This window comes from Cyanistes caeruleus, chromosome 5, assembly GCF_971803275.1.
Source record: "Cyanistes caeruleus chromosome 5, bCyaCae1.hap1.1, whole genome shotgun sequence".
Classification (NCBI taxonomy): domain Eukaryota; kingdom Metazoa; phylum Chordata; class Aves; order Passeriformes; family Paridae; genus Cyanistes; species Cyanistes caeruleus.
Genome location: NC_141705.1, coordinates 17,735,963 through 17,808,051, shown reverse-complemented (window position 1 = coordinate 17,808,051; position 72,089 = coordinate 17,735,963). Strand labels below are relative to the sequence as shown.

At 38.1% G+C, this 72,089-nt stretch overlaps 1 long non-coding RNA gene across 1 annotated transcript; it reads left to right on the top strand.

Moving 5' to 3' along the window:
- Positions 1-35,376: 35,376 nt before the first annotated feature.
- On the top strand, positions 35,377-49,243 carry LOC147652954 (uncharacterized). Its single transcript, XR_015287615.1, has 2 exons — positions 35,377-35,547; positions 42,498-49,243. It is a non-coding gene; the product is annotated as an uncharacterized LOC147652954 (long non-coding RNA).
- The last annotated feature ends 22,846 nt before the right edge of the window (positions 49,244-72,089 follow it).

The following is a 72,089-nucleotide window of genomic DNA, read 5'->3' as shown; positions in this document are numbered from 1 at the left end:
GAGCCCCAAATCCTTTGAGAGGACTCAGCAAGAGATTGCCTGAAACAGAAGAAATTCTGGAAGAAGCAATTCAATAAAGAGGTAGAATAAACACTAAGAAATCACTGGGACTCTGTGATACTCACCCAAGAGTCTTAAGAGAATTAAAGGATGAAACAGTTGAATTATTGATGGTGGTGTGTAAACTTTACCTTAAGATAGCACTCATTTTTGAGAAGACCAGAGTGGTAAATGTGGCACAAAATTTTAAAGAGGTTTCTAGGGAAGATCTCCAACCCTGTGAGCCTGATGCCTGCACTTGGTAAATTAACAGAAGACATGATAAAAGATAGAATTAGCACAAATCAGGACAAATGACTTACTGGAAAGACAAAACATAGTTTCTATAAAGGCTAGTCTTGCCCTTTAAACACAATGCAAGGCTCTTGAGATGACAATGAGCAAATCATTAAGAATGACCCTGAATTTTCAAGAGATTTCTGATGAAGTCCCTCAATATAGGATTTTAAAGAACAAAATTGCCATGGCATAAGAGACAAGGTCCTATCTTGGATGGACACTAACAACAGAAACATAAGGAAGGCAGGACTAAATCTTTGGTTTTTGAGAATGAAAAGAGGGCTCTTCTAAGAACTGTGCTATACAACATATCTGTAAGTGACCTGGAAAGCACAGCAAACAGCGAGGTGACAAAAATAGCTGAGCTGGGGGAGTCAGCCTCCAGGCTGACTCTAAAAAATTGCAGAGTGGCCTTATGAGACTGGAAAGCAAGATGGAAGTAAAAATTATATATAGATAAAGTGGTGCAGATGGGAAATAATAATCCTAAATTTGCATACTAAAAAATGGCTTCTGACATGCCTATTAGTACTAAAGAGTGAGACCTTGGGTCTTGTCACAGACAACTCCAGAAAAATGTCAGCTCACTGCTCAGCAACTCTCAGAGAAAAATAATGGATTTTAAGGTGAAATTAGAAAAGGAATGAAAAGCAAACAGGAAAACAACACTACAGTTCTGCAGCTATGGTCAGACTGCGCCCTGAGTACTCTGTACTGTTATTGTTCCAGAAGTGTATGGTAAGACAGAGAAAAATCTGAAGAGAATTATGAGTGACAAGTATTTTGTGGCAGTGTCTGTACCAGGAAAGGTAAAACAAAGTGAACTTCTTACTGGAAAAGAGAGGACCTACATGTGGGAAAAGAAGCATCTTTGAAATTTGTGAATGGTGTAGGAAAGGTACAATTGGGAATTGAGTGCTCATTCTCTCTTCCTGTACGGGAATCAAGGTGTCATGACATGTTTTCACTTCTAGGTAACAGACCTGTAAAGCTCCTCACTGAACTGTATGCCCCCGAAGCCTCAGGAGAAGATTGGGGAAGCCCTTGGAAGAGATTTGTGCTGTGGGTAAGAGAAAAGCTAAATCATGTGTAGTATTGACCCTTGCTGAGGATTCCAGTAGCGAGTGCTGTGGGAGAGGCAGGCTTTGCTCACCCTGCATGGCATCCTGCCTGGGGTTCCTCCCCACCAGCACCCACCCTCAGCTGGAAGGAGGGAACCAGGCTGGCAGGACCCTGCTCCACAGCTGCACCACTGCTCTGGTGCCTTATCTTGCTGTGAAGAAGGCAACAGGTATGTGGTAAGGTATTATAATGCATAATGCAAAGAAGCTGAATTAGGTCATATCCTCTCTTCTGATTATAGGATAGAAAAACCTCTGATTACAGCATCTTGGGACTGTTACAAAACAGTCTTGCAAAATCAATGCCTCGTTATATTTTGGAAATGAACTGAAGCTGAGAAATGAAACCCAGACATTCAGAGATGACAAGGCTGTTGTTGAACTTTTCCATTTGAATGAAGTACCGTGAAAGTTTGTTTAGGGGTACTACTGCATATGAGAAATTCCCACATCCACACTGCATGCAAGGCAAAGTGGGAACAGACACAGAGGAATCCAGACTTGAGTTTTAAGTCAAGAGAGAAACCAGGCATCAATCATTAGCAGTAAGTAAATTGGACCTGGCACCTTAAGTGCCTTAAATGTTAGAAGTTACCCCTGAAATAGTATCTTGATTCTTAAAGGAAGATAGTAAATTACTTCCTGAGCAAATGGGTGACATTATCAAAATGATGAACGTTGCCAAATCCTGAAGAAAGTGTAGAGCCTGGGAATAAAGAGTTACGAGACAGGGCAGGAGTGAATTGCTGGTTTACAAGCAAACATCATACAAAACACAAGCAATGTAAGAGGCACAGCTGTAAAGAACAATCTTTATTTTGGGACAGTCTTAGTTGAGCAAAATAAGTGAAATCACAGTTCTCAGTCAATTTACCTTATATGAATGTTGCTGTTATCACTTCTGTATGCATGGAAAAACATGAACCCAAATTAATAATATAGAAAAACCCTCCCTCTTAAAATGGAGATGAAATTAAACGAGATCTATTTTTCTTTAAAAGAATCTCTCGCTATTATCTTCAGAGTGTTTTTCTGATAGCGAAATGAGTGATAAGATGGTTCTAGAAGAAAAGAAGAGCCTTTTAATTTACTAAGGAAAAACCCCGGAAGGCTGCTGTGACTGACAATATTAAAACTTACTCTTCTGTAATTGACTTGTGTCTAATCTAAGTTATTTTCTCAGCATTAATGTTGGTCATGAAAGTGAAACAATATTATTGATTCCAAGAAATATCAAAGATCTGATTTTTTTTTTTTTTAACCAAAATAAACTGGATGGCTGGGAGGCAAAAAAAAAATAAATTCTTGTACCATGAGTAAGCCAGTATGGATATTTTAAAGTCATTTTTGAGACTGACCTCAGGTTGCCCCACAGGAGTGCAATTGACCTCAATTTGAAGATTGACCCCAGGCTGCTGTCCTGTTCTATTTAACTGTGCATGACTGCACCAAAACAATTAATTTGCAATGCAGAGGTCTAACAAGAACTGGTCTGCAGATAACTCATCTCTTCTGGGTTTATTCCTCTTTCTTGCTGGTGATTTAAGTTTTAGCTTTCATATTTTCCAGGTTCAGTGTTGCCTAGGTGTGTAGTTCTTAATTTCATATTAAGTGTTAGGAAACTTTCTTCACAGAGAAGGTAGACAAAACAATTCCTTTTCCAGCTTGATATGAAGGACAATTGTTTCAAGTTTCAGGCCAAAAGCAGGAACAATGGTGGGCTGAAGAGGGAAGACAAGAAGGTTGGGACTTCATAATCTGAAGCAGTGATTTGACAATTAACCCTGATGTGCAGATGGACCAAAGCTTATAAAAATGTGAGACCTCATGACCAGTTGTCCATTTTGTGATCATTTCTAGGTCCATCTTGGGTGTAGCCCTGGCCAGGCTCTTGTATTGCCCAAGGTGTGTCCTTTTAAGCCTATACAAATACCTACTTTATTCTTAACTCTGTCTAGCCTCTGTTCTAGGTTAGCCCCTCAAGGCATCATTGCACTAAAAAGGAGGGGAAGAAAAGAGCAAAATGGCCTGGTGTTGGAAGCAGGGAATTTTGGTACAGGGGTTGGCAGCTATATGCCAAACACTTGAAGTATTTCAGGTACAGTAAGTTGACGAAAACCTGACTTTGCACCTTAGTCCCTTGTTGGTCACTGTGAGCTGGAGAAGTTGTAGACAACTGGCTTTTACAGATTTTTAACAAGTCCTAAGTCTGAGAGTCATTAGACATAATGATAACTTGTAGAGGAGATCATGTTTTGTCAGATATATTGACTATGAAGGTTGTTTTTTCTCACACCCATCGTTGTGATAATCATATTGATTTATTTTGCATTCATCAAAGGAGACTAAATTTTTTAGATTACTGAAATTGGATATATATGCTAATTTCACACACAAGCACATGAGTTACATTTTTTGTGAAGCTGAAATTTTGATAGCAGTGCATTTCAAGCTTCCTACTGGTAGTATCACTAGCTCAGATTAATACTCTTTTTCCGCTCAGCAAGGAGTGTGTACACCCGGGATTGTGGTTAACATTGCTTTACAATGTAGATAAACAAAAACAGAAGAGTAAGCACAGCCTCAATTTTCATTGCAGTGACTTTTGATTCAGGGCTGTGTGAAAGTTCTGCAGCACTTCTGTTTTTAATATTTTTGGCATTTATGAAGTGAATAACCACTTGCAACAACCTTCAGATAGTTTTTATTATTTCTTCTTGCCACTGTTATTCTATGGAACATCAAAATTATGATAAGCAGTCCCTTTGCTGAATGTTGTAAAATTAAGTATAAAACACATTGTATATTTATGCAAAGTGAAAGCTAATTTGTTCTAATTGCAAAGCATTATCCTCAATCCTTTTAGTTCTCTAGTTCTTCTGTTTCTAAGAAAGATTTCAGATTTTGGGGGGTTTTTGATACCTATTTTTAGATACCTATTTTTCTTATTTGACAGAATTTTTTTTTTTTTTTCTGACCTAAAATAATATATCCCTGGGAAGATAAGTTTTTACATATTAATGAGGATTACTGTTTCAGAGCTTGCACGGAAGCCTTCAAACACCATTAAGGTGTTGCAGGATGAATGTGGCTTTTTAAAATCAATGAGTGCTCTTATTCACCTTTTACATGATGCTTTTGCAAAATATAAGAGTTCTTTTAGAGGACAGACCTTAAAAATAATGTCTTAATAGCCTGATCAAAACTTACACTTTCTGCTGCATAGAAACAACAACTTGGACAGTACTTATGTTCCACTTTATAATGAAAATTTGAGTTTCACAAAACTTTTCATGTTATTCATCTCTACCTTGTTAGACTATCTTGACATTCTTAATTTCAGTTTGTAAATGTCCTAATTCTTCTTTCATGTGCTAATTGAGAGAGAGAAAGAAAGTAAGGGAATAGTGAGGTTGCCTCTATGCACTAGTAGTGGAATTGTGAAATGGTTGCTCTGACTGAGCAGAGAGGAATTAGATATTTCATCCAAAGCAAGGGGCTATATCGGGGGATTGAAGTGGAGATTACAACTCCCATCATCCTAGAATCATACACCAAAGTACTCAGGCAGCTAGACCTTAACTTTTACTTTTTCCTTGACATAAACTATGGCTTGGACAGCTTGATGGAACTGAGCAGCCTGGTGTAACATTTATTCCTTTATGTTTTACAGGGAACTTAGAAGCAGCAGCTGAAAACTAAAGGTTACAAAACCTGTTATAGAAAAAGCCCTACATAATTTGGAAGTTTGTTGCACCTTCTGAAGTGACCTGGGCAGCATGAATCAGATCTTTAAAGGGATTTAAATGTTGAAAATGTTAAGAGATTTTCATACCAAGGCATTTTAAAAATTCTTCCAATTACTCCTCTCTATCTTCAGCAAAGGAAACACTATCATGGAGACCCTTAAAGACATAATTAGCTTGCACAGCAGATAGGTGATGTGTGTTCAAGAGATTCATTCACTTCTGAAGGTGGACACAAGTTTTCTAATTCACATAGTTTTGAAACATCATTTATTTTCTTTCCTTCAACTGTCCCTTGTACTTATCATGGTCTATGTATAAACTTTAAAATGAAAGAATTTATAGCACAGTTATAACACAAATCCAGCCTGTTTGATTTCTTGCCTGTGTGTAAAAGCTGAATAACATCTCTAATGTTTGGAGGTTGGGATATAGGCATCACATTTTAGTTATCTACCTGTGCCTTTTGAAAACCAGCTACTCCCTTTTATTGAACTACATAATCTTAGTATGCCAGACATCAGTGCTATGGAATGTCATCTGTCCCCATTTCTTTGTATTTTAAACCCTTGTACACTACAAAACCAGGTAGATTAAAGAACAGAAGCGGTAAAAGACAATAAGGGATGTGTAAATTTGTATCTACATGTGTGAGTCTAATTCTCATTTGTACCCTGTTTTGCTTACAGTGGCAGAAAAACATGGCTCTCAACTATATGCAAGAGCATTTTTCAGTAAGTTCTGCGTCACTGGAAACTTGTACGAGCCTGGCTCCATGCTGCTGCCAGCTGTGGGATGATGGTGATTATGGTCTTAGGCTCTGTATCAGTGCAACTATTTGTACCAGTATAAAAATTAACACCAGTTGTTCACACAAATATAAAACAGATTTTAGATCTGTAAGCCCCTATAAAATATACAAAGGGACCATATACCTTCTTATATCAGAGGTTTGTCTACATGGTACTTTGTAGGGAGGTAAGAACTCTTTCATACTTGTTCACTTTATTTTTCCTCAATTTTATGTGTGAGCAGAACAAATTCAAGTTGCACAGTATGAAGAATCAGCTTCCCACCTCTAGTCAGAAGCAGGTTGTATAAAGCTGGCTTTGGTGTTTTCCTAACAATAGCTACTGGACAGGCTGGCTGACACCTCTGGCAAGATACTGCATGCACACACTAGGAATAAAAAGTCATGTCTTATCTGCATAGAAGCCTCTGCTATTCATTTTTATAGCTCTTTCTTTGATATAAATTGCTTAGGTTAATTGCATTACATGGGTATGAGCTTTGCAAGAATGGGTAAACTGGCCCCTAAATATTTGAAGTAGCATACTTAGTTAACCATTTCATTAATTGAACACAAAAGAAATATATTTATGATGGGAGGAGGAGTTTTTCATATTATAACTTCATCTGGACCTGTACCTGTTTAATTGTGAGTCCCCTACAAGCTCTTTTAAGGCAAATCAATCTCATATTGACATCCCCTCTTTGCATATGTTTTTTAGACACTGCAATATGAATTATACTTATTATGGAAATGACAGCCAAATCTATTTTGCTCTGACAAGTAATATGCCAAGACAGCCTCTGTTCTGTCAGCAAGCATTGCCAAAGTACAAATGCATATGGCAGCAAACCTTTTTCAAGTTAAAACAGAAATGCTAAAAACTGACTTTGCTAATTTATCAAAACTGCTTCCTGGCTCTCACAGGATTTCTCCTGGCGGCTATAAGACATCCTTTTCCAATGCAACTGGAAACATTTTGGAGTTAAGTCAATATTTTCATTCACAATTCGTGTTAACACTGGACCCAAACATTGCAAGGTGCTGAATCTGTTAATGGGGAGGCAACCAACAAAGAAATCATGATCCTACTCCAGAGGTTTGCTGCCATTGTATAGGACTTTGTAAAATTACTTCTAGTTCTAAAAAATGGTTTGAAGTACTGCTAAATGAATTGAGGCACTTTGTCCTCATTCTTTCCTCTCATTGCATATAAATGGACCTGTGAAGTCAGGACAGAGAAACATAAGTCCCAAGCCCTTTTCTTTCAACTGAATTTTTAAAAAATGAGCTTTCCTCTTTGTCCCTCCTGCAGAAGCTCAGGTGCTCAGTCCTCTGGTAGTGTCAATAGCCTTAGGGCATGGCTCACCACACAGGAGAGCTGCTTTGTTCCTTTTCTACACACACATGCATTCTTATTTTGCTTGTAAGGATAGCAGATCTCCATGCCATTGTCCTTTAACCAGTGGAGAAATATCACTCAGCTGTTCCCTGTTTTATGAGCCTGACTTGGAGAAGGAATTGTACATTTTACATCTTCAGGAGTTATGTACTATGCATTTGCTAACTGATTTCACTGATAAAGCTCTTCAGTGCCTTAGGTATTTATGAATGCTCCTGTCATGTGTCTTCTAGCTCAGTATACAAAGACTGCTTTATATAGTTGTAGTATTGGTTTCTCCTGTATAGTGACTCAATTAGTAGAAGACACCATCATTTAGTGTAGTGTAAGCATCCTGCTGGATAAGGCTTGTTTGTGAAGGTGAATGAATCCTGAATTTCTTCGGTGGAGTAGCAGTGACACCTCTGATAGATGAAGACACTTTAATCTCATGTAAGAGATATGGCAATGGAGGTTTCAGTTTCTCTCTCCCTATTCTAAGGTTTCTTGCATAAGAATGTAAAAGCCTCTTCAGTCACTCAAAATATTGAATCTTTTTTTGGCATTTTTAGGTACTACTGATCATAACCCTAATCTTTCGCTAAATCATTATAGACTTCTTTGGCTTCAACAATTATACTGGTTTGCACTAGTTAAGTATGCAGACAAGGCCTTTAGGGGAGAGACATCAGGAAACAGCAAATTTCTATGGGTTTTATTAATTTGGATCATGAACTGGCAGTTTTTCTAAGTCACCCTGAAAAATACATCTCTGAGATCTCGACACTAGAAAAATTTGTCATGTTGGATTCTGGTACAGGAATTTCTTCAGAGAGGGCCCAGTCCCTCCTATTTTTCATCCTCTTAGGAATTTGTGGTTACATACCTAATAACTGTGTTTTGAGAATAGAATTTTCTTTGCTATTTCTCAGAAAATTCAACCTTGAATTTTTTCCCCACTCATATTTTAAGCTTCAAGCATGTTCCCTTTGAAATCAGTGATAAAACTCTCCTTGGCATCAAGGAAGAGCAGGGCTGAGTCAGCTGAACGCTCTGTTTTGAGCTGCTCCTGCAGGAACGCAGAGGATGAACACACACAGAGTTGTAGCCCTAGAATGGAGAGTCCCTAAATTGGATAGGTCTGCCCCTGCATCTGGCCATCACTTGGCAGACATAACAGTGCTAAGTTTAGCTTTGTATTGATTGTAATTTGCCATGGCATGCTGGGCAGGGATGGAGATCTGGAAACGGAAGATTATAATGTATCATTGCATTTACAGTATTGATATTATTGCAAATCGTTCCCTAATTTCTACAGAAATATTTTGGGCACAGCCATATGAATATACTAAATATAACAGTCTTGTTTCATCATTTGGAGACTCAGAATGCTGTTAGATTTCATAATGTGTAATAGAGTTAATCCATTTCATAAATTGGGAATTGTTTAAGATCTGTCTGAAGATTTTTTTAACTGCATTTTGCATTAACCAGTGTCTAAAATTTGTAATAACAGATTTGGAAACTGACTGTTGATAAGAAAAGAAGATTTACAAAACATTGAATAAAAATCTGAAAATGCCAAAGTAATTAACTTTCACTAAATAAAGAAAAAAATTCCAAAGGCTAATGGAAAACAGCCATGTGTTTTGAGGCTTTCCAGCAGCTCTCCAGCTGTACATCTTCCCGGAGCATTTAATCATAGGACCAGGACTGTAGGGGTGTAGGTGCACATGTACATCAATAGGGTGTGAATGAGGAACTGTGGATACCTGCTAAGGTGTATGAACCAGCTGGAGACTCCCAGGCTGAAAAGACCTACAAAGAAAGACTTTGCAGGGGAAGGAACAGCCAGCTCAGCCTTTCCCTTTTATTTTGCTTAAAATTCCTTTTTTTTTTTTCTTTGATACCACCACCAGGTAGCAAAGCTGGGGTTAGCCCCTTCAACTTTATTGCAGAACAATTAATCCCAGTGTGGATATGAACCCTATTGCACACATTTGAAAATGTATGGGGGGTCACAACCAGAAACCATATTGAGTATAGAGGGATATGTGAACTATTTAGACATTGCTGTTTTGCTTGGACATACCACATTAAAACATCAGAATAAATTTGCCAAAGATGCAGAACCAATTTACATCTCCTATTGAAACAAACCATAAGAGGCTAAGCCAAGCACAACCAGACCCATTTTGAAAAATTTTTAAACTGTGTTTTATAGGCTCTGCCATACAGGTAGCCATAGACACAGATGAGAGTGACTGTCCTTCACAGTTCTGGTTGACTACAAGTCAAGGAAGCCCAAGGCACTCGCTGTTTTACAGACATTGTACCTTGGAGCACTGTCCATTTACCTGAAATGGTGTCAACTGCTTCAACCCTCGGTGCACAGCAGTATGACCACATCTGCACTACACTGTTCACAGGACATTTAGTCCTTCTGGTGTTGGGCAGGCATGAGCTGCCCCTGCATGAGCATATGTCAGGCTGATGAAACGTGGAACTGCTGAGTGATATTTCTCCACTGGTTAAAGGATAATGGCATGGAGATCTGCTACTCTTACAGGCAAATTAAGAATTCATGTGTAGAAAAGGAACAAATCCTAGCTAGCTGTTCCCACTCACTTTGTGGTCCTCCATGTGTTTGGATATAGCTTCCAGGAGATTTTGTTTCTTTTGTTTTCTCTGCTTTCCTAAAACCCAAGGTTAGGATGACTATTCTCTTCTTCCTCAGAGTCTCCTCCTTGCCCTTGTGAAATAGCCATGCAGTGTTGGCCTTATTCCAGACATCAGGAACTAACTCTGAGTTCCATAACCTCCTGAAGATGGTAGAGTGACCTTGCAGTGACATTGGCCAGTTCCCACAGCACCACTGACACCCGCTGTATCCCGATTTGTTAAAGTGGTTACTACCTTTCTCTATTTCATGTCATACCTCACTGCTGAGGTCTTTCACAAGGCTTAAGAAGCTGTGTATGTGCACATTTTATTAGTGAAAGCTGAGGCAGAGAAAGCACTGAGTATCTCATCTTTTTTTTTTTGCTGTCACTAGGGCCTCAGCCCCACAGCATGCTCCTGTTTTCCTTTGCTTTACTTTTTCTGATAATGTGCTGTAGAAGCTTGCTTTCTTGTCTTTCAGATCACTTACTAGTTTCAACTTCAGCTGAGCTTTGGCCTTTCTAATTGCTTCCCTGCAGGCTTGGACAATGCCTTGATACTCCACCTGGCTTGCTCACTCCTTCCATGTGACATAGATCCTAGGACTTGGAAAGCTAATAAAACTTAATGCTGTGCACTGCACTTCTTTTCCTCCTAGTACCATGTGCTAGGATCAACTCCAGTCATCTCTGGCCACTCCATACATCAGTTTAATGGCTGTCATCTTGTGATCACTGCCACCCTGTGACCAGCCCCCACAGAATACACAATTTTAACCTCTTATGCTAGCCTAGGATCTAAGAGATAGAGCAAATAGTTGTTTTCCTTATGATAAACAGAAAATGCCTAGCTGGAAACAGCTGATTATAGTACAACTGCACTGAATGACTGTTGTGAATCTTTTACGTGACCAGCTCTTCACAGAGATTTGGGTCAAATGATGCCTAGCTCTTCAGTTGTAACAAGGATAATCTGATGTTTCCAGAAACAAAATACAAAGGTGTACCTATAGTACATTTACAACTAGGATTATACCAAATGAGACTGGCAAAACACGCAACATTCACATTCCAGATGTTAGTCATAGTAATGCATCAGACAGAGTAAGGCTTTCTTTCCTCCTAATGGTGTTCAAGCATAAACAAAGAGTCTAAAGTGTTTACAAGCTACAATAATGGAAAGCCACTGTGTTATTTCAGAAGGGATAAATAGACCAAGATGCCCATATATGAAGGTGAGAAAAAAGAAATCTTCACAGACATAAATTAACAGAGCTTTGTGGAACATGGTTTTGAAAGAAAATGTTTCTACCCTCCCCCGTTTTTTACAGGGTTTTTCCACTCAGATAATGTAGATGCTTAAGGTACAATTATAACATCTTCAGAAGGTTGTTAGATTATATGAAAGAAGAAATAGTAATATACGTACAGAGAGATACTGAGAAAGAGGGTATGTGGTTTGAGTCAGAAATCTTCTGATCTCAAAAGAAGCAGATGATGCAGATAAAATACAGGCTTCACTGGCAGAGCTAGCAGGGAACTTTTATGTGTACATAAAGCAATTATAAAAGGTGTTTGATTTTGCATTAAAGCAGCCAATTAGTTTCTTTTTTGACTAAAAATATATATTTCTATTTTTTGTGTATCAGCAGACGACAAATCAAACTGAATCTTTGTGTAAGTCATTGATTATAAAAATCTTTTAATGTATTTTAGTGCAGGAATTCTGACGGGAAAAATCAAAACCCCACATCAAGACCGCTTTCCTGCTGTCTGACAAGCTACACACGGAGATTTTCCAGCAAAACTGGCAAAGATGGTGGCTTCATAAAGGTAGTTTTCTTCTGGGATCAGGTTGGATGTCCAAGGCAGAGGCAAGGCACTGTTGGCTGGGTAGCCCACAGGACTGACGTGCTGGCTAGCTGTGGTGAACCCTGCCCGCAGGGCTGTGCCACATGGGGCTGTTTGTTGGTTCAGCAACTGTATTTCTCTTGAAAACAGGAAGGGGTCAAGCCATGCCAACAGCAAGTAGGTGCCCACGTCACAGAACAGAGCACAGGGGCTGCAGCGTGCGGGAGAGTGCCCGAGTCTCTGTTTGCTTTTCGTGTAATTGCTGTTGTGTTACACAACGTATTTAGCTTTTTCCTCTTGTGTGGGAGCAGCTTTCAGGAAGGTTTCTGCAGCATAATAGCTTCCCATGAGGAATGATTTCAAAGGGCAACTCTGAGATATAGGTTGGAGAAGAGCTGTTGATTTTAACATGCTTTCATAGCATGTTTGAGTAGCCATGTTTTAGAGTGTTAACACCCATTTATAAAAGGATATTTGCTTAGAGGTAAACACTACAACCTGTCTAATATTCCCTCATTTCTTGCAGTTCCTAAATAATTACTGTTATGTAAATATTTTAAATAAAAATATTAATATTAATAATAACAATGATAAAACCATGATAGTTGAGATGAGATTAAATTGATTCATAGGGATGCAGACAGAAGTCTTGGAGGTTATTTTTTAAGTCCTGAAGATCAAGGTTGCTATCCTGGCACAGAATGAAAGGGATATACCCTGTCACAGATATGTTTGGCAGCATTTTAAGGATTTGAGAATGCTTCATTCATATTCACAGAAGCACTGAAGTAGGTCAATCACCACTATGTGTGGTGCTTATGGAATACTCCAGTAACACTGATTTTTCAGCCTCTCAGCTATTGTGAATCTGTTCACATTCACTGACTAAGGGAGATGCCCCAAAGCTCACTCCAATTTCCAGTATGGAGCAATGACAACTCCATCACAAGACTTTGAAAGGATAGGACTAGCACTGAGATTTTAAGCATCATGATAACATCTTCAATGGTTTTAATAAGACTTTCCTGACTCTTGTGCAATACATTTGGAAACAATATATGTGGTTATTTTCTTGGGTAAGTTCCAGAAATCAAAGGACGATAGGACATATTTTTCTGACTAGCCTTGATTATTACCAAGGGAAAATCTAATTTATTCTTAACATAACATATGCCTTCCTTATACTTTCATGAGGCATTCTTCTCGAGGTAGCAGATGAGGGAAGAGGACACAAGCAACACTCTGGTTCATAACAGAGACCTTACCTTTTCCATGCTGAACATAAGCTACTAAATTGAATATATCTCTTACAAGTATCCAATCAAGAATTTTTATGTCTGTTGTTAACATGAACAACCTCGATAGCTTGTTACTCAGCTGTTTTTAAGAATTTTGGTTAGACACAGCTCTGTAAAAAGAAATTTGGGGTGATAAATTCAGAAGGCTTTCACTGAAGGTTGTGCTGTAAAAAGATATTTCAAAAATAACTTTCTCCTAGAACCCTTAAGTAAAATATACCTTTATTATTGGCAGAGAGTGCTGCAGTTAGATGTTTACTAGCATTTGGCATCTCTCTTTTCTGATTCTTTCCTTTCCTTTCATTTTCTTTCATTTTCTTTTTTTTTTTTTTTTGCCAAGGTTGACGCTTTAATTTAAAAAAAATTATCTGGTAGAAGCAGAAAAGATCAACTTTTCAGATAGACAACAAGGAAAACCTCTACAAAGAAACACTGTCTTTTGAAAAAACACATTGAGAAACTGAACACTTCAAATAAGCAGGAAACTCTCCAAACTCATGACAAAGGTTTAAGGTGTGTGCTTTTGTATGGGAACAAAAAGGTCTGTTCTGAGACATCCAGCTCCTCTATTACCTCAAACTTATGGACTTTTCTTCCTATTAAAATGGAAGAAAGACATATAATGTGGAGGCTATCAGATGCTTGAGTTAAGGAGGGTTTTTTCATGCAAATCATGCAAATATTTGTGATACAGAACAAATAACACTGTCATGAAACATCTTTTTACCCCCAGTCTACTATTTATAACCAGGGGGAGCCTTATCTGCTGCTGGGAAATGATGGATTCCAGTTGCTGCTATTCCGATGGATGGGCTGCGCTGAGGGGGGTGTGGAGCAGGATGCTGATGTTGGCTGGCATCGCTGCTCAAGTGCCTTACACAGCGCCTAATCACCGGCTTCTGAGAAGGAGGAGGTACGGGGAGAGTTTGTTTTTCCTATAAATTGATCTCTGATCCTTTCATCCCCCGGTATAGCTGTACTTGTTTAGTCTACTGAGGCCTCTTAGGGCTAACACGTAATGAAGTAGACTCACATAAGGGTGTTCATAGCCACAGCAGTGCTGTTAGCTGGGCTCTTTAATGGATTTGGGTAAAACCTTGCTCAGCAAATAGCATGCTGAAAACAAATATTCTCTTTGTTGTCTTAGGATATGCTGTCCCCATTACTGTACTGCATTTGTTCTCAAAACCGACCCACACACGGTCTCATTTTGATCTTTGGACTTTGACCTGACTGGCTGTCAGATAGCAATGCCTCATTGTGAACCTTAGCACAGAAACAGATCACTGGATTTGAAATAGCAGCAGAATGTGTGCTGTCCTGGTGGGAAAGCCATGTGGTAGCTTTCTAATTTATTCATAATTTTACTTAAATCAGAGGTTGTATGAAAAAGTAAATTAAGTAAATACCCAGCTGAATGCAGTCTGTTTGAGCTGCTCCACACTGTGCAGCCAGCTGTGAGGGGGAAAATACAGCCTTAGGATAGCAAAGGCTGTGAGTCCAAAAGCTCAAGGGGTGACCAAAACACCCAGCACATTCTTGGACAGTTTATAAACATGGCAAAAATCATTAAATCCATTCCACTAGACGTCACTGCAGAAATGAATTAATTGCACACAGTAAACCAAATAGTGTTCCCCTTTCTGGCTCTGGGCTATGCTTTGACTAGACTGTGAAAGAAGACAGGGCAGGTCTTCATCTCCTGTGATGCCATCTTTGAGCACTAGGACTTTGACACCAGTGAAAGCACCATTTTGGTATTATAACCAAAAAAGTATTAAATTTTTCACTGAAATCAGTAAAAAATATGGAATTTCATGTTACTCTACCATGCATTTAGGAACAGCTCCGCTTCACCTTTCTTTCCTGTCTGGAGGCAAGGAAAAGACAGGACTTTGGTTTTGTCCCTCTGTTTTCTGGCTGAAGGCATGTGGTCAGTACTGAGCTCTAGAAACTGTTCTCTTCTAAAACCTGTGTGTCATACTGGGTGCCAGGTGGCACAGCCCAAGCCAGGCAGTGCTGTTAGCTCAGGGCTGAGCCCAAAGCCACAGCCTCACCACTAGCCAGCTCCTGGAAATTCTGGCCTGGTGTGTTTGCTCCCCTGGTTGGCAAACAGATTTGGGAAGGGGTAGCAGGAGGGCATGTTAATTCAACAGGTGTGCCTTTAGTGTACCTGGCTGCAGATTGAAAAGGCATGATGGTGTAAATAGGAGGTTTGATATTTCATCAAAATGTTAAAGCTTAAAATGTCTGCTGGAGCAACAGAAATGCCTATGTGAGGCTGAAGTGAAAGCACAGACCACTGTAAAATTCTTATAGCATTAATATCGATGTGATCATTAAAGTAGTTATTCACTGTAGATATGGTAAGTGGTATGCAGGCAGCAGGGTTTTAGTTTGGTGGCATTTTGCTGACTTTACAGTAAAATGGTCTTCCTTTCTTAGAATTTAATGTGCTATGTCAGGACTAAATTATATAATGGATGCCTGGGACTTCCTATCTTGTGGTCTGATTCTATAACAAATTTCACCCTTCCTTTCATCAGAGAGGGTAATTAATGGACTGTACTATGATTTCCATATGATAAAATCTGCAGAGAACTTTTTTAGTTGTGTATATATAGCCTTGTGAATCACTTGGCTTCAAAAGAGACTGCATTGTGCAAAGCTTAAGCAGTACTGATCCTTTTTTCTGCAGAAGAACTCTTTAATGCATTCAGATTTCCATTTCTTTCTGAGGTAAAGATTTCTAATTTTTAGCATTTAGCTAGCTACATAGAGCTGTGCACAGACGTTTGTAGCCAAAAATCGTTCAATATTCATGTAGGTTCAATGAACTAAGAACCTCTCCCATAGGCAGGAGTTATAGCCTAAGATTATGAACTCTTTAGTTAATTTACTAGTGAGTGGTCTGCACTTCAACTTCAGAGTGCAGATCAGTGGAGGAAAGGCAGGTGTCTGTAAAGCAATTTTGTTACACCAAAGAAAATCTCATCATGCTGATTTTAGCCAACTGAGTTGACTCACACTAGTCCTGAAGTTTTTTTTTTCTCCCTGACCTGAAGGACAGCATGGAGAATAGATTTAAGGAAGAGGGAAACACAAAAAAAAAGGGAATGAGAATGTTCTGCAGCTTTTTATCTTCATTCATCTGCAGTAGTAAAAGATTCCTATATGAGTATGTGGTAAAATAATCATTTGTCAAAGAGGTAAACTTACTGTACACCAATGGTCTGCACTTAAAATATCCCTAGTGTACTATGAACTATATAGTGTTCATAAAGTCATACTCAAGAGTCAAATATTCTTCCTTCTTCAATTACTGCAGTTTTCCACTGTCTCTAAGGATGGGTTATTAAACACTCAGTGCCATGGCACACTACACTGTATTTGGATGATGTATGATTCATTAGGTCACTTTTTCTTTTTATCAAAAATTCTTTCTGATTATATGTATGTATATGCATGCACTCAAAACCCCTCCAAAACCCCCAGAAAACACAACAAAACAAAAAACCCAAACACACACAAAAACAAACTAAAATGAAACAAAAAACCCAAACACACACAAAAACAAAAACAAACAAAAAACCCAAACCAAACAAAACCAAAAACAAAACCCAAAACAAAACAAACAAAACCCACAAATGAACAAAACACCAAACTAAACCAACAAAAAAGGAAAGAAGTCCCTGAAAACCCAGGCAGTCAATAGGCACAGTGATTCTGAGAACATTGTGCTGTAGTCCATAAAAGCCTGAGGTCATTTCTGCTTGGACATTGCATAAAGTGTGCCTGCCAGTTTCAATATATAAAATCCAGTGCCAAGTGACTGAAATTAGGGTTTTACTGTTTGATCTTTCAGGCAAGTAAGCAAATTGTCACTTTCGTTTCTCAGTAATTGCTGGGATAACAGATCTGGCCGTTATTTTTTCCAATCTACACTATTAGCCAAGGTATGGAGGAAGAGGTCTGGTCAAAAGTAATTAACGGTTCTGAACAAGTTTTCATTGGGGTATTTCTTTTACACATGTCAGGGGGAGTGTATCTGAAAAAAAGGACAAGGCTGGTTAAATGAAAATGAAAGTTCCAGAGGAAGTTATGTTCTTTTAGAGGTAATATGCTAAAAGGCTGAGATTACAGAACTATTGCTGAAGGAGCAGCATGCTCTCACACATTGCTAAGTGCCCCCAGGCTGACATCATCATTAGTTATTTATAGCATACTAATATCTGAAGGTCCTAGTCAAAAGTTAGGCCTTCGGATATCATCCTGTGTCCAAACTGGAAGAATGTCCTCAGTCCTGAAAAGCTCACAATGTCATTTAATCTCCTTGGGGTTGAAGGCAATCAGAACATCTTGTGGGGGCTTCAAACAAACAAAAGGTTTTTGCAGGAACAGCATCTCAGAGAAACCTTTCTTGATTGGTAGATTAATAGTTCCTTAATGGAACATTTTAATTAATTTGGCTGACACAGGCAAATACTAAGAATGCAATGAAATGTTAGTCAAAATGATCATATGCCACCCTTTTTCAAACAAGCATAAATTTATACATGGTAAGCATGACATTTCTTAAAGAAGTTCTTAAAATAGTATCTTTCATGATCTAACAGTATACACAGGCACACAGTCAAGCAAAGGAGTAAGAAAGCTACAGGAACATACATATTTGAGTGTTGCAGCTTCTGTCAAGTGACTGACGGTGGAGTGTGTAATTTGAGAATTCAGAGTAGTGGCAAAATTGGAGGTTGTGATAAAACATTTTTGAAGGTTGACTATTTTACACAACATTTCAGTCAATACAGCTGCTCTCCTTGCCTTACAAGAAAACCATCATTTCTTACCAGAGAGCGAAGGAGTTCTATTTCTCTATTTTTCAGAAAGCACTTTTTCAAATCTTACTAATCTGTATTCTGCAAACCCACCACTAATGGCAGGTTTGCTGGAGTGTAAACCACTCTCTACTTTGCCTTGGGCTGTCTGGTTTGTTCAAGTTACCCTGGAACAGAAATAGCTGTACTTTGGCAGTATCGGTCCTGCTTTACTATAGGGAATACATGACTATTATCAATGAGCATTTCCAAATGCAAATGACCCTCCAAATTAGGGATGTCCTGCCTCTTAGAACCACTACTAAATGACCACCTGCATGTGTTCATATTCAAAGCTGGTCTACTCACCCCATATGCATCTCCTCCAGTGTTTTATTCGACAATCTGTTTTAGCTTCGCAAGGGAGCTAGCAAATTATGTATTGCTCATTTTGTCAAAGTCATCATTGATGACAATTCCGGCATCAAGAGGCTCATTTTGTTCTGCAGATGTTTTTTTCAAATAGAAGATAAATCATGGCTTTCAGTATTTCTTTTTCTTTTTCTTTTTCTTTTTCTTTTTCTTTTTCTTTTTCTTTTTCTTTTTCTTTTTCTTTTTCTTTTTCTTTTTCTTTTTCTTTTTCTTTTTCTTTTTCTTTTTCTGTCTTATAGTGAAGATACATGCTGTGCTGCTAGGAATAGGAGTGGAAACACATAAAAAATAAATTAATAGAAAAAATATTGAGTCACAAGAGGAAATCCACTGCAAGCCTACAGAGCCCATTAGTATGTTATATTTAGCTCCAGCATAATGGACAGGAAAAAAATAGAAAGTTGTTTATATAAAAGGAATGGTCTCATTCATATTGGATAACACCCCAAATTCCAAAACATGATTTATAGTCTCTGGCCAGCCCACAGCTATTTTGTGACACAGGATTTCCCAAGCTTATAGGGTGGCATTTTCATATGAAAAGAACAAGTGACCTCAGAAGCAAGGTGCTGTGTGAGGCTCATTTTACATTCTGTAGAAATGCAGCTTGTCCAAGGGCTATACTTTACATTGTGAAAGGAACACACTTTGCTGCCAGTCCCTTGAAGTTTGGCAGTTAGTGTTCTTAATTTCAGGGCACTGCATTCACAATAAATTCAATTTTTCAAATTTTTCAAAATCCCTCATTTTTCATTGATGAGTGAGGTGAAGAAAACAAACTTCTCCATGCACTCATGATTTTTAGCAGGAACTGTGAAATTCCCCGAACCCTATTGGAAGGCACATTGTGCTCCACAGAATGTCTTAACTTCTCTGGTGGTCAGTTCCCTCAAATATGTTTCAGATACTTTTTTCATCCTTTGAAAAGAAATCATGGTATTCCTCCTCTATAATTGGAAGTGACATATCATTTGAGTCTCAAGGGGTGAGCGTATCAAGAAATCCAGACTTAAAAAGGCTGGTTAAGTCTCACAAAGAAGGGCGGATATGCAGCCCATGTGCTGCAGCTGCCTTGAGGGAGTTGACTGGAGAGGCTCTGTGTACAGCTACGGGGTTAGAAAAACAAAAGCACACTCAAAGCTGAATCTGGCAAGGGGTACAAAGAGTAACAAGAAGGGGTTCTACAGATCTCCCAGCTGCAAAAGGAACATCGCGGGATACGCAGGCTCATGGCTGAGTAGGGCAGGGTACCAGGGGACAAGGCACCAGGCACTCAGTGTCTCCTTCCTTCTCTCATTACTGGAAGACTGACCTTCAGCAATCCCAGGTCCTTGACACCTCAGAGAGCGTCTGGAACAAGGGAGGCTTACCCTTACTGCAGGGGGCTCAGTTTAGGGAACATTCAAACAAACTGTACATATACACATCCATGGGCCCTGCCTGATGGGTCCACAGAAATATAAGAAAAATCTTTTTATTACAAGAATAGTCAAAAATCACATGAAGTTGCACAGAGAGGCTTTGGAGTCTACATTCCTGGAGATACTACAAACTCAACTGGGCACTGCCCTGCTAAGCCTCTCTATTTGACCTTAGTTTGAGCAGGGAGTTGGACTAAATGATCTCTAGAGGTGCATTTCCAACTCAACCATTCTGTAATTCTCTGTGATTCCTCTGTGTATGAGGGTGTGAGACAGAAATTGCTGTGATTTAAAAAATACTTAATTTCCTTCATTAATACAGGTATTGTATTAATATCTATTATTATTATTAGTATTAGTATTAACATTAGCATTAGCATTAGTATTACATATTTAGGAATATAACACTTCAAATACCAGTGACACTACTACAGAAAAATATGTTTATCCAAAAGGACAGTTTACCAATAAAACTCCTGTATCAGTCAACTGTAATTTTTTAAAATCGTGTTCAATATTGAGTACTTCTGGAAAATGTAGCAATGTAATTTAAAAACTTCATTTCCACTTTTCTTTTTTTAATAATCTCTCTTAAAGAAACGTGAAAAAGCAATATCATCTGGTAATTTAAGTGCACACAGGATAGTTTGAAAATCAAAGCATTCTGGTAAAAATTGTCATCATCTAAATTTGTGACAGTCACACCAAATATCAGACCCATGCAAATGTATTGGATAGGAAGAGGAATTACTTCCAATTGCTCTTAAATGGGGAAAATTTTAATCTGTTTTTCAAAGCTAGAAAACCCAATATGGAAAATGCCCACTGAACAGCATTCTACACAATTCTGTTAACAGCTTTTTGACATATCTGGTGCTTTCTGTTGAAGCTTCAATGTTATATTTTAGATGAATACTACAAGAAAATGATCAATACGTGCTTAGTAAATTTTCTATCCGGAACAGCCTGACAGGACAGAGAACATGAGAATCTTGACCTCATAGCAATTTAGAAATGACAGCCAGCATCAACTAAGTTACCTCTATGCCAGTTTAAGAGCAGAGGCTAAAAAGAACCTCTGATGAAATTTTAGACAACTTGTAAGAAATTCACAAAAACAGATGCTCATGTATGTCCTTTTGAAAGGACGGTCCATTTTCCTTTGAAGCACACTGTAACTAATTTGTAGAAGACACCAGATAATGTCACACATAAAGGCTGCCATGTCATGTTTCAGACTGTCCAGAGCTGAAATGCTATGAAGCTAATATGGAACAAGAAAAAGCTGTTTCAAATAGTGGTCAGATACCACAAATAACAATTGGTAAAACTGTGTGAATGGCAGCCCAAGTTTCAAAGAAAAATTTAATGTAAATCTGCAGAGTTCCTGAAGGACTGGGAAGAAATGCAGATAGGCGCTTTGACCAAAGCATTATAGAACAATTTTTGGCCTCTTGGAAATCAGGAAATTAGCTGGATATCACTGCAGTGACCACCTCAAATAATTGGCATTTCTCCCATTTTACCATCCCAGCTGATTGACTTTAAGATAACAGAATTTACATGACTTCTCATGAATTGGTAGAATATGCCAAAAAATGTGAATTTTTCCATACTGCAACATCATTCCAATGGTGCTAGACAAATGCCAAAGTCTGAGTGAGTCACTGTTGACATTGCTAAGATTTTAGTTAAGAAAGTTAAGAAACAAATCATTCTTTAATGGGAAAAATAGTTCCATGGAATCTTAATCTCAATAACACACAAATATTTTAACAGGACCAACAGGTGAAGTACTATATCATGCAGTGGTTAAAAAAAAATGGGAAAAAAATGAGACACCTTTGCCTAAGCCAACCTTATGACTGCAAAAAAGGCAAATTTACTCAAACACTTTCTCATTAAAAAATCTGCACATGAAAAGAAATTACCTGTGCTGAACTGATGTGCCTCATTCAGATAATACAGAATGAATAGACTAATATTTCACAAAACCTTTGAATACATTTACTCACTGTGAGTGCAAAACAACAAATATGGACATACAGGATGATGAACTGCCTGTTCCATTGAGATTTGATGAAGAAGACTGGAAAAGAACAACATTTGACAAGCAGCTGAGTTATGCAGGAACAGTTAATTAGAATAACTTATCTCCAAAAGAACCCAAGTGCAAAGCAGACTTCTCAGGCTGGAGTGTCAGTAGAGTCCTGTTTTCTCCACAGAAGCCACAAAATATACTCACTTCATCTAAATATTCAAGGAGAAATAGCATTTTATTTCCCAATCATTTGCTTAGCAAGACCTGATAAAATCAAAATATGTTGATATAAAACTTGGGCTACTATTCTAGCTTTTATATATGAATTTTTAAAATATTGCTTTTTATGTGAGTCACTGTAAAGGTTTAGGCAGAAAGAGATACAAAAATTCAAATAAGGGTTTAATAAGCTTTCACCAGATTGATATAAAGAGATGGAAACCCAAAAGTATAAAAATAACAAGCTACGGACTCGTCAGCAAATACAACCTTGTAGATCTCAGATATGAAAATTTTTAAAAAACTCATTTCAGCTAAGTTTTATTTTAACAATTCTATTTCTTTCTATTTGTAGCCAGTTAAGTTTTATTAATCTCCTACAGGCTTTTGTCACTTTTTTTTTTTTTTTTTGGGTGGCCCTGTTTAATTCCCTTCCCTTACAATTTATTTTACGTACTGATTTTCAGGCACAGTTTACTGTTTCCTGCAAAGAGCAGAGCTCATGAAACTAGCAGCTGAAGTTATTGTTAGCACACAAATAGACTAAGATCATAAAGTCCCTGATGATCCAGGGACTATATAACGCTGACTAGCTCCAGCAGCGTGAACAGAAATTTCATAAGCCCGTGCTTAGATTTCAGCAAGTCTGTTCCATCCACTTCTTTCCCCTGAGAACTGTTTAGCCTGCCCTTATCACAGCTGTAAGCACCCTGCACTCTTCTCAAGCTGGAAGGAATGTTTGGGTGGTTAGACCCACCAGCTTCCCAGCTGGGGTGATGGTGGGCTGAGCACCTCTAGACTCTTGAACCAGTGTCCCAAACTCTGCCCTGCGGCACGCGGCTCTTGGGCATGGCAGGGCTGAGCGGTGGACGAGGCAGCGCTGCTGAAGGGCTTTGGTGGGTGTCTAATCTGCAGTGCCAGAGTGCTGCTGAGCAAGAGGGGTTACAGAGGAACTGTTCCAGATGCTTCACATTCCTCTTCAACTTCACCCTGGCATAACCTAAAAGTGGAGACAAGCCCTTGTACGTGAGACACAAAAAGTAACAGAGGGACTGCTGCTATGAAGTGCTGAGTATTTCCAAGAGTTAAACATGCTCAACCCCATTTATATGGAGAGCAAAGTCACCTTCTTACTTGTCCAAATAGCTTCTAATCGGAATAACCTGTAAAAGTGATTTGGCTCTATCTTGGTGCTAATCTGCTTAGCTAAGATCAGGGCTCAATGTATGCTTTTTTCCAGCTGGACTCACGCTGTGCTGCAGTGTTCCTGCCTTCTCTTGCATACCCATAGAGTGAGCTTAGAAATTCTGCAGCAGCTTCCTTTATATTTAAGAAAGGTATTTCTTGAATTAAATATGAGCATGAATAATAATAATTTCAGGACAGAGACCCTGTTTTATTTATTTTAATAAAAAAAATTATTTATTATGGTTTCCTCACATTTTGGTGAAGACCACCTTTTTGGTCTTGGTCTTCAGTATGCTACAGATTCCTATTTTGGTACCAAACTACTGTGTTATAAATGCTGCAGATAACAGGATCTGGTGGGTCTGGAGCTCTCAGTCATTTGGGGGAAGCTACTTTTGTGGGTCAATTTTATTAGTGAGTCTTTCATGCAAAGTGATCAGCAGTGAAATAGTTAATGAGCCTGAAACATAAGCCATCTGTAAGGCTTCAGAGTTAACATCGATTGGGATGAACAGAAAAGTTCACACCTCTCAGAATTAATCTCTCAGCCTGAAAGTTTTGTTCACTGTTCTGGAAGGTCACTTAATTACCATGAGAAGTACAGACATAATCATATAACGAAGGTTAAACTCCAGTATGTTATTCTGAGGCAAGGAATGGAAAATCAAAGCAGATTCAGCAGCTCTGCAGACATGAAATAGGTGGTCTGTGTTTGCAGCTGTTCTGAGTCTCCTTCATCAAAACAGGCAGTGTAAATATCATCACCAAATACTCTTCGAGGTGCAAGGATGATTTTTTTGGTTTTTCTGTATTAAATATTTGCAGCCCAGTTTTATATGAGATGAATTACTGAGAATTATTATCCATTGTAAATACTATTAGGAGGGCAGCCTTTTCTAGAGTATGGCATCATGTTACAAGATTAGTGAAGTTACATTGACATTAAGCATGGTTTAACAGCCTGAATAGACAAAAAGTCTTTGGCATAAACAAAGCCTGTTTGATTTTGTGTCAGTTAGTCACAGTCACTGGGAACAGGAGTATAAGAGCACTGAAAAAGATATCCTGTGTCACTGCATCTGCTCTCTGTTAGGCAAGACAGAATGACTCCTTTTGCAGATGTTCTATGGTGGACAGAAGACTCAGGACATAACAGAGAAGTCCTCCAGCTGTACCTGCAATTAGGATTTTTCATGCTCTAATGGTTGCACTTGTCCTTTCTACACCATTTGCAGCTGAGTACTGTCACTAATATGCTAACTTGTCCAGGCAGCCCACAAGTCTGTCATGCTGACAAACTTGGAAAGAGTGCAGAAAGGAAGACAACAATATTTACCAATACTACTGTGAGTCCTAGAACTCGAGAAACGTGCTTTCCCACCAGGTTTTATCTTGCCTTAATTATATATATTTTTAAAAATGCTTATAATTTATAAACTGTACTTCTGGTTTGCAGATTTGTTAGTCTAGAGCATGCAAAAGATATGCATGCTCACATGGGAATTCTTCTTTTCCATGTGGGGAATGCTGGAACACTTTTTTTTCCCTTTGTGGTTCCACAATTTCATTAAATGTATAGATTTATTATTTCATTAATTATCACCTAATTATATTAATTAATTATTTTAAAATGCAGATTTAATTATTTTCAAGAATGAAGGTTAAAGGTACCCTTCAGTCAAATTTGACTGAAATTAACTAATGAGGTCACAAGTTATTAGCAGAGAGATACAAACTGATAGACACAAATATCCACATTCTCTGACCTCCTTGGGAGTCTGAGCAAAAGAAGTCTCTTTTCATCTCAGTTCATAGAAGTTTGAGTTGTAAAAGAGATTACTATTCTCTCCACTCCAGTACTTGTGTTTTGAGCTGCTAGATCTTTTTGACCAAATAGCTCTGTATTACTCATCTCTCAAGTAAGTTAATTATATTTGGACTAGCATTACAGAAAAATCTACTTGTCAGCATCTGCCTGTGGTAAATGTCATGGCCCTGGGAGGAAATACTTTAAGCAGCTGGTGTGAGGAATTTTAGAAGCGTCTCAGGGAAGCCCAACCTGAAGTTCTGGTTGTGTTTGTAGCATCTCTGTGGACATGACTTGTCAGGATGAAGTAGGAACCTTGGAAGCCTCCACGATTTGACTCAGCAGGCAGTGTATGAGACATGCTGGCAACACTCAGGCCACAGAGTATCACAGCAACAAACTGCATGTGTGCAGGCAAACATGGGACAAAAATAAAACCAAAGAGGCAGCATGACAGCAGCACCAGAAATGTCCTCCCATGAAATTGCTGCTTCTATAATACCCTTACACAAGAATGAAAATACTGGAAATGGGAACTGAGTCTCTACCCAGATGTCAGAATGGAAAAATACATTAAACATGAATCAGTGGTAAGTTTTGGTAGGTAATACAATATGGAGTGATAGAGTAAGTTCTTTACCTAAATCTGAGAAATCTCAAGGAAGACAAACATTTAAACAGCAGAGCTCAGAACTCTCGTTCTGTGGCTGAGTTACTCTTGTCTCTGGAAGAAAACAGGTTCTCCTGTGACAGGCTGAGACCCTGGGAGACAGTGGTGGAATAAGTTCTGAATCCTAGAGGGCTTTCTGCAAAAAAAAATGGACTGCTGAAATGCCCAGTGTCAGAACAGTGACAGCTGGTTGCACAGAACAAGCATATAGGTTAGAATAACCTTAAAAGAAAAAAGAGAATGAATTTAGAGTGCAATGGTCTAGAAGCAGCATAAATTTTCTGTAAAGCAGATACGAATACACAAATAAAAATGCTCAGCCTTGTATAAAAGAAGTCACTCAAGAGAAGTGAAGAAAAAAAAATGCATGTCCTAATCTCACTGTTACCAGAGAAAATGAAAATGGCAGTACATGCAGTGACTGAGAAAAGTGATTTCCAATACAGAGAAGACCATCTGCAAAGTGACTTTGACAAATTCAAAGTTATATGCTAATTCAAATATACAAACACACGGCAGAAGAAGGCTGCCAACTGAAAGCTGCCATATTGGTTGGGTTACTGAATAATCAGCAGCCTATTGCTGTTCAATAGTCCAGCTGAATTGTGGAGCCAACTGCAGCACAGCTCCAGCATTGCATCTGAGTGCTAATATCAGACTTCAGAAATGTGACAGAGGACTGATTATATTTAGTAAAAGCTTCCTAAGGCTCTGGACGTATGCAGGCTGTCAATAAGAAAAATCCTGATGCAGGCCATGCTATTATTTGGAGCATATAGCTGTCGACACAAAAGGATATCAGTGGCTGCTTGAGCAACAATGCAGAGCAGCTCACAGTTATAATATAGAATCACAGAATAGTTTGGATTGAAGAGACCTTTAAAGATCATCTAGTTCAACCCGCAATGCAGTGTGATGAGCAGAGGCATTTCAACTATGTCAGGTTTCTCAGAGCCCCATCCAACCTGATTTGGAGTGTTTCCAGGGGTGGCACATCTATCACCCCTCTGGGCAATAGATAGTACTCTCATAACAGGACAGACTTATACTTACAACACATAGAGAAAAACAGAGCATTTCATCTCGGGGTCTGTGAAAAATTGAAACCTAAGGACGTGTTTCAGGACACTCTGAGGGTGAAATCAAGGTAGAACGACTGAAATGCAAAGTACCATTAGCTGTGATGAGGCTGGTGAAGAAAAAGCTGACAAGGCTGCAAACAAGAGGTGTTATTATGCTCATTGAAACTAAGACAGAGTAAATCAGCAGCGCAGCTGAAAAGTAGTCAGAGTCTTCAGGTAAACCTAGGATCTGCTCTGAGCCAAAACCACTGAGCAGAGCACTTGAAAGAATTCAGTATCAATTGCCACTTACTGCTCAGGCTGGCAGACATGATGGAAAAATTGCAAAACTTTCAGTAATTTTTTGCATTCTGCACATGCCCTTGAGATACTTCTGAAACCTTAAGATGCCTCAGTGATGCTGCATGGGACTTGCAGGAGACTCTGAAGTGAGTTGAAAGAATAAATAAATCTATAAGTAAGCACTGTTTTTAAGGTGCTAAAGTATTTATGCAACAGCTGGAGGTACATGATACCTCAGGAGAAGCCAAAGGGGCCTTTTGCAAAACCCACTGTAAGAGAGCCCTGACAGACACAGAGAATTGATACATCAGATTTAAAAGGAAGTGCTGGCTTTACTTCCTGCATTGAAACAGGTTTTTTTGAGCACAAGGGAGTCTTCTGCCTAAATGCAGCAGAACACCATAGAAAGGCAATGCTGAAAGCAGCCAAATGACAGAAGCCCACTCCTAAGATTCCAAAGGCAAAAATGAAGATGTGACTCCAGGAGACAGGCAAGTTGATCCAAGCACACATTTAAACCAGCTTATCAGATTTACCAGACAATCTAGTGCCAAGTTTTTTGTCTCCCTAACCATCATCATCATCATCATCATTTTCCTAAATGCAGTCCTGGGAAGTTCTATGTTGTACAGAGTATTGGATAAAACAGTCTTGCTTATTTTCTAATCTATTTCTTAAAATGTCATGAATCTTAACAGCTACTTACTCTTATTGGTAAGAATTTTCTTCTTATGTTTCTTCAGTCACTATAAACAAGACAGTATTTAAAATAGCTGGAAAATATTCTATTGTGCAAGATCTAAAATAAATTTGTTGATTTATAACTACTATAATTTTATAAATATTTCTAGGTATTTCCTGATCTGAAAGGATCTTAAAAAGACTAGAGCTCTAGCCTTTAGAGGCCAGGAGAGCTGCCTTTAATTCACTGTTCCAGCACAGACTTTCCTTACATGGTGAGTCAAATCCAGTTCTTAAAGCATGTCTGTGTGTGTGTGTGTGTGTGTAATTGCACTTATCCCAGTGCTGTCTGATGCACACTAATTACAAGAGTGCTCTGAAATGTGATAAGGTTGGACATATATATGCACCAAGCCTACACGTTCCCACAGATATTTACTTTTTTGTGTGAATATGTCTAGACGTTAATGCTTAAATAACATCCAATTAATTACATAATATTATTTACAGGAACAAAGTTTAATCATATTCTCATTAGCAGCTTATTATAATAATTATTCATTATTTATATACAAAACTCATGAATTAGCATTTTATGTGCATTAGGGATATGATCATATATGTATCTACTACCTACCTGCCCTTTAAAATTACAAACCACTTAGTATTTTATTAATTTATCAGTCCTTTTCTGCAAATTTTTGTATAATGTCCAATAATAACTCATACACCCATATTAACTATATTTTGGATCAATTTGGTACTATTTCATTGACAGAAACCAAAGTTACATCCTTCTTGCAAGGCTTTCATAAGATATCCCAATTAATGATCATTCTGTTTCAGAAAACAGAAACATATACTTCTCACCTTAGAGCACATTGGGATAGCCTGCTCCTGCGCCCTCAAGATTTCCATCTTGAAGAATGTCCAGCCTTCCTGGGCTCTTTTGCTCCTCAGGATTGCCTCCCAAAGGGACTGTCTCAACCAGCCTTCTAAACAGGCCAAAATATTCTGCTGAACCCTTTCCTTCTCAGAGAATCAAAAACTTGTATCATTTCATGACTGCTAGGCTCCAGATGGCCTCCAGCCATCACATTACCCACTTTTGTTCACAAACAGCAGTTCCAGCAGGACATCTCCCTTTGCTGGGTCTCTCACCAGCTCTGTCAGAAAGTTCTCTTCCCCACAAGAACCTCCTAGAATGTCTCCTCTGCTGTACTGAATTTCCAGGAGACATTTGGTAAGGTAAAGTCCCCTATGAGAACAAGGGCTAGCGCTGAAGATACAAATCTTCAGGTGCTTTTACTGAAGCAACTAAGCCATGCCAAGGGAAAAGTGTCAGGATCAAGCAGGGCATTTATTCTGGATTCATTTTATGCATTTAATGCACCAACTACAAATGACTGCAGGCCTCATTCTTTACTTGCAACTTTGCCTCTCCTGTCAGAGAGAACAAAGCAGACAAGAGTATTGCTGCCAGACAGACTTTCTTTTCCAGACATGGAACAAAGGACAAAAAAAAGAAGAGAGAAAGAGAAAGACCGTCATTTTAGTTTGGTGCTCTCACAGAGTCCCAGAAGAGCCACATGTCAGGCTTTCTGTCTGAGAAGGTGGGGTTGTTTTCCAGATGTACTCACTGCTTTCCCATTCTCCTCCAAGGTGACAGTGGGGGAAGGCAGACAAAATGCCACTTTCCTACCCATTTTGGCAAGAAAATCTCAGGACCCATACAACTCTGATACTTTTTCTCTTAATTTTCTCTTTGATAGTGGATTAGACTGGAATTGAAAACTTTTAACTTGGAATATCACAGAAAGAGGAATTTGCTGGGACCTAAGGAGCTAGGCTGGCTAAAATTTCAGCTTTTCCTCAGTTAAAAGCAAACAAGAAGTGCTATTTTTCTTGAGGGAAGGTAGCTTTGCTCTGATAGATAATATGAAATCAGGTCTTCTCCTTTCAGCATGGGGTGGGGAAGCATAATGTTTCCTTCCAGTTTCATGATATTTTGTATTAAACCTATTGCAAATTAAGCTGATTGCCTAGAGACTATAGCTACCGCTTACAGCTCGCAAGAGAGACAAGGCAGTGTAATGATCTGTGACTGCCTACCGTACATGTCGACTTCAGCCATCAGTCAACTACATAATCCTCAGCATCAAGATTCATTAAAGTCAGTGGGAGTCATGTTGTTAGAATGCTGTGTGCAATTTGGGAAGCATAGGGGTTAATACTATAGATTCAGGAAACTAGGTTTAAAAAAAAGGGTGAAAAAAAAGCTGCTAGAGAATAAGAGGATGCACCTAGAGAGTAATGCTTGTGGCTATAGATTACTCTTATTTTTTTCACCCCATAAACATTTTGAAAAGAAAACAAATGACAATCTGTCATGTCTTAGGAGGTGGCACTCCTTTTTTGTTATACTCATCAAAATTACTGTTTCCATTTATTAAGAAATAGTATTTTTTTCAAAATTATTGCATACTTTTAAGCATGTGTCTCTACACCCTCTTTCTTCTCAAATAACTAACTTTAATATACAAAAAGCTCACTTTATTATATGCCGCCTTGGGATCTGAAAGTGTTAAAAAGAAAGTTAAACCTTAATTATGGGCTCTAAGCTGCTAAAGGAAAAATAGTAGAGTGTAGCAATGACATCTGGACTAGTACTAGTGCACGTAAGGCATATCTGTCACTGACAACTCACTGGGTTACATTTAATTCACAATCATCAGTCATGTATTCTCTGCTAAGCGAAGAAAGAAACCACACCAGCATTAGTAGTAGAAAGCATGCCTTCAGAGGACAGATTTTCCATGTGCCATGATTCAAGTGGATGGCCTTACAGGCATAAATAGAATGGACAAATAACTGTCAATGAATATAAAGTGACTGAGAGTTTCATATTCTGTGTTAACATTTCAACTACTATACTTAATGACTTTTTGTAGTTCTTCTCTTACCCATACACTCTCTGAGTCTGACTTTTCTTTATCTTGGGTTTTGGGAGATTGCCTCAATGCTCTCTGGAAATCAGGGCATAATTTAGCAAAGCAACATCCTTCAGCTAACAGAAAATAAGTATTTTAAGTACTTTTCCTCTTCAAAATCTGAGAACCTGAAAAACAAGACAAGTTACAAGATCTATTTAGAGGCTGGCTAAGCCTTTGGTCTGCACCGTTGCATATTTGTCTGTGGAATATGAAGTGCTGGAAATCAGTTTGAGTAAGAATAGAAAATACCAACTTCATAAACTTTGGGCACAAAACTACTGTCTTTAAGCGTTATCTTATACCCTCTTTTCTATTTGATATGTGTAAACAACAACCCGCAGGTGTTTAGAAACATTTCTCTTAAAACATGAAACTGTTGCGTCCATGGCTCTACATGAAGACATATGGACGCAGCTGATTTTCACTTAACAACTCAGTTGAGGCAAACAAAATAGCAGAAGCTATGGTAAATGCAGACCTCTTTGATCCCAAACTAAATGACAATTTTAGCACTAGCACTTGTCCAGATGCTTTTGTTACAGATCAGAAAACCTGTCTGGCAAGCTCTCACTCATTTGGCTATAAGCATTTCAGTTGCCCTCCCACTAGATGTAGTCTCACCACATAAGTCATGTTTCAAGACAGAGTGAACAGATGAGCTTGTCTTACTCAATCACTAATATTGATTCACACATTCACAGAGAAGAAAATGCAACTTTGAATTGTCTTGGCAGAGCATACACCTTACACATGCACAATTAAAGATTAAAGAATTAGCAAGTGCCCTAATCGAAGCCCTGCAGGGTGGGTTCTACAATTTGACCACACTTCATTATATTTGTCCTCCTCATACTACAAAGTGACCTCTGACTAGGTGCACTTTTTACTGTGGTTTATGGCAATTATGATTCTTGTTCATGGTAGATTGACTAAAATCTCTTTGGACTACCTAGTGTATAATCTTTCTTTATGTATTTCTACTATAGTACCATATGCATTAGCATTGGCCCACTGGGTATCATTTTATTTCAACTTTCACGTATACATTCTAATTATTTTACTACTGTAGTGCCATTGGAGTTGAATGTTGAAAATAGAATCTACTTTTCACCAGGTCCACCACAAAATTGCAACTTGTAATACCTTAGATTAGCTTTCACTAATAAATATGAAATAGGAGGACACTTCATAGCATGCTGAATACTAAATTAACAATTTAAAATGGCATAAAATGAGGAAATTAGGCTATCTTCTTATTAAATAACTTAAATAACTAGAAGATACCCCAGTTTTAGAAGATACCCTAGTCATGATGACATCATGTGTTTAATGTTTTATGGTATAGGGAGTTCTATGGCAAGCTATTATTACTATGTATTGTTTGCATTAGGGTAGCACATTAAAGTTTGGGCCCAGCTGTGCTAGACACTGAATAACAATTTTATCTCTATTTACAGTCCTCCCGCCCTGCCTAGGCAGCAGTCTTGATCAATTTCCAAAATCCTTCCAATCACCCTTAAAATTCCACCTCTTCCAGGTGTTCCACTACCCACCTGTCCCAGTAAATACTCCTAAAATCTTATTTTCAGTCTGTTCTTCATCTTATCTCCCCATAATATCAAAAGAAGTGCCCTTGTCTTGTACCTGCTTGTTCACACATCTCAGCATTCCCCTGTCTTTCCTCCACTAAATTGATCCCAACAGCTGATGTCCTTGGTTTTGGTAGAACATTCTCCAGTGCTGCTGTCACCAGGCTTGTAGGAAAACTTTGAGGCTGCTAAGCTACTCTCTTCCCTTTGTCCCCATTGTAGTTTGGGCTGACCAACACACTGCCATTTATCTTGGCTCCTCAATCGACAGTTCCAGAGTTGATTCCCTTGCACAACGTGTTATTGTTTGTTGCTGCTGTAAAATGGCAACTCTTTCTCTTCCTACCACATCATTCACAGGAAATGATAAATCTTATTTTAAGGAGGACTTTTTAGAAATATACATCTGGCATTACATTTTAAGGCAACAGCTGCCTTCAGAATGGGCAGCAGAGCTGTCCCTGTTCTTGCTAGTATCTTCCTTCCTCACTACTGATTCATACACCACACATGAGGATGGCTTTTAATATAAAAACAGTGTAATAATGTCACCAATTCATAGTGACTCCCTTATTTGCAAATTTGGAAAGAGAGCTGTTATTTGAACAAAGAGATGAAGAACTAATTGCTAAAGAACATCACCCACAGCATGTTGTTGCTTTTTAGAGTGGCACAATGCTCTTGTATTCAGTATATTCCCAGATGAATTAGAGGGGTGCATTTTATACTGAGATTTGTGGCAGATCTCTTTTAGTATTCATAGGTGTGCCAGCATAATACAATTCATTTAGGAATATGACACATCTGTGTAATTTGTAGGTGTTGACTGTCTAACCTTCAGACAACTTGATGGAAAAAAATAATTCATCCATAACAGAGACCTTTATTTTTCAATCCATAACATTCTATTTAATGTATTAGAAGTACATGAAAAGAATGAGAAAACAGGAAAAGTGAAAACAGGAAAAGTTAAAGGAGGAAGAGAAAGAAATACCTCCCATGGAGCATTTTAAAAAATAATGTAGAGATGGATTATTTTATATTTTTCAAATCCTTTATAGTGAAAGTTCTATCTGCCTTTCCATCATTCTATCTTACTTACCTTTGTGATCAAGTAAGAGAAAAGCCATTGCAGGCCTATATAGATATGACATTTATTTTTCAGCAATTCAGGCAACTCAAATATGACAATACTGAAAAATGTGTTATAAATGTTTCATTTCATGATTAGGATCATCTTCAAACATGATGTTGTACATTCACATGCCTTAGCTGTGGTGTGATATATACAATTGTATAATGTATGTTACCTCACAATATTTTTCATCAAAATAAACCAGAAATTACAGATATATAGGGAAGGATAATAAAAAAGCTAGATAACTTGATCCTGTGATTGTATGTCTCTTCTATTTAAAATGAACTATTTAATTGAAAAATAGCAAGTTTTTATTGCTCTGAATAATAAGGTGTCTCACTTGAAAAGGTCTGGTGCATTCAGGGAATTTTGTCACCCATGACCACCAGAGTACCAAGATACTATTACCTGCTCACAATTATTCAAAGCTAAGTAATTGTGCATTTTGAGAAATGTCAAAATGGTCAGATTACAGTTTTCATCTTTGCATTTAGAGTACCACCCAAACATCCTTTGCAGACTATGGTCTCATCTGGATCAGAAATAGCTGGTCATGAGCCTGGGTTTTCCTAGCTAATCTATATGGTTTTGGGGGGTAGGTTTGGTTAGTTTGCTTTTAGTTTTGTTTTTGTTTTAATTTCTTGAAATGTACACAGTATACAACTTACTTTCTCTTTGCTCTGTAAAAGAAAATCTTTCGAAAGGAGCTTTAGGCTAAAAATAATGTCCTGTGACAGAACTGTGAGCAGTTACTGGGCTGCAGCTCTTACCAGGATTCTGCTTGTGTCTATCTCCCCAAGAGAACCCACTTCTGCAGATTCTTCACCCAGAGCTTTATTCCATTCTCCAGCCCCACTGCTTCCCACTTCTTTGGCTGATGTGGATCTTTCCTGTGGCCTCAAACTTCCTTCCGTTCTGCTGTGTGCTGGCATTTTTCTCTACAGGAGGGCTCAGATGATCCTATTGGGTATAAAAGTGCTTTTAGTGATCAGTAATTTGGAGTCAATAAACCTCTTTAGTAGCAGGGGTTATTACTGAACGAAGCTGTGCCTAGCTCCCTTTCTAGCCTACTTGCCAACCCCAAGCTTCTCTTTGCAGGAGGGGACAGCAGAGCCTAAGCATTTGCCAGTGATGCAGTTAACAACAGCAATTGCTCCAGATAAAAAGAGCTACATCATCATTACCAGGAGGGAGGACTGAGTCTAACAAATCACATTGCACCAACAATCGGATAATTGGATCCCTACTGGAAATGCAGCCTGAGTAATAATTTCAGATGGCACCGATGGTGTTATACAGAAATTAAACCTCTATTATGATATTCCAATGGATCCAGTTCTAACCGCAGGCAAATGGTTTAAGGGTACTGCTGAATCCATGCACATCTGAACTTCTCAGGAAAGGTTAATCCACTTTGAAATTGATGCCAAATTGGCAAAATAATCCTTTCCTTCTGAACTCAAACTATTTGGTTTAGGCATATGGGGAATGTGAGAAAGCAACTTTTTTCTAAAATGCACACCAGAAGGAAAAAACCTCCTCTACCATCCAGTATATTGTACATCTCTTGGCTGGATGAGTGTGAAACATATTCTGGAGCATGGTAGCGTGCACGGATGTGATGTGCTACTTTCCTTACAGTAATGAATTTTATGCCTGCCTGTTTCTGTTCCTTTGTCTATTTTTAATTCAAATATGTAAAAGCTTTTCTTAATACAGAGTCCCAGGTGTCAGTTGCTGCCTGGAGTCCCTTTTCTTTCCTCTATTGTTCTCTTAATTGTTACTTCAAAACAATTAGCTGGGCATTCATATGCAAATGAATGCAAATGTACAGGGGATTGGGTGTGAGAGAATACCACCACTCGTTAATTTCCACTTCAAGGTCTGCTGGTAGGAACAACAAAATTGCTTAACAATGTATTTTTCCTGGGCCAGAAAGGGTGAACTAGAAAAGATTCCAGTGTCCTGCTGGCTCGGCAATTGTTAAGATTCTGCTGTTTCCTGGTAAGATTTTTATTTATTTATTTACTTATTTGGGTCTAGAGACTGTATTAGCCTTGTAACCCTAAACTGCCCCTGTCCTTGTTCATTTATGCTCAAGGCTGTGCCTCATAATTTGGGTATAATCCTGATTAGGATAAAAAGTAAATTATTAATATTACTGCTATTAATGTGATTCATTAAGGGATAAAATCTCTCACATGAATGAATTCCTCATGTCTCTGACAGTATAAAACTTTTATAATTTATGAAAGAGTATGTTTTATTGCATTGAAACCTTAGAATAAAGATACACTGACTGATAGACTGGGACTGGGGATGAATCCTAGAGAGACTTTGCTAGTTGCTAAGATAAATCTCATCTCTTTTGGAGCAGTTGTATTTATCGTATAAATCTGCATTCCCTTTCAGGCTGTATAGTGAAACTCTTTATGAAAAATAGTTGGTTATTCAGCATTCAGATCTGCTTTACAAAGATAAATACCTTAGCTTTTCATATGCAATTAATACACAGAAACCAATTAAAAGACCAAATCCTGTAGTCATTAGGTAGGAAAAATTCAGAACCACAGACTGTCCTGAGCAAGAAAACCCACAGCACAGCAGGAAAACTCCATCACTCATATGTGACTCCTACCTGGATCCCTACCAGGGGAAAAGTTGCCTCTAGGAGGTGTAACTTTAGAAAGATATTTCTGAGACTGTGGGAAGAAATGATTAACTTTTCACTCCACAATTACTTCTTTTTTTACATTACCTCAGTGTTCTTCCACTTTCATCTCTGAAAATCATCTACACAGCAATAAGGGACCACAGTATTTACCCCTCAGGGCAGGCGGTGTCCTTGTTATGCAGTGTTATTCCCGTGTTTCACCAGGCACATTCCTCGTGGAAAAGAGAGACATCTGCTAGGTGGTGGGAGCTGACTTGAATTCCCTGCTCCATAACTTGTCAAGGGATGGTGTGCTGACTGCTAAGGCATGGACATGAAGTTCTGGTTAGATGTATAAACACTACTGGAGTCAGTGAAGTCAGATGATTGCATGCTTTTGTTCAGACCTTAATTGTCCTGTGTCCTGGCTTCCTGCTCCTAGATGGGCTAACAGTACTGCCCTCACAGTGCTGTTGTGAGAATAAACACATTTAAGACTGGGAGGGACTTGGGCTCAGCTGTGACAGGGACTATATAAATACTTGGAACAGAGAGGCACTGCTATTTATACTGCAGTATAAACAAACACTAACAAGGCAGCTATGACTAGTTTGGGGAATCTTATCTGGCCCTGGGAGTAACACAGGACTATATTCAAATTGTGGCTAACAATGCACACCAGAGGAGAAAACCTTGTTCACCTGCAGAGGTGGCAATCAGAAAGGGGAAGACTCCTCCTCTGTCACCACCAGATCCTCTCTACAGAAGAGTGGATACTGTCAGCAGTAATTTGGATGGCTGCCCCCAAGGCTTCACAAGAGGTGCTTCAAGGGAAAGAGGGATGATGAGTCTTCTTACCTTCCTGCCTTTCCTCCATGTGTCCTCTATGGCCAGTATTCTATTTAAATCAGCTTTTTTTTTTTTTTTTTTTTTTTTCCACTGCTTGAGCATATCCATTTATGATGATTTAACCTTAGGCACAGACTTAAAGGTTTTGCCCAAAACTAATATACAAATTTCAGAAGGGGTCTTTAACCATAATACTTCTATTTTCCCCTCCTTAAAACTTGGGGAAATTGAAATATCTGTCTTCATTACAACATAAGCACCTGTGGAAACTTGGAACGTACTGATATATCCCCTTATAGGAAGAATTAATGTCTCATCCCAGCAGACTATGCCCTTGCTGATACCTGCTCATACTTCACCAACCAATATATTTTATCTTCATATGTGGTTGAAATAGAGCAGATTTCTAGAACTTAAACAGGAAAATAAAACACATTCATCTTCCAATAAACACACAGAAAGTTATTATTAGCCACTGAGCTAATAGTAAAACATCCTGAAATAAAAGGATGATTTGAACAGGTGAGGTTTTAAAACATGTTTTACCCTGAAGTTTCCAGCAAAGTTTTTTCTTTAACAAGTTGTCAGAGACCTTTGCCTTTTGCTTTATAAGGCTGACGGTTACAACTTGAAAGTTCAAGGAATATTTTTAGTGGAAACAAGAGATAGATGCTGGCAGGGTGTTTTAACAATGGTCTGTTTGTTTTGGTAACAAGATTCAAAGAATGCATTATTTATAATGCTCTGATATGCACATATGGCTCTGGCTGTATGCAGCAACAGAAGTGATTTCTTATAATCTGTCTGCACAACACTCCCAGGTGCTGCCAGGGATGGAATTTCAAAGCAAAGCAGGTAGAAGGAGTTCCTCCCTAGACTGCTCATCCCCACCCCATTCCCTCTCTTCCTTCTCTGTCAGCACAGGTGTTTATGCTAGATTTTCAGACAGATCAGGGAATCAGTCCAGGCTGAAACTCACTTTGACTGTAAAATCCTCAAACAACCCAACAAGTTTAAATGCTTAAATTGTTATGCTCATGATGCTTGCAGGATGAGTGTGCCATATACAGTGTGCTCCTTTAGGAGACTTCATTGTTGTCCTTTCTTCACTTTAGTCTAAAACTTACAAAAAATTCCCTAGCTCTACTTACTCTAATACTACTATCCTATCCTTGCTCATTACACCCACTAACATTATCTTATATCTCTATTTTAGTATATACATGCACGTCAGCAGTAATATTGTTATGTGGTATGCAGTATTTACTAAAAACATTATATAAAATGTATATATTGCAAACATACATATAGAAATTTATAAACACAGACATATGTGCTAGGATCAGAATAATGTCTTGTGATCATTACATGTAGCACAAAATATGAGTGTTCACAGTATAATGAAGTGTTTCTTAGGCTCTATAGTTCCTTTTGCTCTCTGGTCTCAGGAATGGCTGATGGAATTTGGACAAAAAAAAATCCACTGTTTTGTGTTTTTCCTCTTCTATGCTTTTAGCACTTTGAGGGTTATCAGATAGGATCATATTCAGATGCTGAAAATTCCAGTAAACGCCAAATACCTTGTGTTTTCCACCAACCAGTGAAAGCCTTAGGTACTAAGAAATATCCAGGCAGTAGGAAACAACTTTAGAATTTCTTCAAAGAGTCCAGAAATTTCCTGAGCTGCTTCAGAGATGGCTGATACATCAAAATTTGCTGCAGAAGCCCAAAGCTTTTGTTACTAGCCAGGCAATGCAGCTGTGACTGCCTACTTTGTGTTTCACAGCTGAGAAAGGAAGCCTGAACCAGTCTCTTTCCACTTCTGTACTTGGCTCCTCTGATGGGGTCTAGAACAATGTTTCTTTATGTTCTTTGCTCTTATCAGCAAACTATTGCCAGGTGCTCACAGACAGATGTCCCAATTTTGAATTGCCTGGAACATCAATATAAAGCATAAGGACATTTTGAATAAATCTGGTCTTTTTCAGGCAGGTAGCTGTGATGAAGCTCCTGATGAGTAAAAAGGAGTGGTAAAAATTTAAAAGAGGAAATATTCCCGTCTATTAAAGTCTTGGCTGTAGCATAATGTGTATTTTGGTTTTATGCAGTATAGATAAATAGAACACAAATAGTGTTATCCCATTGCCAACATCAAAGCATACATATTTCAGAAAGTGAAAGTATGATTAGAACATGATTCAAGGAATAAAGCTTTTCATATCTTTGCAAAAAATGCATATATGTGTGTATATATTTATATTTAAATATATATTAATGAGTTCTTTTGCATAGTACACTTTGTAAAGCTCAGATCTCTTTAGTGTGTTCCAATGTCCTTTCTTTTATGTCTTATTCCCTCCATTAAGGACATAATTCTTTTTGTAGCAGACAAAATCCCCTACTAGCCTTTCTCCTTGCTAATCTTTCTACATTTTTCCTTATCTCTTCCTTAGCGCCTATTGTCTGATTGTGCCTCTTACACAGGCCTTCACTCAAGGTTAGTGAAATTAAACATTAGCTGGCTCAATAGGTAGCTAGTAACAGTAGTTTATCTACCAAGATAAGCTTGCAGGTTTTGGATGTCTCAAGTTTCTTCTTTTCCATTTTCATTATTTTAAGACATTGTTATTTGAGGAGTTAGTGACCCGTCTCCTTTAATGTTGCTTACTGGCAGTTCCCCTACATAAGACACTGTGATAATTTCTACGCTGTCAAGTTGCAGCTAAGATAGTTTTAATACATTGCTTTCTGGAGCAAGAGGCCATGCTTGTTTCAGAGTGTTTCATATTGTTTCACTTCTAGTAGCTTATACAAACTGGAAATCCCGTGTTCATCTTGTGTGCTGCAAGATATTTACTCTCTGAAATGTAGCCTAAGGAATCAAAGCAGCAAGGCAATTTGGGGACAATACTGTAGGCTTCACTCTGTTACCAAGGCAAGGGAGAGAAAAGTAGATTTGCCATGTATCTTTATGAAGATAGAAAGAGCAGAATGTTGCCAGGGTATCTGTAGCTGAGGCATTATAATTGGAGGAATGGATGTAAAGCCTGGTCAGAGACCTAATGGATTCATATAAAATAGAGATGTCTGTGTTATTCCACTAGTCCATGTGTTTTATGAAAGGGATAATCAGACAGTGGTTGCTTCCCTTCCATTCCACCCACCCTAAGAGGTCAAACATGGGAGTTTTGTACCATCCCCTTCTGAGCTAGTTATTACAAAGCAAACCTATATCCCAGGCAAATATAGAAATTTTTAATTTTTCAACAAAAAACAGGGTCTCAAAGAGCTGGTGGCTGGACTTGTGCCTCAAGCTTTGTCTGAAACCCTTCTTTTAACAGGATTACTTCAAAAAGAGACTCACAATGTTGGAAAACCTGATTAGGAGCTGCTGCTGTGATCCCAAGCTTCCAGATCCTGGCAGTCAAAGAAAAGACACAGATGTGACACTCAAGTGCTCAGGATAAACACAGCCCTATTCAAAATAGCAATTTTCTTCTACAAATTAAATAGGGTTTGTTTAAACCCTATTTAAGTAGACTCTGTCCAGAGCTAGTGCTTGGGATAAAGTATCCTTGTCTACGACAGTCTTTTCTTTTGTGCACAGTCAATAAGCAGTGCAGACATCATTAGGACATCAGACATCTCTGATGAGATGTGACTGGTTACATTGTGTGAGGCAGACAGTCGTGACTGCCTTTTTCAGAAAGACTTTTCACTGCTCTGAGTGACCACTCCCGGGTGCCAGCAGCTCACTGCCAGCCTTCTGCAACTCAGCAATCAAATAAACAAATCTGCCTCCTGTCCTCCAGCTCCTACAGCTCATAGCACAACAAAAGGGTGGCTGGGGACTACTAGAACATGTTATGTCCTGGGACATTGGCCTCTGCTACCAGCTAATGGTGTTTTCCACACAGAAGCTGGTACTGGGCTTTGACACACACTGCAATTTTTCACTGTAAACCTGCACGATTTGCTGCTGCTTAGTCACTGCAGATGAATCTGTTGAAATCTTAGCAGTGTTTTTGGATATTTCTTCACATTGGGGTATTTCCTAGATTCTGGTATTTAGTCTGGGTGCTACTAAAAGCCTGTTGTGCAGTGGGCCAGAGGCTTTCTCTACAACAGCCTGTGGATTTTAACAACTGAAGCTGTCACTTATTTTTCCCACCAGCATAGTTGGAACAGGACTCAGGTCATGATAACTACTCATTGAAAAAAGTTCCCATGGTTCAGTTAATGCAAAACCAGAATTCAGCATCTGAGCTATTCCCCCATTTTGGAGACCTTTCCCAATATTACTTAACAGGCTGCTGTAAATCAGCTCTAATTTACTGTTTTATTACAGTTCTTTGCTTCTCATCGAGGTCTAATTTTCACAATCCATCTCCTTTTTCTTCAGTTGCTATAGCATACATCATCACATCACAATTTGGGGGCTTTCTCCAATCATTGTTCCTTATTGTACTCTTTTCCTGTTAGAATCCATCTCATGAGTCTTTTCATCCAACAAACTGACACCTCAGCCCTGAATTTACAGTGACACTGTCATGAGTTACTGGTTTAAGGTCTGTTTTCCTAAAACCAAACAAATTCTGCACCCTGTAATCCCTCTCAGGAAGTAGCTACCCATTACGCTGTCCTGTGACACAATATACTCTAGTAAAACTTCAAAGAGTAGGGGGAAGTAGCCTGGGAAAAGATAACGAGGGACCTTTGTTAAATAGAGTGTTTCTGCATCCATCATATTGCAGGCAAAAAGTATGATAATCCACAATACTATAGCTTTCATGTGCTGGGGCACATTGCCAGTGTTGCAACTGCTGCAGAAGGTAGGAACAAAGAAGGAAGAAAAGGAGTTGTGCTGTAGGGGGGAAAGGAGGAGTGGAGAAAAAAATAAAATAAATTTTGCATTCATGGAATGATTGTGACACGATCATAATAATTTGGAAATAATTATATTTGTTATCAGTCAACATAATTTCCTGCAGTTCTACACACAACGTCATTTTCCTTTTCCAGCAGTCAGGCTGAACAAACGGTTCTGTTCTTGTTATTATTTTAGTTTGAAGCAGAGTAATGTTGGTTGAACTAATAGTATAAACACAAGGATATCACTTAGAAATGCCTGAAGATTGGCATTTAGCCTATTGTTTCCTAATACGATGCAACCATATTTTTTCATTCTCATTTCTTTCCCTTGTGTTTTGCTGAAAAATGCCATCCATGGTGCTGTGGTATTGTAAGGACAAACACTGCAACATGGTTAAAGTCTAAGTTGTTATCCAGAGCCCATTACTGTAATATTGGAGTGCCTAAGAGAGACTATTTATGACTATTTATGATGAAAGAAAAATAACACAAAGGCAGTATCATGCTGTTTATTTTAATGCTGTAGGGTAGAATTCTGTGTATGACATTTTTAAAATGACTGATGGATTTTAACTTTCAGTTTAGGAGAGAAGATGCAGGCCCCTTGCTGGGGTGTGACTTTCTTCCACCAAACAAATCTGTGACTCCCCAGAGGGCCTGGTATGTCCTTGGAGAGGAAAGTCATGTTACCTTCAGCTTTTCTTAGAAGCCTGGTTGGAGAAGGAGGCCAGCTTCACCCTGGGCCATTCATGTCTCATGTGACTTTTGCCATAGGATATGGAGCCTGTTCCCTCCTTCAGCATTCTCACTCTTCGAATGAGACTTTTGAGGTGCTACAAGCTCTCTCTGGCATATTTCTCTCTTGCTGGATGTCATGAACATAGACTGAGAGAGACTCACATAAACAAAGAGGAAACTTCACACCATTTGTTCTGTTGCTATAAGGCAGTACACCAAGCTAAAAGAGTCCTGCTGGACACGAGCATGCAGCTCATTAATATAACTGGATTAGAATTTGGTCCTTTATGCTTGTTATAGCTGCTTTCCAGTTGGCTTTTATTGTCGCTGAAATATTTTGCATTGTCATATGAAATGATTAATATATAAACATGAGAGAAACAAAGACGATGCTAGAGGATTTCTAGTGGGTTTACTGGAAACTGAGTACAGGAAAATGGGTGCTGGAAAACACACATAAATAAGAACAGGCTTACTTATAACAGCTAGAAAAAGAGGGAAACTAGTTCCAGCTCTTTTGTTACTTCCCCCTCTAATATAGGTCAGATAAGGAATTTACACATATGCATCTCAAATTCGGTTTTCCATGTGCAGATGAGAGAAGTATGCAGTCTTTTTTTTGCTGAGACATTATGAAAGATAACAGTATAGAAGGTTGCAAGAAGTGTGATGTGAGGATCTTTGCTGGATATAGACTCATACAACATCTTTTGTTAGAGATGTGGGAGAAGAAGAGTAGCCTGCTGATTGCATTCACAGGTTTTATTAAATTAGGAGAATTGGAATCTCAAGAGGCTAAAAAGTGGCAAAAAATTATTCAACTTGGCAAAAGTCATATGGGATAAGTTTTACAGAAAAAGTAAAATCCTTAATTTAAGGTAAAATCCATCGCTGTTTTAAGGAGATTAGAGACTCATGTTTTTAATGTATGACCTTTAAATTTATGGTGCTTTGGACACCTGTCATCTATGGGAAACCATTCAACTACACTGTTGATTTTTAAGGCTGTGGTCTTCTTTAAAAACTCTTCTATGAAGGCTTGGAGTAGTGCGTAAGAAGTTTCTGTTCCAGCCAGCTTCTTTCCCTTTAGTCTCATTTCAAAGTCACATTGATGAGAACAAAGGAAGTTTCTCAAGCAAGAAGTACTGAAAACAAGCTAATGAGAGAGCTTTCTATTAGCCAAATTGGCAGCTTTTTTACAGGGATGTAGCTGCTTCTATGAAACAGGCTCAATAGTATCTACTGCTAGATATTATTTCTTTAGTAATTGTCATTACACAAATATAGATACGTTAAGTGTAAGAAATATCTAAGGATGGCTAAATATGCATAGTTATGGATAAATTTCAAACGTTTGTTGTTTGACTGGAGGAACTGTGGCACTACCTAAAATTTATGCACTAATTATAGGCTTTTAATATTTTATCAGTCAATGGACATTCCACTTAGAGGTTGATTTACAGATAGTCTCAGCACCCCATAGCTCCAATTGAACACAGTAGGACCTGGAGATCTCCACAAATCAGAGACCTTCCTACTCCGATTTGGAAATCGGTGAGAACCAAGTGACCGCTAATGCTGCCAAACTTGGGCAGAGGAGGGTGTATGTGTGTAGTGTGGGAACACCACACAACATTTCATGGCTGAAATAAACCCTTTGGGAGGACTGAAAAGGCATTAGGTAGCCGTTTGAACAGGAACAACATTTGAAGTTTTGCAGCCTTACTGCCAAAGAGTTACAAGGGTAAAGAAGCTTCATGTTCTAGAGCTGCAGTTGTTGATCTGTGTGTTTCAGTATAGATTGTTGTCTCTGCAGTCAACAGTTGAACTAGGTCATCAGTGTTGTTGTGTTGATATCCTTGTGTTTATATGAAACAGATCCATGGAGAGCATGAAGCAGTGTTCTCCCCCAGTGTGACAAGGCATGTTTCTGTGAATGCTGGGTTATTCTCTTATCTGTGGTGCTCTTGGAGTATTTTTTTACGTAGAGGATGGAGAATGGAATCATCATACACAGAGGATGATGAGTTATGATGAATATGAATATTTTTCTAATCTGTTAGTTTGCTCAGTACTACTCTAAATAAAACTATTCATAAGTAGTTAAGATTTGCATAGCTTAATAAGCATCAAAAAATATATCTCTATCTGTAAATCTATCTTTAAATTTTTAAAGGTTTGTATACCTCCCATGACTGCCCACTGTTTCCATTTTATACCATATTACGGATTGCCCTGCAGTCTGCTGGTCCCCATAGCTGTCACTGACACTCACTGAGACTTTTCTCCTCCACATGGAGACAGGAACAAAAGTACTGCCTTATTACCCACTCAGACTGGATCAACAAGGCCCTTCTTTTCTCAGCTTAACAGCCCAATGCATTTGCCTTTCTGTTGCATTTCAAGGATCATGCTGAGGTGGCAGGTGGAGGGCAGCAGTTCTTAACAAGCTGAATGGTTATTCCCTGAGGCACTGAAGGGACCCTCAGGCTTCAGGAGGAGCCCCTCCACTGTCTCAGTGAAAAGGAGATAAAAAAAAAAATCACCTTTTTCAGCACTGGAAAATAACTAGATGCAGATTAAGAAATCCACAGTGAAAGGGCCTTAGATGGCTTATTAAAAAACAAACAGGTCAGGTTCTTTTCCATATTGCTAAAACTCTTCTTGATGGATGCTGTGCTCAGTATCATGCTCTGCTCTTGTTAGCCATGTGCAGCAGCAGCAGGATCACAGGGAGGCAGGACATGGACACAGGATAGGTTCCATGTGGTGACATGACCATAACACTCAGAAAGATTACAACAGATATCTTTCTACCAGGCCATTTTTGTTTTGTTTATAACCAGTATAACTAATACACCATGTGTTTACCTCTGAACTGTTTGCCTTTCTTCCAAAGCCAGTTGTGGGTTTCAGATGGAGCAATGAACAGCTAGGAGCCAAGAGAGGTGGAATAACTGCTTGAATGGAGATAGAAGACCCTGCAGATAGATGAGTGGATTTACAGAACTTTAAAGCAGTACTTTAGAATTAAATTCTCCTTTTGGCTCTGAATCCTTTGGAAAAATATGATACAGTACACCTGTAGTTTTGAGATAGATGCAGGAAAATTTAAAATTTGCTAAGTAAGGGGTTACAGACAGTTTGCAGGTGTAGCAATAATGGCTAAGTCTAGAAACCTGTCAGGAAACAACTGTGACTGGATTTAGGAAAAAACTCAAGCATTCTAAGGCAAAGAAGTAGGTGTTCTTAAGTAAGAATTGAGAGACCTGTCTTTGATTAATGGACACTGTATCCTAACAATTGTTCCCTTTCATTCTTGATAATTTAAGATTATTTTTTAATGTACCTTCCAGTAGCATGCAAATGATGTAGTCTTGAATGCAATTGTATTATAAAACAAAGCAAGGACCATCTGAACTAAAATTAATGCACATTATTAAATCGGGTACTTAATCACTCATTTTAGTTTGATTTACTGGAGCAATTGTGTTCTTGTTATATATCACTGAAAAAATTTAACAATACACAACATGTCTCTGAATACTGTGATATTTAGATGTGCTTTAAGAGGCAATTAGATCGTTCTGATTCTTGAAAACCCAATAGCACTATTTGATTTGCATATTTAAACACCCCCTTCTCTTCTCAAACTAAAATGCACCCATACTCTGCCCTATCAAGTAGCAAGCTGTGCATTAGTTTCCCATGTAAAAGGCTTTTAAAAGTACAAGTGAAATTAATTTCAGCTGGCTGCAACTGTTTTTTTTAAAAAATGCTAAAATACTTTTTATTGGAAGACTAAAAAATCTGTCTGTGAAGGGAGTTGATACATTTTGTGTATGTTACTGCTCTATCTTCATTTGGAGATAGATTATCCCATTATTCTCTTTGCTCTCCTACTTGCAAATTAAGTTGTCATTCAACAACTCATAAAGAGCCAAGTTGCACAATCCATAAGAACAAATAATGCAGCTATTCTTTTTTTTTTCCTTAATACTGTCTTTTATATGTTTGGTTTTGTGATTTTTTTACCCCTTTAGTCTTTGTATTTTATATTGACTTTATATTGGAAAGATGCTTATAATTTTTTTTTTCCTGATAGCTGGACACCATTTAAATGCTACTGATAGTAAATACATTTTTCAAGAAAAAAACACAAAATATTTTCTAAGAGCATACTTTAAAAAAACCCCACATTTTTTTGTTAAGAATGTTTTGACTTCTATTGGTTTTCTCAGAAGAATGTGAGTTCTGGAAGAAAAAAGAAATGTGAAAATTACTTTTCCAAATTAGTATACAAAGAGAGTATCCAAATCCCTTTGATGTATTTTGTTTTTACGTCACTCAACCGTGATATTTCAAGTCCAAACAAAATGAATATTTTCAAAATAACGGTACAATAATGCAAAATTATTTTTAGTAATTTTTTTTGATAAAACTTTGAGCTGGGAATTTGCATGAAAACTCACTATCAGTCTCTAAGAAACTGTTTTGGATGATTCTGCATTAACTAGTCACATTTGGAAATAACCTCTTGAATTACATCAATGAAATTTTTATCTGTGTAAGAAGTTCTTAGGAACATTCACATTTCCACTGGAATTTATTTTTCATCAAGTAGACCTGAAGGAAGGTTCAGCTCAAAGTACTGGGAAAGATCTTTCTCCAAGCTTTCTGCTCTCTGCTCAAGCTAAATTTCACAAGAGTGATTTGCTGGAAATCAGTGAATACAAGTAGAGCAGTGTTACAGTTCTGCACTTCACCTGAGTTAAACAAGCTTTAGAAACCAAGGTAGCTATAAAGGAATACATCTCATTTATGGTGTTAGTATTAGATCAAGGCTGTGGTCTTGCTTCCTCACAGCTCAGTGTGTACAGGGTCTGTGAGGCTTGCAGTGCTAACTGCATGAAATGAGAGCAAAACAGGCAAAAGTGACCCAGTGTTTCTAGTCTCAGAAACTGAATGTTTTTAGGAACAGTTTAAACAATTAAATTTCATTGAGTGTGAATGGAAGCATCCCAAAATTTTGTCCAGATTGCTTCCAATCTTACATCTTCAGTGACAGGGAGAAAAGCACCTGGGACTTCAGTAGCCTGCTACTGTGCTGCCCATCAGCAATGAGTGTTGGGCTGTCTTCCTTAGCTCAGCAAATAGTCAAATGTGCCTGATCAACTGTTTCTGGAAAAGATTCTGTTTCCTTCCATGGACTAGACAGGACCTGAATTTTGACTTTCTGATTAATGCGCTTTTTTTTTTTTTTTTTTTTTTGTGCCTGCAGTTCCAGCTTTCCTGCAGCCTACAGATTTGCCATAGTGCCATCTAACAAGTACGCACCTCTTCCTTCTCCCTTGACTAATGCTTTTCACAGTCAAGCAATTGTGTAGGTACTTTTCTAGTTTGGGCTGGCCACAAATGCCTGATGCTAGAAATGCTGACTTTAGTAAAATTGTGCTTAAAAAAAAAACAGTTGGTAGAAAGACACCAACCTGTTTTTGTGTCTTACACAAGGCTACATAGAGGCTTATGCTGCATACCAAATCGAGTGCTTTGAAATCCCTTTTTCATCAACTGCAATAGCTGGTGGCAAATGATGCCTGATTAGCACCAAAACTTTCTCTGTGCAGGTTAATAGAGTGAAGAAGTGAGGAGACAAAAGCTGCAGAGACTTGGTTTTGCCTTTCTGAGACATGGCCCTGGCAGCAGTGGTGGCATCCCTTAGGTGCCACAAAGGCACTGGCTGGGTCTCTCCTGGACTGCAGACACTCCTGGACTGCTCCCTAGGGCAGCATCCTGAGCACCTCACTTCATACACAAGACATACTGAAAATGCTGGGCATCTGTAGCTTGTTTTCTTTGGTGATGCTTAGAGGTTTAAGGTCCTTATTTGTGGTCACAAAAGAGCCTATGTGGCTGCATAATTTTTGTATTTCTAAAGGAATGCAGGGTCAAATAGCCGTAATCAATGAACAGATCCTGGTATCTAGGAGCAGCAGATGTTGAATAGATGAACACATCTCATTTTAGAGATCTAGGCTTTCTCTTTAGGACTATTTAGATTTGTGTTACTGAAAAGGCACACACTATGCGGGTCTTCTATACGTCAACATTGATCTTTTACAGGGTGAAGTCTGACCATAATTTATCTGGGCAAAGTAGCCTGGCTACCTATAGACCTCAGTGTCTTCATTCAACTGATCAGGAGCTTCAACCATATCTGACAGACTGGGAAACTGAGAGGAGGGGAAGCAGGATATCTGTAATAGAGCTGATAAAGGAACTGACACCTCAGGCACCCATTTGAGTGTCATGTTCCCCATATGTGTTCCCTGACTCCTAAGGAGGATTGTGTAACCAAATTGTCCATCTGACTTAAAGAAAACAAATCATTCTAGAGTATTATTCAAAAGATTAATCAAGTTATGTAGCCTTTTTGCATGTGAAAAACCAGCAGTGGTGCCTTATTTATTTATTTTACTATACAAAAATAAACTGACAGATAGTGTCTGCTAGTGGACTACCTGCAACAGCACTAAGTGCTAAAATGCACAAGTTTGCATTGTAATAAAACAGATAATTGTTCTGCAAGGTTTTGACTCTGACCTTATGTTTACTTGTATCAAAATTGTTAAAAAAAAAGAGGTGGAAGAAACCAGCCAAGTCCCCTCTAAAATTATCAACAGGAGCAGACCCACTGAGTGTAGGTAGTAGCAAATTTCTATAAATAGAACTTGGAGGAGTTGTGGAAGATTTGCAGATCCCATAATTTTCCAGCTGAGGCTGATGATTGGCAGCTGACTCCTCTGGCTGAGGAGCAAGTAGGATGACTCCCAGCTGTCTGAGGGAGATCTACAAGCAACTCACAAGGTACTTCAATACTTGGAAATTGCCTATCTTTCAAAAGCTTTTATTTTGATACAACCAAATGTCAGGGAATACATGCATGGCAACATTCTCCTGCTTATCAAGTGAAACCTCTAAAGAATCTCTTGAGCCTCTGTTTGCCAAGTGCACAAATCATCAGCCTGTTCTTGGACGTGCTTACCAGTGTTAGTGGACAGTACTTGTACTAGAAAGTATCTGAATGGTCAGGACCCGTGAATAATTGTTTTTACTGCAACCCCTAGGGGCACTACATGGGAATTAGAATACAAGGCATTGGACAAGGCACTTAAGCACGTAGCAAAGAAGTTTTGAAAATCTGCAGTTTGAAATAGACAGCAGTAAGTATGTACCGAGGAAATAGAGAGAAGAGGCATTAAAGGAGTGTAAAAGTGGTCAGAGGTTTAATACCACCAATATTTCATGAAGAAGTACTTATCAAAAACAATGACATAGGGATGATATACATATTGGTTGAAAGTTTATGTACAGGGCAAAATATATCTGTGCTGATAATTTCTCTGTGGTTTAGGTGTGGAGGTTGGGTTTCCATGTGCTGGGACATTACAGATGCCTACAAATTGTGTCTTACATCTAAGTTGTTTATAATGTGATTGCAAACAGCGAATGTATTGTTTCAACATGGTTAATGTTTATGAGCTGCATTTCAGTTTATAGGTACACACAGATTGCCTGGAAAAGTACCAGGCCATTCCATTTTTAAGCAGTGATGAAGAAAGATGGAAGTTTACATATTGCCTTATAGTGTAAAATCACAGGGGGGAACAAAATAAGTCCAAGAAGACTACAGTTGTTAGGGTCTTAAGTTTCTATGAATTACCTCATACCCTTCTGCCGTCTGTGAGATTATCTGAGATTACAAATAGGGTTATTTCTGACCAAGAAAGGAAGAAAATAAAGGCTGGGAATCCATGAGAAATCAAGACTGATTAAATCAAGACCAAGATGCTATAGATTCTCAGCACAGACTTGCAAAAAACCTCCATCAAAAGCTCTCCTTTGGCTACTACCAGAACCTTTAACAAGGTCCAGCTGGTTTCTCTACTGCTTTTGGCTCCATGACCCATGTGTGCACTCTGGAGAGAGGGGGCTCATGCAGGGTAAATGGATTTAATGCTGCTTCAAGCCACATAAACTGTACTCAACATTTGCAGCATATGGTTCCCAGGTTTCCCAGTGGAAAATATCATTCAGACCTGCTGCTTGTTAGTTCTTTGTACACCCTCTATTGTGCTTCCTCTTTCACTATGACCTACAAACCATGGAGGAGATGGTTGTGCAAAGGGGAGAGGTTACATTAAATATTGCTTTCTTGGCTTAATTTTTCCCCCACTTCGTTAGAAAATCCGTAAAGTAGAACAATGGACACACTCATTGTAAAAATATCAAACAATAAATATCCTTTGTGGCTCACAGTAGAAATTAGGAAAGAATACTATTAAAACTTGTTTATAGACAGCTTTTTAAAAAATATTTTTACTTGTAGTTTTCCTTCTAACTCTGCAAACTTCATCACAAGAAATTATTTCTAGAAATACACAGGTAAGCAGCAGTGCATCAGTAGAACAGACATGCACAGTTTACTAGAGCTGTGTTTTTATAGAAGAGAGCAGTCACTGAATGGACCTTTCACTTAAGCCTCCAGGTCCCCTCAGCTCCCCCAGCAGTGGGCTGTGTGGTTAGGTATTCTGTGCAGAACAGTGAGAGCTGCCAGCCAGACTCTACATTTTTACCTGCTCACCTGTAGGAGTGAAGAGCTTGGCTCGCCAGGGATGGCACAGAAAGGAGGTGTGCTGGGGAAAGAGCAGGACATCCCTGTTAAAAACTGTGTATCTAATTTCTCATGCAGGGTTGTTTTCACTCATTTTCCTGTTCTCCAGCACTTAATGATTTTTCTGTCATCAATGGAGGTTTAATTGAGGGGGATTAGGGGTGGATTAAAGGATCTCATCAGAGCTCAAACTCCCTGCATCCACTTCCTGTTGAGTCCTCTCAACAGAAGAGCTATTGACACTAGAAAACTGAAAAATACTTAAGACAGTGACACAGAGAGGCAAAACCCAATTGAACTATAAGCAAGGAGTTACAAATGTAAAGGCAAGCATGTAATAAAATCTTGGAGATCAGAGAAGGACATGGTTTACATAATTTTCTCAGTTCTGGGTTTCATCTGGCTATATACAAGAAGGGCTTAAACTTTAGCAGACACAAAGGCATCACCTCAACTCCTTCGTCAAATGTTTATGAATTTTTTGATGAAAGAAACTTTCCAGCATATAGTTGAATCAATATTAAAAATGTTGTAAAATTCACCACACAAAAACCCAATGGATTTACATTTCATTCTATATTTACATTGGATTTAGAATCAAAACTACATTAGGAACATAAACCCTCTTTTTCTCCTTTTATACCGAGGAGAAATAGGATATTGAGGTTATGCATTTATTTGGGTTAGTTCTCTTTTTACTTTTTTTCTTGAAAATACTTTATCTTATCTAACCAGGAGAAAAGGGAGAGGGAATAGAGTCTCTGAAAATGAATCTATTGAGCACTTATCCAGACACAGGAGAAAATCCTGACCCAGCAAAGAAAATACTCCTAGTGATTTCAGTGGGCACAGTTTCATATATTGCTTCCCAAAGAGCAAAAGCTTAGTTCTGCTCTTCATGTTTCGCTTTAATCACCAGGAGTTACACATGCAAATCCACAGCAAGACTGTAACTAGAACATTTAAGCCTAATTATACAGCTCTGGGAACAATGACCAAATCTCATCACAATTTTTTATCTTTTAGACACTAAGAAATCTTTTCAGTTACAAAAATTTCCTCTCAGATATGCACAGCAGGTCTCAGCTGTGATATGCTACTGACATCAATGGGATATGTGTATACAGTACTTAGATACACATATGCAAGTCAAAATTTACCATGAGGTTCTGTGAGGATAATACTAGTGATGTTTTCCATATCTGTACTTGAAAGAAGCAGTGATATTTTAGTCTCTTGGAGTATGTTTTAGATACAATTCTAGTTATGACTCAGTTAAGACCTTCAAAGTTACACTCCAAAGGGGCCCAGAATGCTCTAAGCGAAAAATATTTTTAGAAATTCTTGTAAAATGTACTACCTGTAAATCTTATGCTAAGAATGACTTGCTGGGGCCATCTCCACTCCTCTGGGTTGTTCCTGCTCCCAGTAGCTTGCCGAACTAAAGATGATTTAATGTATCAGTATTTTGGTGAGGCTCTTTTTGTTGTGTTTTGTGTTATCATGTATTTATCATTTAATTAAACAAATGAAAACCCATCTGAGAGGTTACTGTTTGCTTTTGTAGAATAATTTTTACTCATTATGCTATCGCATCAATGTGAGTTTGTTTGCTGCTGAACATATGTAGTAGTGTGAGTCTGGCTTTTGAATTCCTGTAACTCCAGGCACATAGCTGCAGTGAGTGTCTGTGATTTGTTGGCATCTTCTAGCCTGGCTAGCTCCATATCCATAGCAGCATTCAGACCTATAGGGTTACCAGGTGTCTGCAAATTTTGGAGAGGCTTCTGAGAGACTTACTGTATTTTCACTGCACAGCTGTTTTATGCATATGCAATAATATAAATCCAGCCAGTCCCCAAATGGTCAAAGTTATCTTATAATGGCACCCAATTAACTTCACTGCACATAGGAAGGTGCTTCTCTGCAGTAAATCCCAGACAATAATTGGTAGACCTGTGGTTAGGAGACTGAGTTTCAGATACTTAGGGTCTGCAAAAGAATTCTGTGACAATTCAAACTCATTGCTACTGGTTCATATGAAAGAACTTGTCAGAAAAAAACACAGGGTTCCAGATTCCCACCTGTTTGCACTTGGAATGTTGAGGAGCTCAGTTCAGCTGCAAAGAGATGGAAATTGCTGTTGAAGGAACAGGAGCCAATAGAAATGAGATGAAGCACAGGTAGAAATTGGGTTAAAATACAGCTAGGAAAGGAAACTCAAATTTACAGCAGCTTTTTCAAATTTCCACAATCATAAAGAGTGCAAGTTCACTCTGGATGGTTGTTCTCAGCATTCGGAGAAAAATATTAATGGAGAATACAGCTGCTAAAAGCATGCTCTCACATGCTACTCTATATTTGCTAAACCTAGCATAACACAGGTACTTGACTATAATGCATTTCTTCGTAATTTATGTTTGGGTTTTTCTGAAAAATACCTGATTTTAAACATGTGACTTCGAGTCCAGGACGTTAAAAGCCAAATAGATTTGTGTAAATTATGTTAAATTGTGAAAATGATGATTAGAATAATTCAAGAGTCAAATTCAGACACCTATTATATGCTACTGAACTTCAAGTATAATTGTGTCTGTCTCACATTGATACTAAAAATAGGAATTGTAAATGAAGTGGAAGAAAAATTATGGCACAGAATCCCATGAGTTATAGCCTTCAGAGCATCAGTCTAGTGGTCAAACATAACCTAACATGGCCAATAGATTCTCCTGAAGTGTTCCTTCCCATTACAAGACAATTACTGAGAACAGGCAGAAGAGAGAAGAGACCCTTTCAGCACTGGTGTTGGTAAATCCCAGCCAGCAGCCAAGTCCCACACTTGCTCTCTCAGTCTCCTTACAACGGGATGAGGGAAAGAATTGGAAGAGTAAAAGCTGGAGAACATGTGTCTGAGATAAAGGCAGTTTAATGGGTAAAGCAAAAGCTACTCACGCAAGGAAAGCACAACAAGGTAGCCATTCACCCCTTCCCATGGGCAGGCAGGGCTTCAGCCACCCATCTCCAGGAGGGCAGTGCCCTGTCACATGCAACAGTGTTTTGGGACGAGAAACGTCACCACTTGAAACATTTTCCCTTTCTTCCTTCTTCCCCTAGCTGTATATGCTGGGCATGATGCAATATGATATGGAATATCCCTTGTGTCGACTGGGGTCAGCTGTCCAGGCTGTGTCCCCTCTCAAACTCCTTGTGCACCTGCAGCTTCCTCGCTGGTGGTGGTGGTGGGGAGGGTCAGAAAAGGCCTTAACTCTGTGTCAGCACTGCTGAGCAATAACAAAAACACCTCTATACTGTCAACACTCTTTTTCAGCCCAAATTTGAAACATATTCTCACAGCAGCTACTATGAGAAAAAATGGCTATCCCAGTCAAAATCAGCACAAACATCTTCCACAAAAGTAGACAAATGAAAAACTCATTAGAGGCTTTGGAGTTCTTTAAAACAAAGGTGATCAACTCTAAGAGTGATTGAAAACAGTTAGAGTATGTGCTACCAGTCTTTTTCTTTGAAAAATTGAGCTGTAAGGCTGACCAGTTCTTAAGATGCAGGGGAGCAGTAGTTATCTTGTTGAACCAGCAAATGCTGGTGAGAAATAAGACAAACATGTTTACACAGATCTCATCTTCTCCTACATAAGGTCTTTCCTTTAACATTTTCAATTTACTAATTGTATTGAAGTTTCATATTTACAAACTCAGTCTTGTGCTTTTCATTTACAGAGCTGACGTATACTAAATTTACATTTATGTTTCAGGCAGTAAGAAGACATCACAGAAAAGAGCTCCTTGATTACTTTCATCTGCTTTTGATTACATTTATTTTCTTATTTGTGTCCATTGTTCTTACTTTCTGGAAACTGATTTTCTCAAATTAACAATGTAATTGATTCCTACCGTGGGACAACTGTTTCAAAAATCCTGAAAAATCCTGGGAAGTTACAGTTTGGTTGTTTTTTTACTAGCTCAGTTAAACTGCCTTTAGTTCATTGGCACTAAGAGCTCAAGTTAAGCCTGTAAAGCTACCACTGTGAGCAGAAAGAAATTGCCTTCATCTATTTCCCTAAGAGATACAAAACTGCATGATTTAGAAGTGTGATAGAACGTTTACAGGTGAATCTGACCACTGCAAGAGTAGAATAACAAGTCAGACGAAGCAGAAGAGCAGTTTTCATATCCTCAGGTAAATGCCACGTTTTCATAAAATTTCATAGTTTGCACAACTTGTTGAAATGCTGCAAGACACTGAAAACCACAGTCAGAACTTTGAATAAATTAGATGATATGATTTAGATGTGTTGCAAAAAACCATCAGAATCTGTATATAAAGAGGCTTTGTGGATCAAGGCTTTGAAATAAGCTGGATTTGTAATAACAAGGTTTTATAAAGCATACAGTCTAGAGGAATGTACAGCTAAAATATTTCAAGGCTGAAAATTTCCATAATAACAGAGAAAAGAAACATTTCCTCATTTGGCTCATATATAATTCTGTGTCCGAAGATATCAAATTGACCAAAACTCTCCAGAGATGTATGGAATTTGACACAATGACATAAGTCTCAGAGTTCTGATAAAGCTTACTTTTCTTGGAGGAACTACAGGACATATGCCACCTTGGTAGGCACATTATTGAATTTTTGGCACAGAGCTGGAGACCATGCTGTTTGTGCTTTCCGTGAATAAAAAGATCTCTGTATTCAGATCCAGTGAGACAACCAGATCTTGGCATGTATTCCTTGTTGTTCCCTCATAAGAGGAATACCAGAAAATGAGGTCAACCTGCTTAGTCTAGTATCACCTTTTGTTTGGATAACTTCAGCTGGGGATATACAATAAGGAAGGTGCAACATATGAGACAAAGTCATGGCCTGAATGCACATTTTTACTAACTTTGAAAAGCTCCCAGGGAATTCATTGGAATCTGTGTTAATCTAAAGTAGAAAGAGTTACTATAGTTACTAATACAATAGTTGCTAAATATAATTCTCACTATATAAAATGCACATTCTGGAATCATATAAGTTGAGAAGATAAAAGATCTTTAATTATATTTGCCAAGGTAATAAATGATTGACTCCCTTTTATATTGTTCCACTGTAGACAGAATATGTGCATAACACTTTAAATATTTTCCACAATTCAGCATCAGCCAGGAGTATTAGAGTGCTTGTTCCTTCTTTTATTTAAAGGTTGGCAGTTATTTTTCATGTCAGGGTCGTGATTGATGTGGGTTAACTTTCACTAAAAGTCTTTTGGAACATTTTGAGTAATGTTAAAAATTATGGCATGCAATACATCAAAATATTTTTCTAGACTTCCTGCATAAGTAAACAAACACAAGGGAAATGTGGAAGGCATTTATGGTATTTTGTAAGCAAGTTTCAAACTACATGTTGCAGATTTATGTGCTTCATAGCTTATGCTGTGATGCATGTTGCATTTTATTAAAATACACTATGGGTGGGGAATAGATGGTGATGTGCTACATTTGTGTCTTTGCCCACATCAATTTGAAATGGAGATCAATTCACTAAGAAATGTATCCAAGCATGGATTATGTAACCTGTCCATCAAGTGTCAGTTTCCTGGGGAAATACTAATAGCAAGTCCTCAATCTTAGGCCAAATGTCAAGGCTGTAACGTCCAGGACTCTGAGTTTGGAACATGAGATTACAAAAACTGCCATTGACAGGCAAATGTTAAAGCTGCTGATCTTCAGCAGTCAAGAACTCAATAGCACAGAAAATCCCTCCAAAGCATAATTCCCAAAGATAAGTAAAGTAAAACAAGATGAGGAACAGGTAAAGCAGCAATGTATTTTCCTAAAAGAAAAAGAAAGAGAGATATCTACTGTTGCTCCGTAATGCTGGTAAAAAAAAAAAAGATAAGTCACTGTCAGGTGCACATTTTGAAGCTCTCCTTTTAAGACAGTCAGTGCCTTCTCCTTCACCATCAATACCAGACCTTTATAAGAACCTGGGGAATGGAAAACACCAGCCTTTTATCATCATGCTTCGGTGTCTCAGTGAGGTACTCATGAGGGATGTCTAGAATCCTAGACACTCAGTCCATCCAGAGGTGTCTGTCTTTTGATTTTGGGCATACCAAGGCCCTAAGCAAAATGCTGAGATTAGAGACTTGTGAATGCAGCATGTACTGCATCCACAAAGAAAATAGACTCTTGCTTTGAGCGAAGTAAGGTTCTGAGAAGCCTATCAATGTCTGAGGAAAAGCATCAGAGATGCTGTAAAGCTATCAGTGTCAGGAAGTGTTAGAACTCTAACACAGTCTTTATTCCTTCACAATTTTCTTTCCACTTCAAAACCATGTTAGACACTTTCTAAGCATGAGGGATAGATAAACTTTTCTCTGACAGATGAAAGATGATAATTTTCTAAGACGTTTGAATTAGGCAACTTGTTTAGATTAGAAATCGTATGCTTTCATACCATTAAATTTAGGTGAGATGAGTCCTACATCTAATGCATGTAGATAAATACTGGCAGTTAAAAAATACTTTAAGATATTTTCAAGTTCCAGGTAGGAGGTAGCCATCTTGGGAGGACATGCTTCAGTATTTCTACATATTCAGAATTACCTAAGTGAACTATGTCTTGAAACACTGAATACCATTGGGAAGATGTCACAAAATGACTGAGAGTGTTTCAAATGCTATATTCAATATTATATGTACCTTACTCTTCTGAGGTGTTCAGTGAAAGAGCTGTACAATCAGCTGCCAGCAAGTATTCCCTGCTTTGCAAAAATTGCATGATAGCACCTAACATAACTGCCAAAGATCAGACTCTGTTATTTCAGTATAATTTTTACTTTTCCAAATATTCCTAAGTTATTTTCACTGCTGTCTTGAAATTAATCAAACAGACAATGCCTAATAAGATACTTAACTGTATAGTATCCAAGAATGATCAGAATTTTTTCTGTATATTCAAGTCTTAAGGCACCAGTGGCTACAGAAAAAGATATAACCTTTCAACAAAGATTTTAATTGTTTCTAAACTGAAAGAAGGCTAGTACAATGCTGGCAATTTATGAACCTTTTGTTCTACCAAGATATAGCTGTGCACAGATCTTGGGAAACTGTATTATTTAGCTTGTTGTAGCTCTGTAAAAAAGTATGAATAATAAAATATGTACTTATATTGCATTTCCAGCAGTCACATTGTTTTCTCTATTCCTACTTTTCTTAGCAATAAAAGAAGGTTTCAAGAGTTTTGTTCTAAGAATCCAAGCTAGAAATTATTTTTATGATCTGCTCCATTTGCATGCTGTCTCACATCTGACAGTCCACTATGAGCAATTGAGAGACTTCTTCTGCATAAATTGCAGTAAGCCTTATGGCAATTATTGCTATCTTTACTGATCCATGCAAAACCATTTCTTCTCTCATTCCAGAAAGTGCAAAGCCTCTTCTTTTTAGGGAGTTGTTGACCATATTACAATTTTCAGCAATATAGCTGTGCTAGTAGAAGTTAACCAGGCCCCTGAGAGGCCTGGTTAATTAGAACTTTTGCTGCATGGCAGAAGTGAATGAATTGTGGACAAGACTGTACATGTAGATTTTTACCCAGAAAGGGAAATTTTACTTTCTAGTAATTACACTATAAAAATAAGTTTATCTGTTATATGTGTTAAGACACTTCAAGGTCAGGCTATTAAAATAATGAATAATTTCAACGACACTGATACAAAAACAAAGTAAACAAATAAGATGAGAGACAAATGGTAGGTATGATTTAGTTAAAAACAAAGATGTGAATTGATTGAAGTAAAAAGGCATATATATTTAAAAGACAGTCTTTTTGCTCTGCTTTCTCAGGATGGCATCTCTGGCTCCTTTTATTCATCTTGTCCTGCCATGTTGGAATTTTTGTGATATCAGCCTGTAAGAGGTTTTGCTGGTTTCTGTGTTTCAGTTGGTTTACGAATGAAAAGCCAGCTTAGGTCTTGTTTGACTTCTGCTGTGCACATCTACAAAAAGGGAGGAAAAATGTTTTTATAATAACAGCTTCAGAGGCATGAAATTAATAAAGGAGCAGGTAGCCCTATCTTTATGAGACAGCTAGCAGGTTGTATCTTGATTTGTTAACAGAATGTTCACTGTCATGGCTGAAAGCCATGTACAGAGCTATAATTCAGTCAATTAAAACCACATAAATAATGTTTAAATGCTGCTTAAGAACACGCTCACTAACTGCTTTGTACGTATATGGAACATATATATTTATATCAGCTATTTATAAGCCAGTATTCAGTCTGTGATAAATCCATGGAACAAAATAATCTTTAGATAACAAACAGTTTAATGTGCAGGATGCTAGATGTTGTTCTGGAAATGTGTCTCAAAACTGTCTTTTTCCACTTCTATAGCAGCTAATAGCATACCTATACAATTTCTACAAACACATCTTTTAGTGTCTTCTGGTTTAAAATATATGGCAGAGCTGCTGCTACACAAACTCACTTGTAAAGCCCTGTCTCTCTCACAAATGCCTTGGTTTCTCAGAACAAATCATGGTCACACTGTCGCTAAGGCTATTCAAGGATGGCCCACGGTCCATGTAAGACATGTAAGCCCATGACCTAACGAATGAGCAGGCAGGAGGTGGCTGTGACTTTCTAGCCTGCTCCCCTGCAAACAGACCTCTGCTCAAATGGGGAAGCAATTGCAGGATTCGTGAGCTCAGAGCAGGACTTTGTATTTTGCTTGTTTAATCCTTCAGGACAGCTAGGAAAGGGAATTGTCATTTTTATGTTTTTGATTTATATTGTCAAAAATCCATAGCTTTTTTTGAGAATGAATTATGACAGTGAAAGTAAGCAACATCTGCAAAATTTAATTAATTAAGGGGTATCTCTTAAAATACGTACGATAATAACCACAGGACATCAATTACGATGGTGAGGAATGCTTGCTTAAAGCAAGAGATGGATCACCCTAATTTCTCTTGTTTGTCAGCTAGAAGTGATGAGAATTTATGCTTGTCATTCACCAAGGATTAATGTAGTTAGCCTTGAAACCTTGACCACTTTGTTCTGAATGCTTGCTTTCAGACTTCTGGCTCACTTAAATTATGAATGAAAAAACCATTTGTAATGAGTCTTCTGGCCATTGTTTTTGATTCCTTTCAGTTCCTCTCTAAAACTAGAAAAGAAGGGACACTCAAATTTCTGTGAACAAGCAAGGTTATAATCTTATTCATGTGGCAGTAATTGGTACAGTAAGTACCCAGTGGGTATAGCAGGTGTCCGTGCAGGCAGAAATTGGTTGAATCACCATTTCTGGAGGTATTTAAAAGACAGGTAAATGTGGCACTTGTGGACACAGTTTAGTCATGGGCTAGGCAGTGCTGGGTTAGTGGTTGGACTCCATGATCTTAGAGGTCTTTTCCAAACTAATCAATCCATGGGTCTAACATACTTTTACTTCATAATTGTGTTTACATGTTTGTCCTGTTGAAGTCGGTGGGTTACGAACACTTTTTTACATGTAAGCATGTGCCTGATTGATTTCAAATCTGGAAGTACAAGAGATGAATGCAGCCCAGCTGCAAATTTCTTCTCCTTCATTTTTGATATCCTGCTTGAAAACAATGTTTCCTGATTTTCAAGGATTTTCAAACTGGGCAAATTCAAGTCAGAATAGTACTTTATAGTCCTAAGGGACACTTTGCTTTCCAGCTTTACCAGTGGGGCCTTACACACCTTTGCTTTTGAGGAATAGGAGGAATTTATTGTATAATATCTATCATAAACTCTGGGATACACAGATAAAAGGAACGTCATAAGAATAATGACTTTTTATTGATGACTGCTTTGAGCTGAAATTAATGCATCTTCTGTCTGCAAAGATGAAGCAATTTTAAAAGGAGAATAGAACATATTCGGTGAGTAGCAGATCTATTTAATACAGAATATTTTATGAAAACACATGGCTAAGAGATGTGAAAGATGACTTATTGAGACCAATCTGTTTTATTTAAAATATATTTAAACAATTTGAAAAGGATTTCTAAGTGATTTTTGGAAATATTTATAAAGGGTAGAAAAAAATTGTTTAGTAAGATGTAGGAAGATGTAGGAAGTGTAACAGTTACTTAGAAAAAAGTAATCTAGACAAGCAGAACAAGTTTGTTAGTGATAAAATACACTAAATTGTTATAAATTCTCCCAAGAAACATAATAAAAACCCCTTTATTGACTGTGCAGAAGAAGAATCTGTAAGTAATGTGTCCCCAGCAAACTCTAATTTAGCTGATAAAATGGTTTCTAAATCCCACTTTGAATTTTTTTGAATGAAGAAAATATTAGTGAAACCTCTGATTTGTATGAGTTATATCTGCACAAAAATGACGAGAATGTTAAGAAATTAATAAGTAAGTACTGCATGCATTTTTTTGAAACTAATCTATCCTGTTCTGTTTGGAGCACTATATTTGGATAAAGAAATACTTACAGCAGTCCAAATCTTCCAGCGCATTGCTCCAGCAAATTGATGTGATTTGGCTTCCAACAGGTCAAAGCCATTGGATCACAGTGGAGGGTTAGATCTAACACAGGTCTTAAAATATTTGCATTAATGAGGAATGCATGAATTCTTTCATCAGTAAATAACTTGAAAGATACAGAAATAAACAGGATAAATAACTAAAGAACAGTTAACAGCCTGATATGTGGGCAATCTTCTGACCCTCTTAGAATTGGGCAGCTTTGGGAATCAAAGATCAGGACTGAACTAGGGCATATTTCTTTCCAAAGCACTGAATACTCTTCAAACCACACTTATTTTGATTTATGCATTTGCTTTGCTGGGGAATGTAGCCAAGGCCTTCAACCTCTCTGGCAACCAATTAAAAGTTTTAAATAAATAATTGGCAACTTAGTCTGCACACACTTAACAAGATTCTACCTCTGCCTCCAAGAGTACAATGAACATGGCTTTTATGTAATTCCCAGCACATGCAGCTCTTCATGGGCTGTTTTCCCTCTTCTGATTTGACAAGACAAGAGAACATGGTCAGAAAATATTGATGCTATAAGTCCCTGCAGTGCCCAAAAGACCTGGTAAAGTACTTTATAACATCAGTTGTGTTATACATCATCAAAGGAAACACTTAACTAATCCTGGGAAGTGTATTTTAAGAAGCCACAAGGCCTAAAGTACATATACTTTTCAAATACATCAATATCACAAGTATATAGTTATTATTCTAGTGTCAGCATCAGAGTTTACTGACAGCTAAATGGACCCAAAATAGGTTTTTTTCCCATTTTTTAGGGAAATGCTTAGCAACTCTAAATGTGTTTACTGGCCAGAAACAAATTCATTTTCTAAAGTGAATTAAAAAAAAACACTTAAAAATATAATGTGAGGTAAAACTTATATTCAAACATGAAAAGAAACCCCTTATTTACAATAGTCTCTTAAGGTCCAACAAGGTCTAACCAAACTCTTAGTATAATATCAAAAAAGCAAATGGATTATTTTACCAATAAGAACAGAGAGGCAAAATCTAGAGCTCATCTGTAATATAATAACTATGTAAAAAGTTATATACAGTGTGTACCAAACAAAATATTAATAAAACCCTGTAATTTACCTAGAATCTTCTTCAAAATTTCATCCTAACTCTGTATACAGCAGTAAAAATTTTATTAAACCAAAAGTATTTGTGTAGCAAGGATTGCATCATTAATTAACATGTGAACTTCCACCTTCAGCTAGCAATAGAAATGCCAGCTCAGTCTGCAGCAGTGGCCTGTGTGTGATATATGTGATGCTACCACTGAATGTGGCATGCAATACTTGGGAACACACATAATGGGTTACTGAACTTCAGTTGAGTCTTGGTAGAGTGTAAACTGAGCTTCCCTGCTCAGTGTAGAGGGTGAGACCTGGCAGGGACTGACAACTGCCACGGCTGCCAGAGGGGAGATGTCCCCAGTGAGCACGTCTGCCACACAGATGACCTCAGCACATTCATGGGAAATGATACTCCCCTGCTCTCAAGAAGAGCAGAAGGCTGCTCTGACTTCTCCTCAAAGGGCTTTTAATTCAGATTTTACTGAATTAGGGAAGTTTCCCTACCCCTCCTCTTCAGCTTTTAAAGACAACCTGTGCCCTGTTATATGACCATTTGGGTTCTCTTTTTAGGTGTTGGAGAAGGCTGGCATGTCTGAGGTGAAGTCTGAGCAAGTCCATTTTACTCTGTAAATGCATGAAAATGTACCTCTTTTTTGGACACCAGAAGCTGACAGAAAACACTTTTTATTCACAGTAGCAACTACTGCAACCTGGACATCTTCCACTGTCAGCAAGAGTGATCTTACTCTTACTTGCCCACTTACTAGCACCTTGCTTGGTACAATCAGTGAAAATCTCTAATTATGATATACTAATTTACTGAAATGCAGTATTGCAGACAAATGATTTCACATTTTGCTGCAGCACCTGGCTCTTTATATTTAGTGATCTCCTACAGGTGGTATTTCAGTTACTGAAATTATTATTCAGACCTGATGGAAGTGTCCTATTTTTGCTCTCATATGTGTATACAAGTTCTTCTCCACTGGTCTGGGAGGTCTAAGGAAAGCCTGCTTGGATCTTTGTGAAGAAGAATGCAAATTTCTGACACAAGACATGATGCTATTTTCCCACCTTTCCTTTCCCATTATCTCTGTCCCTGTGCACTGTGCAGATGATAACCCACAGCAATGTATAAAAGCTGAAGTAATGTAAGAAGCAGAAGTTTCTCTCTCTCACACACCATATTCAGTTTAGAGCAGGAAGTTCAGGATGGACAACCCCAGCTATTCAAAATATGTGAGACAACTCCCATGTGTCATGAAATAGATGAAATAAAAGGTACCTAATGTGTGTAATCATAAGTATATACGGCCACATTTTAAATTATATAAAAACATAAGCTTGCATATGCATTTAATTTTTAATACACAATTTAATTATAGTTAATATTTTTTTTATTCTCGTAAATAGGTATGTATGTATGTATGTATCAGTGTGTAGAAGATCTTTGATGTTTTTCTTTCAGTTTTTCACTCTTTAGGCCACAGCTATCTACCACTACACTGTGTAAGACTTGTAGAACTAAAAATATATTAAAGTGAATGATCAATAAATGGTTCACCATTTGTCAACACTCTATTGTTTAATAGCTAAGAATAATGGAGGAAGGAGTCTGCTAAGTGGAAGCAACTAGATGTCTCTAGATTTTCAAGTTTCATAGAGTTTGAGGTGGTTTTTTCCCTGTGTGCAAAAAAAAAAAAAAAATCGAATAGGAAAAGTTATAAAGCAAAATGCAAAACTCAAAAAATATTCACTGTTATTTGTTCAGCTCTGTCCTGTACTATGCTAGTATGGAAAAAACAGTCCTTTCCCAGAGAGAAAATCCATTAATATTTGTGAAATGCTTAGATATTGTGATAAAAGGGATCCTGTTAGTACTTAGACAGATGTATCTGCAACATCTGGCAGTAGATTTCACAACCCAGTCAGAGGTCTGGCCTTGATGACTCTGTTTAATTATCTCTTGGCTAAGGAATGCATGTCTTTCCCTCTTATCTCTCATAATCCCACCGAGATCCCGTCTGGGAAAAATATTGGGTAAGTGAAAACTTAGCCCAGGGAGTTGATGAGATGAGGTAAATCTCAAGCTGCCATGTTCATGAATGCTCAAAGTTTTAGCACATTTTTACAAGCTTTGGCAGAAGGACATCATTAATGTTTCAGAAGTTCTCCTGATCTTTCTTTATTGCTCTTTGGTCAGTGTTCCTGTCGTTTTCCAGTGGAGCATTTTTTTATTACTGGAAGGAAAATAATGCCTCTTGCTGGTAAGACATTTTTCTTTTTCTTAATGAGTTTCAAAATAAAGTGGAAGGTAGCTGTACAGCCAGCCTTAAGCTTGGGCATCAAAGTAGTAAAACAATCAGCCCTAGTGGGTGTTCAGCTCTCTTAAGCATCAACTTTATCATATTTATAAAAGTTCTGCTTTACTAATAGAACACTTGTTTCTATCAGCTGTAGGTAGAATATTATACCTGAGGTAATTCTATGAAGGAGTAACATTTAGGTTCTGACACATGAGACTCCTGAAGGAAGTTAATTACCATGACTGATTTCTTTGTAATTTCTACTGGTTTGGTAATTCTGTCTAGAATGTTTTTACAGTTGATCAAATATCTCGCAAGAAACTCTAACCTGGCGTAATCTAACCTGGGCATTTGATTCCACTGAGAAGCATCAGAAGTATCAACAGACATTTCACACAATAATGTTATACTAGACAGAACGCATTTTTAAATCAAAAAGCAAGTAAATTTTGGCCCTTAACCTACATATTTGATCTAAGCAATGTTTTAAAATTGTCTAGTATAGGTATGTTACCTCAGTCTTCCTCTTTGTGATTTATTGCAGTTTCCTTGGAGGGGCTGGTACTTGTTTCTAGCCATACAAAATTTTAAAGGGAAAAATGTTAGGTTGAGTCTTTCAAAACCATGAACACTGAAATTGGTCACTACTTTTGGCAAATAGCACTTTGCATTTTCATCTGGCAAATGGTCTTATGAGCTTGACCGAGGATACTAGCTTGATGCTTTTTTTGTAATACAATACTGATAGTTTAAAAATAATAATAATAATGCTTGCTTAAATGTATTGCTTGTGTGCAGAATCTGTGCACAGAAAAATTCACATTCAAAATGTTAGAGAAAACCCTCTTGTGAAATATATTGTCTTGTAAAGAAGTTGCCCCAAATTGTACAGCTGGAGAGAGGACAATGTGCTTTTGGCTAAATGAAACAAAATGGAATGATTGCTGATCAGAGTGATAATTATTCCTAAACAGAGTGTATTTCTTTAAAGGAAAATGAGGTCTAGTCTTTTCCTCTGTAAAGGCTTGACCAGTCTTTTGCTACTGAAGACCGAATGTCTTAAATACCAAGTTGCAAAAAATTAGTCTTACAATGACCAAGATCTTGATGTGATTGAATCCAAATTCTGTAGATGTCTGAGACCAGTCACATTACCCTTGCTATTTAGTTCTTTCCTGGTTTTCTATGGGTCATTAGCAGAAGTTTGTCCCACAAGTGAAGCTTATTGGGAGTTTGGTAAGGAGTAAAGGGCTACTTTTCTCTCTGGTATTACTTACATCTCTTGTCATTTTGCATTCTTTTACACCTGCCAGCACTTTTCAAATGTGCATCATCATCAGAAGCTGGTGAATGTATAATTTAGGAGCTAAAAACAGGATTCTCTTTAGACAGAAAAGACCCTATTTTAACTTGTTATGGGCTGCTGCATATGGTTTCATGCCCTACTTGAAGAACCACCCATGTCAAAGCACTTCCCCTCATGCAGAGCACCATGAGAATGCTAGGAAAAAAAATCAAGCCTGTAAAGTGTAATGTATACAGAAGGAAAAATTTCTTAATGATCTGCTAGATCAGTGACTGAGGATATCACATAATGGCTCTTTTACTATATGGTTTCAGTGAAGGCACAGGAGATCATATACCATAGTAAATCAAATCTGGAAATATTTAAATACTGTTTAGTTCATAGATCAGTGATCTGGTAAACTGTAATGGAACTTTTTCAACCATATTGAGCTAATGGAAAAAATGAAAGTTAGATTGTGTTCATCTATGACAAAGCAAAAAACACAGTGAAGCTGAAATGGTCTACTGTGTCCAAGTCTGTGTGAAGCATTTTTAATTAACTATTCATCTTCTCATTAGTCAGGATTAATGCAGAAGGATCTATTAAGATCTACTGTCTCAAAGGGTATGTCATGCCAAGAGTCTTTAAACCCTCAAGATATATTACCCAGTCACAGTACCACATTATAGACTGACAGAAAAATTGCATACTTAAAAAATAAAGCTGGCTCTGAGTAATGCTTTTGCAAGCAAATACCTTAAATCTTTTTTAAACTGCTATTTTTCTCAGTTCTGTAATTAATCAGAGGAGCATAATATAAGATCTTTTTTTCAATTCTCTTAACACAATCATGTTTATCAGTTTCTGTAGCATCATTTAAGAAATCCTAGTTATGTCATCATGAAAAATAACTCTATCATATATTGTCCTCATAACCCTGAGAAGTTCTAAAGTCAAGTTATTCAGGGAGCTGAGGATTTTGATACAAACTCTGGGAACTTGTGCTGTTCAGCCTTAAGAAGTGAAGACAAGGGGAGCCCTTGCTGTTGGCCTTAGAGACCTTGTAGAGAAAATGGAGCCAAGCTCTTCTCACAGGTGTGGCACAAGAGGAAACAGACACAGATTTCAGAACAAGTCCTTTTTAAGAGGGCAATATTCAGGAGGCATTTAAGATAAATTATGCATTCTTTTTGAAGAAAGAAAAAAAAATAGGAACAGGATATGAAGATAGTAAGGAGCAGTATGTCATCTGTCCAGATTTACCACCCATTACTGATATAGCTGCAAACTTTTACCCAATATCCTGCTGAATCATGCAGAATACTTATTGCAGTAAAGATATGTCATTACATATTTACAAATGTTCTGGCTATATTTGGCAATGATTTCTAGGTAAATAGCACTTAAAGCGTGTGATGAATTACAGACCTGATAAGCTATCTTGCACCTTTGAACATAATAAAACATGTTCAACTTTTCTCACACTTTCAAATGGTCTTACTTGCCATACAGGAAGCTAGAAAGTGCTTCTGTTTTCATTTTTTTTCCTGGAAGGACACATACAAGCTTTCTCTTTCAGATATGAGTTTATAATCCTTCTTAAATTGAATATTTTCTCACATTTAAATAAAACCCCCTAAATCTGATATCTGATAGTAGTTCAAAGTGAGGCAATAAGCTAAGAATAACTGAAAATAATTACTCAAAAAGCAAGAAAAAAAATCAATATCATGACAAATCAGATTGAAGTTTCCTCTGAAAAGCTCAACTGATCAAACCTTGCAATCAATATTTAGATTTTTCTTCCTCACACTCAGACATTTTTATGTTAAGAAACACCCTCAATCTTGGCCTCACCTGCAGACCTCTGATTACATATTCCTTCACAGTTCTACAGACTGATTGAAATCAGCAGGTTTTTAGGAGCACAGCTAACAAATCTTGGTGCAAGAATTGTGCCTAAAGGCTGTTATTTGTGTTGTCCAGTGGGGTGCATGACAAAAAGGAGACCTTCACACCTCTTCATTGTCCAGAGATATTGCAAACCCAAACCTGGCAAGGTGTTCTCTCTGAAATGAGTCATGCTTTTCTTTCTGTTGAGACCGCTAGTTACTGAGGTGGGTAGAACATAGCTGTACTCCGTGTTTCAGAGGAAGCACCCATGGATTTTCAAAGCAATTAAGCACAGTGGGCAAGACTTCACAGGTCAAAGATCTTATTTTTAGCCAAACCATTAGTATTTGATAATTCACATTAGCTACAATATAGTGTAACACTTTTACAGCTCATATGAACTCTACTTTTTACATTTTAGCCAAATATGGCAAGTTTTAACAATTCTAATATCATAAGATGGTTGTAATCCTATCATCGTGCTTTAACTCTTGTTTTCTCAGACATGCTTCCCAATCCTTGAAAAGTGTGTTCTGTGCCCTCTGCTCTTCAAACTGGCAAGGCTTTATCTCAAATCCTGTGCTCAGTTTTGGGCCCTTCACTTCAAGAAAGACATTGAGGTGCTGGAGAGCATCCAGAGAAGAGCAGTGAAGTTGTTTCTAAAGTCATATGAGAAGAGACTGAAGGAGCTGGGGATGTGCATCCTGGAGAAAAGGAGGCTCAGGAGGGACCTTATCACTATCTACAACTACCTGAAAGGAGATTGTAGCAAGGTGGGGGTGGGTCTCTTCTCTGAGGCAATTAGTGACAGAATGAGAGGACAGCCTTATACTACACCAAGGGAAGTTCAAGTTGGACATCAGAAGGAATTTCTTCATGGAAAGGGTTGTTAAACATTGAATGAAGTCACCATCCCTGGAGGTGCTCAAGAAACAACTGGACTTGACACTTAGAGCTGTGGTCTAGTTGATAACATGGTGAACATTCAAAGGTTAGTTTTGATGATCTCAGAGGTCATTTCCAGCCTAAATGATTCTGTGATACCACAGAGCCCCCCTTCTCCACCTTTAAACAGAGATGCTGGTAGTACATTTCTCCCCTTTGGTATTAACCTTGATTTGATTTAAATCATACTCAGAAAGACAAGAACTGCCATTTGACATGTTTGTTTGGCACTGAGTTTGATGGTGTTTGTAGGACTTTCTCAAATGTTAATAAGATATAACTTCAGGAACCTGGGTCAGAGTTAAGACCAAACGACAGAGTGGAGACTCAGTGGAGACTCAGACACCAAAACACTTCAATGATGGATAAAGGTAATCAGTCACTTATCATGGATTCACAGACTCATAGAATACTTCAGTGGGAAGACCTTAACCATCTTGTTCTACCCCTCTGCAATGGACAGGGACACCTCCCATTAGACAAGGTTGCTATAAGACTCCTTAAACCTGATCTTGAACTCTTCCAGGAATGGAGAAGAACATGCTACAGCTTCTCTGGGCACCCTGTGTCAGTACCTCATCACCTTTTCATGACAAAGAACTATAGAATAGCAGAGGTTTGAAAGGATATGAAAAGATCATCTTTTTGTGGGAAGTGCAACCTAGATGATTACATCTAACAGCCTGTGCAATTACATCTTGAAGCCTTCAAGAACTCTGGGGTGGCCATTCCAGTGAATGGCTGTTCATACCATAATAAATTCCTTTCTTGTGCCAAGGTGCAATTTGTACCCATTTCCTCTTGCCTTCTCCATTTGGCTCCTTGTGGAAAGAGAGTCTCTGTTCTCCTTTTAGCTGGCCTTGAACTATATGAATATTGTGATTTTCCCTCTTTTTTACAGTGAGAAAGGACCTGACTCCTTCAGTACTTTTTCATGGGGTAGGTTCTCCAGCCCTTTGACAACCTTCCTGTGGGGAGAAAGCCATGGAGGGCAGTGTCAAGGCTGGGACCACCTGGCAGGTGCTCCCAGGGCCAAGCCCAGGCTCTCTGACTGCTGACAGACATTGGAGCAGGTAGAAATCAGCCTGCTCTTGGCTGGCTTTTGTCAAGTTCCTGCCACATCTGACAACAGACTCCTGCTGCTGCTTTTGCTCACCACATACCCCTCTTGAGGGTACTGTCACCACTTCCACAGAGTTTGGTGAATTTTGTACTTAAGGTGCTCCTCTGTGCTCATACCTAAGCTGTGGCCTTGCCCTGTGGGACTAGCAGAAACTTATATGCCAACACCAAGGTTGGTTGGCCTAATTTATGGCAGCTGCTAGGCCCTGCTCCAAGATTCCCTCCTTACTCTCACAGTCTCCTTCATGTTCAACCTGTTTCTGAACTTCTTACCCATTGCCTACCTGAACAGAGGTAGACTGGGATGCCTCAGAGAGAAATGCCCAGGCAAAAGCTTGAGGCAACAGCCAGAGGGAAGCCAGGGAGCATTGCAGTCAGAGACGAAGCTGACACCTCAACATCAGAGCCAATGACAGAAAAACAAAAAAAATTGTTTTCTCTAATGAAAGACTGTAAAGTACTTACCCAGCTCTGAGCTCAGTGAAGAGGAGGAGATAGTCCAAAAGGCAGGCAGAATGCTTCACATAAAACGCTCTCACTACTAAGGAAGTGAGAGGCGAGAGAAATTTTTTTGAAAGGAGAGTAAAAGCTAGACGTTTATTCTCATCATCAAAGGGAAGGAAGAAGCAAATGAATCAGAAATCAAAGATTGAATATCATTGGTCTTGCTGACAAAGCAATCAGCAATCCCCTCACAGCAAGTATAGGGGTTTGTTGAACAAAGCAAAGGAATTTGAAAGTCTTGAACAAAATAGGGTCTTTCCATTTATAAAATGAGACATAATTTTAGAACAGTATTTTGATTTAGGAGCTGTGAAGAATTTCTGCATTATAAATATATAAATCCAAATTTTGTGATGTGCAATAAATAATGACTTTGTCCAAATCCTCTCCAGCCTCCTTTGTAATTCTCTTAAGAAAGCATTAAATGAGGGTATTTTCACTTTAGTTGAAAATCAATGACACTTCAATGAAGCATGCATTTCCAAAATATTATGCAATGGAGAGGAATACGTTTCTGCAGCTCAGTCAAGAGGCCAGAACTTCCTAAGTAATAATGTTGATTTAACACTTGAAACTAGAAAATCACAATCAACAGCTTCAAAATGTATAGGTGCCATTATTTGTCCCCTGGAAGTCTCAGACTAAACCCCTGGGGTTCCCCATTTCAAAATGAAAAATGCAATGCTCAATAAATATAAAGCACAGCAGAATGATATTTAAGGTTTCCTTTTCCAGGATATTTTGTGAAAACGTGACTTCCTTTCAGCAGGTTTTTTTTTTGTTTTGTTTTGTTTTGGTTTTGGTTTTTTTTATGAATGGGAGGAAAGAGCAAGAGGGCACTGAAGAGAAGCAAGGATCCAGAGCTTTATGTCTGATCATGCTTCTGGGCAACTATAGAACCACAGCCTGGCACCACACCTAGCACAAACATCCTGCTCCTGCTTTTGTTTAGTCTGTACCAGACTGTAACCTCTCTGTGTCCTAAACATTTCTTGATATCCTTAGGGATGGCTGAAATATGTTTCAGTTAAGGTCTTTAAAATAATGACTTGGGGTATACCTGTAGTGAACAAAAATATCC